Consider the following 60948-nt stretch of genomic DNA (forward strand, 5'->3'; position numbering starts at 1 on the left):
GCTCAGGGCAGTGAGTAGTGGCTCTAGAGGCACTAGCAACCCCTACTATGAACCAGATAATTACACAAATTACAGATATTAATTTTAATAATAATGCAATGTGAAGAGGGATGTGTTCTTTAACTTGAGTTCAAAAATAATATCATCAAAATAATTCCTTCGTCAAGAGTGTGCAGTTACATATCCTCACATCAACAGAGCTGAGGAAGTACATATACACTTTGGTTGTAAGCATCACTTTTCGCTGCTTGTAAAAAAATCTTAAGTTAAAGTTTACAGTTAAGCTTATATATATATTTTATTTTATTTTTTTTCACTAATAGATTGTGTGTGGTCCAGATATACATCCCATTGTGTGTTTGTGTGTGTGTGTGTGTGTGTGTGTGTGTGTGTTTGGTATTTGTAAAATGGATGTTAAATCATTCATTTCAGAGGATGAATCACCTGCAGTCAGAATCATGTTCAGAGTATTCAGACCCAGTAGATGTCACTGTTTCACGGAGTTCATAAAATAATTCCTTGCAGAACCTTTATTATTTATATATATAATATATATTTTTTATATTATTCTATTATTTTAAATTTAATATTTAATGTATGAATGGAAGCTATGTGTTGTTTTGATGTAATGTTGTCAAGAATGTATCTCAGCTACAGAAATTAAAGTAATGATTACCTTAAATTTTGAATAATAAAAAAATATGATGATTTCATTGGACTTGTAAATGACTTCACAGCTAACCGAAATGATGTATAATGTATGTGTCAAAAATGGAAGGATTTACTGCTTTATATATGCTTTTCTTTTAGGAATATATCCAGTCAATATTTTTATGACAATGTGTTCATGAATACAATATAAAAAAATGATTTTATAGTAAGGGAGGAACCCTCTAGCTTTACCCTTATAAATTTCTTGTTTGTCAGGTTTCCTATTGACTCTACTTGTCGCTAGATATTGGCTAGACTGTGGTTACTAGTGGGTTGTTGTGGGGAAGTACATTGGGGTGTAATAGTCAAAGACATCTGATGGTCAGAAGGAGAATTAACGTGAAATACTGCAAAAATCAAACATTAGGAAGAAGACTGATAAGAATAACAAGAAATAAACCCAAAATCGATGGGCACAACTAACCTGATGTTTGCAGAGGTAAAATAAAATAAACCTGGTAACTGAATGAATGCAGCAGACTGAGAATCAGAATGTACTGTCCCAGTATGCCACACATTCAAGGAATAAATATGAATACAAGGAATATGAATGTGTATATGTCCATGACAATAAGATCATTATAACTAGATACAGAGAAAAAAGCAAGAATGAAAACCTATAGACATATACAGATATATACATGTGTGGGTTTCTACACATACATGAATGGATAAAGTCTAATTATATTGTACAGAATATACAAAATAAGTATGTAGAATAAGTATATAAAGAATACAGTATATATAAATTGTTCAACAAAGGTATAATGTTCAATTTTAATTAAATGTTAAATAAAATAAAATAAAAAGCAAAGGTATGAACAGCATCTCAGTGTATGAAATCAGCATGGTGATGTCCATGGGCTCCAGATTACACGTATGATTGCAATAATTGAGCATGTGAAAATGGGGACTGGGTTTAAAAAAAGCACACAGCTGAGGTGCCCTAACCCCCAACTGCTCCTCGGGTCTGGGGGTGGCTGCACAACACTCTGTGTGTGTGTTCTATCTGCCACAGATGGCTTAAATGCATGAACAGTGAAAAATAAATGCATTTTTGCACAGTTGCCGATGCTCATATGTGCATATCAACATACTGTTGTGTGGCGTATACAGGCACAGTTCAATAAGGAGTCTTATAGTCTTAGTGAAAGCAGAGGATTCGATGTACTATTATAACAAGAAACCTACTGAGAGTCCATTATTTTTCTGCAGAAAGTCCTTTCTTCTTGACTCCTACAACAAAGCCTGCCTCCCTGATCAGTTGGTCCAGTTTGTTCAGAGTAGGGCTGGGTGATATAGCCCTAGAATATTATCATGGTGTCATGTAGGGGTTGGGTTGAGGGACAAGGAACAGAGAAGGAGGTAGGAGAATAATTTGATGGTACAGATACAAGATAAGCAAATACCAAAAGTAACTAAACCAATAACTAGTGAAAACAACAGAACTAGAGAGATAAATAAGACAAACAAAACTAGAGGCTGCACAGAGAACACCTGAGCTAAACACAGGCCCAAAAGACAAAACACACTGGACAAGAGGGGCTAAACACAGGACAGGAAGACTTAACAAAGAGCAAGGAGACTTTAACATAGAACAAAATACAACATAGAGAACACCTTGAAACAGAAACATGAAGCACTGACAGCAGAGACAGGAAACACGACATAGACTATAAAAAGACATCACAGACAAGATACACCTGGGAACTAATCAAGACACTGGACAGTAGGAACAGGAAGGAAGAGTAATCACATGACAGGGGAGCATAAACAGGAAACTAAACAGAACACAACAAAGCCAAGCACATTACACATGGTATTTCAGGGTATTTTGACAATAACATTGCAGTTGGTGCCATGACAAAACCCTGAAAAATACTTTTAATTAATTTCAAGAACACACTATTGCAACAAAGTAAAAGGTGGAGGTGGGAGCAAGTTTTTTAAAACAGGAGGCTCGGTGGGTTTGAGAATGTCCGAACATGGCTCCAAACATGGGGATCAGCAGGAATGACCCAGCGCAGAGGAGCGAGTTTGACGTAGTGAAGCAGTTGAGTCCAGATCCGTTTCCTGAACTAAATAAAGTGAGTTTGTCTGACGTGGAAATGACATGAATTTGCGGGGTATATATAGGGCTGAGAGGAGGAGTTTGAGCGTGGTCCTACTCCCAAAATTATGTTATTACATAACTTCAAATAAATTGTATATAAAATAATAATTTTTAATTAATTACTAACTAAAACTTTTTATAGAATATTTCCTCATCATTTTCTGCTCAGAAAATAACAAGACAAATACAAAATAGATGTTCTTAGCCAGTGTAGCCTGTCTGTTGGGTTAGAGGAGCTCAATGGCTTTTAAACTCTTCTCATGGCATTTTTAATTTTCTTTGTCCTCAGCCGTGTGCTTCTATTATTGCCAATATGATATGACACAGCCCTAGTTCAGAGCACCTGTCAATGTTACCATCCCAGCACACAACACCATATAACACTTGCTGGATTAGATTGTTAGAGAGTCCATAGGTTATTTGAGCACATGCAAAAGGACTTTAGTCTCCTCAGAAAATGACAGGTGTCTCTGTCCTTTTTTAACAGCAGAATGAACTGTGGTCTTAGAGCACACCCAGTAACATTAAGTAAAAACCATTTTCACATGTATTCAGTCAATGCTGACTTGTGACAGGGGAAGTTTGAATTTATACCATCATTGTCTTCCTGATGCTGAGATGCACTTGGTTTTCACCAAATGTCAACATATTCTGTCACCAGCTTCCTTTATTCTCCCTGAAATCTGAATTAACACAGATGACATGAGCTAGAGTAGTACCTGAAGTCGGAGGTGTACAGAATGAACAGGAGCAAGTACAATTCTGAATCATAGCACCTCAGCTGAACAAACTGGGATTGACTGGTCATGTAGCTGAAGCTTCTCTCTTAGTGACAGAGGCTGTATGGTGCTGAATGAACTGGAGAAATAAAAAACATCATCCAGTGTGTCCTACCCCTGGTCAGCAGTGACTTAATTTTCAGAAAGGTCGTTTTGGATAAGGGTATAGTAGCAAGCCATGGCTTCTTACTCAAATGTGTCAGTGTGAGTTGAAATGAAGAACCACTGGTATAAAGAAACTACCCAGATCACAGGAATAGATATTTAAATGAAAGGAAGGCAATGCTTTATAATAGCAAATGTTAACAGTTTGGTGACTGCCACTCAATTTGTTTTGTAAATGAACAGAAAAAAACTTGATAAAAACTTAAAGTATTTTCCTTGTATATACAATAATAACTCTTCACATGAAAATAAAAATGGATCAATTGTTTTCATGCCAGTTAAATCAACAATGAACTGGTGCAGCAATCTGTTTTTTTTTTTTGCCTGGGTAAAACTCAGCATGAGTTAGTAAAAATAATATAATATTCAAATGATTTCTAAACAATACAATGTCAAGTTTCTTTTCCTCTGAAAAACTTTTTTCTAAAATTCCTACCTTACTTTAATATGATTATCACTCCCCAGCTCTCTAGCCACAGTATAATTACTCACGCATATTACTGCATAATTAACACGACTGAACAAAACTGTATTGTTAGTTGCTTAGAAACTGCCCATTGTAACTTTTTATGCTAATGTGGACACCTTTATTATTATTATCAAACATGGTACATGTTACGTTTAGGAATTGCCTTGTGACACTTCCTGTTCTACCCAAGACAAGTGGACGGAATATCTGGGAAGAAACGTGTGCCAGTAAACATATCACAATTATTTAAACAGCTGGCATTATTTAATTTCTCTTTTATTCCTCTAAAAATCACTGGTTATTGTTTAGATGATATTGGTATTTTATGTGTGGAGTAAATAGAGTATATTACATAATATTATATATTAAAACATATATTATTTTGGATTTTTCATCTCTGGGTTAGAGTAAAAAGATTTAAAAAGTTTGTACCGTTTCTGATCAGATTGTGTAAATACCACTTTCAGAAAGCAAGAACTTTTCTGAAATTCTCTTGAAATTAAAAAACAAGATTAGGCAAATCCAGCTTCATTGGACATTCAGTGGCTTTATGAAGTTTGTCACACATGTGGAAAGTGGTAATATGAAGGTAGTGTAAAAAATGTTTGTAATGTTTGCTGCCCTGTCTGTAGACTTTTCTGGACATCTCTCTCTGTTAGAGCTATACAGACTCTTCCCTTGTCCAGCTACACCTCGCAGTCATACTGTAGGTATTAGTTTTAGGGGCATGTGAGGGGAATACAGTATGTCACAACACTACATTTACATGCCAATTCCCCCTGAAGATATAAACCCTGTTTCTGGAAATGTTGGGCTGTTGTGTTATGCTTTGTTAATTCTTAAACTTTTTTAAAAAATACAAATGGAAACTCGGTTTCTCAAGGAAAGAGCCATACGTGAAGCTTCTGCAAAAATGCTGCACAATTCTGTGGATCTGAAGCTTGTCACAGATGATTTGAAAGATAGTGGAAATGTGCTGTGGTCAATTGAGTCCAAGGTTTCAGCTTATTTTCAGTTAGAGTTGTATTTTTTCACTATTGTTTCATTATCATCTTCTCATTATATTATTCTTTAATGAATTTAGTTCCTTTCATATTTATGATGTATATGTTGTCTGTTTTACCGCATATTCTCCCAATGTCTGTGTGGGTTTCCTTCCATTGTCCAAAATCACGTTTGTAGGTGGATTGGCTACTCATAAGTGTCCATCGGTGTGAGTGTGTGTCACCCAGCAAAGGACTAGGGCCCCCTCCAGGGTGTGTTCCTACCTTGCACACAGTGACTCACCCTGAACTGGAAAAGTGGTTACAGACAATGAATGAATGAAGAGTACAGTGTATATATATATATATATATTTTTTTTTATATATATATAAAAAAATACAGGGGGAGTGGTTTACTTTCCCCAGACAGTGCCCAGCCCCCTCCATGTTGGAATGACCTGAGTGTCCTGTTAAAAACCTGAAGTTAATCTCACACCTAAAGCATTTCAGAGAGAGAGGAGCTTCAGGGGAAGTTCCAGCTCAACACGGACCTCTGCCTGTGTCTCTCCTCATATAAATTTGTTTAACTGAGGACTATCACAATGGCTTTCATGAAGCAGCTTTTCATCCTTTGCCTGTTAGTGACAGCAGCAGCGGGAGCAGACACCAGTGAGTGATGCATTTCTTACTGTGGTGATCTCCTCGGGGCCAAAGAAGTTTTAATCTATCCATTTCCTATTTACTATCCTGTTGTTCTTAGTTTAGTCTTTTACAATTATTGATATGTACAGTGTCATGAAACATAGTGACATGTAAAATAGTTTTACTGCTTAAAGTGCCTTGGCTTGAATATCAAAGCAGCAAACAGTCGTATGGACTTCAGTTCCAATGTGGTTAGGTGTTGGTACCTCAGAAAACTGCTACATTGTTTTTACTGTTTTGAAGTGATAAACCACAAACCACAAATAGTTTTGTAATGCGTGGAAATGAGATACTAATGCTTGGAAACAAATTAATAAGATTCTAGTTCACACACATTGCTTAGTCGTTTGAGTGGTTTAAGCTATTAAAAAGGGGTTGTCATCAGCAGGGCTTGGATTGACATCAGCAATAGTCAGATTGTAATAGATATTTATACTCTTCTTTGAGCGATGCCATAGAAGAATCGCTTTTGGTGGTTCATCAAGCCATCTTGAGGTTCTTTACAGCAAAAAATGATTCTTTTTTTTGATTCAAAAAGGTGGTTCACAAAAGTGGGTTTTCCTATGTCTTTGTAGAGCCTTTATTTTTAAGAGTGTAGCTAAAAGGGAAATGTGAAGGAAGGATTTAGAATAGCAGGCACGACTAAAGTATATTGTACATACGCTTGTTGATCTGCTACAACGAAAAATATCAGTAAATGTAAAACTATTATGACGCTACAGTAACAAATGCCAAGCTGTTGGGACAGCTGTTGTCTAAATTAAATCACAATGGGAAATAACTTTTATATAAATATTTATATATATTTTTTTTATAAGGATGGCATGGTGACGCAGCAGGTAGTGTCGCAGTCACACAGCTCCAGGGAACTGGAGTTTGGGGGTTCAAGTCCTGCTCTGGGTGACTGTTTGTGAGGAATTTGGTGTGTTCTCCCTGTGTCTGCGTGGGTTTCCTCCAGGCTCTCAGGGTTTCTCCCACGTTTCAAAAACACATGTTGGTAGGTGGATTGGCAACTCAAAAGTGTCCATAGGTGTGAGTGAATGTGTGTGCGTTGCCCTGTGAAAGACTGGCTGGCACCCCCCTCCAGGTTGTGCTACTGCCTTGCGCACAGTGATTCTGGGTGGGCTCCAGTCCCACCGCGACCCTGAACTGGATAAGCATTTACAGACAATGAATGAACAAAAATATTTTTTTTTAAAAAGTTAAATGACTGGAAATACTAGTTCCTAAATAAGTTCAGGGAATCCTGAGTCTTAAACAATTTAAAAATGAAGACAAATTCTGCTGGATTAAACAACCTCATTGACTGATATGATAAAATACAGTTGTAATGAAACTTACATTCCGATGTTGGTATGCATTTCCCACTTCAATATTCAGAGTATTTATCTTATAGCTACACCAGTTCTTAAATCTTATGGATTCCTAACCAAATTCATATGAGTAAACATCCACACATATTGAAAATGGACATTTCCATTAAAACGTGGATACATATTTGGATACTTATTCAGATACACAAATATTTTTTAATTAATAAAAATGTAATAAGAAATAAAAGATTATTTGACTTAATCGTTCAGATCTACCCTAAAAATGTAAGATTGTGCTCATACAGCATCAGTGCTCCTTGGCAAAAACGTATAATAGAAACCTGGATGCCATCCCCAAGGTAAAAAAATATAATAATAAAAAAAATAAATGAATAAATGTTCTGTTTATATTCACTTCAATCTCTCCATTAATATTCCCTATTCGATTACTATTGTTTCTGCCTATTACTGATTTGAAGCAATAGATTTGTGTAAATTACTTCTGTAAAGTACAAGTGATTAACTATATTCATGATTTTGTGAGTTGTGGTGCAAGGTTCTTCAGTGTGCCTGTTTCAGCATTTCTAAATAGTTGAATTTTTAATAAATGTACCTTCATTGTTTAAGGGTGAAAAGTAAAAGAGTTAAAGGTCATTACATCAGAATCAGAACTTGACCTGAACGTAAATTTAAAAAATGATTGAGAAATGAGGTTCAAATCTGAATAAACCTGATGTCAATAGCCAATTCCAGTCCAGTTATGAAAAATATTATATACTTTAAAAAAGTGTTTTTTACTGCACAGTCTAGGTATATCATGCATTAATTGTGACAGCATTTTAATCCTGGTATTAATACATGCCATTCTAGTGAATCATGAATCACTTCTTCTAAGCAATGAACTTTTTTAATGTGCTCTGGGTGTGTGGTTGATATTTTATGACGTTCCAAAGTCCGTCTGCAGTATCAGTCTGACCCTAGTTATTGCTTCTAGTCACATAAGGTATCTGACATGATAAGGACACTTAACAGCATAAAGTGTTGTTTGACCAAAGTATGTAAAATACATCTAACATGCTGCATGAACTGAGAGTATATCTAATGTATTCTTGGCCAGTAAGACCAAAATGGAAATTTTCAACAAGGTATTATTCTCTTTGTTTCCTTCAAGGCACTACAGACACAGGCAACTCCAGCACAGTCACAGCAGACCCCTCCAGCAAAGTCACAGCAGACGACTCCAGCACAGTCACAGCAAACATTAGCACAGTCACAGCAGATCCCTCCAGCACAGTCACAGCAGACTCCTCCAGCACAGTCACAGCAGACAACTCCAGCACAGTCACAGCAGATGCCAGCACAGTCACAGCAGACTCCTCCAGCACAGTCACAGCAGACAACTCCAGCACAGTCACACCAGACACCAGCACAGTCACACCAGACTCCTCCAGCACAGTCACACCAGACTCCTCCAGCACAGTCACACCAGACTCCTCCAGCACAGTCACAGCAGACTCCTCCAGCACAGTCACAGCAGAGTCCTCCAGTACAGTCACACCAGACTCCTCCAGCACAGTCACACCAGACTCCTCCAGCACAGTCACACCAGACTCCTCCAGCACAGTCACACCAGACTCCTCCAGCACAGTCACACCAGACTCCTCCAGCACAGTCACAGCAGACTCCTCCAGCACAGTCACAGCAGAGTCCTCCAGCACAGTCACAGCAGACTCCTCCAGCACAGTCACACCAGACTCCTCCAGCACAGTCACACCAGACTCCTCCAGCACAGTCACACCAGACTCCTCCAGCACAGTCACAGCAGACTCCTCCAGCACAGTCACAGCAGACTCCTCCAGCACAGTCACACCAGACTCCTCCAGCACAGTCACAGCAGACTCCTCCAGCACAGTCACAGCAGACTCCTCCAGCACAGTCACAGCAGGTACCAGCACTAACACATCAGTAACTACAGAAGCTCCACCTACACCTGGTAATGGCTTCAATATTTACTTAAAAATATAACATTGATGTCATCAATTATCTCGAATAAAATTACACTGTTACAGATGCCCTAAGAGCCTAAAAAATGGGCCACAGTGGAAATGCATGTATTAAGATGTTTCTGGTAAAATTCTATGATACTCCTGTGCTTATAAATATTCCATTTATTAGAGAAATATAATATTTATTTTTTCAGAGGCATGTATTAATAGAGATACATGTCTGAAATTAGATGTTTAAGTACTACACTTAAGCCTTAATAATATTTTTCAGGAATAATAAGTCTTCAGAAGCTTTCAGAATATATATTGGTTTGGATTTTGAGGAATGGATTGAAATCTTGCTGATAAAAGACAAGCTCTTGGTACAAAGAATGACTTTGATTTGTTGAATGGAATTGCGTACTCAGAACAACAATATGCTGGCACAGAAAGTTAGTTAGGAGAACAAATTTATGTTCTGTAGAGACATCATTTGTCCAGGGGGCACATGACACTTAATTTGGTCATTTGCCCCTCTTTTCTATTCCTTCTGTTATTTTGCTGAAGACAATTTGTCAACACTGAATTTACAATGACAGGCATTGTATTACAATGCCATTACAAAACAGATACAACATAAATGAGAAATTAGGGAGGGGTTTTCAAACTACAGTATTTCAAACTGAAATGTTTTTTTGTCATTTTTTTGTACTGACATATTTCACAGGTCAATGTGTTTCAAACTCTTGTCCTCAAGACACTGTGTGTGAGGAGCTTATTGACAGCTTTCTGTGTGTGTGTCGGCCAGGACTGTTTTACGACAGCGATAAGAAAACCTGCATCCGTGGTATGTAAGAACTACTTTTATTTGATCATCTCATTAATGGCTATATCTGCTAGACTCAGTCTGCAGGACTGTTTTATTTTTTTAATAGAATGTTCAACCTCACATCAACAAAAGCCATAACAGCTGTGTGTAATATTTTAAATCAGACTCTTCTTTTCTCATTTTCAGTAAAGACTTTCCCCAATGAAATAACATTAAACAAAACCTTTGAGGAGGACATGAAAGACAAGAATTCACAGAATTTCAAAACTACAGCAAATGATATTGTTAAAGCGGTAAGGCCTTTTTAACCTAGTGAAATATTTGAGAATGTTTCAGTCTTTAGTTGTACAGTGACTAATCTATCACACTATCAAAAACAAAACTGATCAGTGAATAACAAATTCTATGATTTCTCCTTGTTCCAAACACAGCTCAATGACATTTTTGCCAACAACCAAGAATACATTGGATCTAGAGTTCTGAGCCTAAGGTGAGTGTTACACTATTTTAAACTTTAAAATTAAAAAAAAGATGAAAAAAATAGAACAATGTATCATTGAAACTAATATTGTGTGTGTGTGTGTGTGTGTGTGTGAGAGAGAGAAAGAGAGAGAGAGAGAGTTACAAGATATACGTGTGTATTTTCATAATGCTTCCACTGGTCCAAACAACTGAGGTTTATCAAGTTTCCTGTGTAATCAGAATCACTTTATAGTTTGGGCATTTTCCCATAAAGGGAGGTGAAACTGGGAGGTGAACTCAGAAGTCTTTGAGGAGGAGTTCAGGGTGGTTTATGAATGCATATGAAGCTGTTGGATAGATGAATATGAGAAAAGGGTGGAGATGGGGTGGAGGTGGGAGCAAGTTCGGCAGATGCGGAAATGACATGAATTTGCAGGCTATATATGTATATACAGGTGCTGGTCATAAAATTAGAACATCATGAAAAAGTTTATTTATTTAAGTAATTTCTTTTAAAAAGTGAAACTTGTATATTATATTCATTCATTACACACAGACTGATATATTTCAAGTGTTTATTTCTTTTAATTTGATGATTAAAACTGACAACTAATGAAAATCCAAAATTCAGTATCTCAAAATATTAGAATATTACTTAAAACCAATACAAATAAAAGGATTTTTAGAAATGCTGGCCAACTGAAAAGTATGTGCATGTACAGCACTCAATATTTAGTTGGGGCTTTTGCCTGAATTACTGCAGCAGTGCGGTGTGGCATGGAGTCCATCAGTCTGTGGCACTGCTCAGGTGTTATGAAACCCAAGTGGCTCTGATAGTGGCCTTCAGCTCCTCTGCATTGTTGGGTCTGGTGTTTTGCATCTTCTTCTTCTTCACAATAACACATACATTTTCTATGGGGTTAAGGTCAGGTGAGTTTGCTGGCCAATTAAGAACAGGGATACCATGGTCCTTATACCACATACTGGTAGCTTTGGCACTGTGTGCAGGGGCCTGTAGGAAAATGAACTCTGCATCTCCATAAAGTTGGTCATCAGCAGGAAGCATGAAGTGCTCTAAAACATCCTGGTAGGTGGTGTTGACCTTGGACTTCAGAAAACAACACCAGCAGATGACATGGCACCCCAAACCATCACTGCCTGTGGAAACTTTACACTGGACCTCAAGCAATGTATTCTGTGCCTCTCCTCTCTTCCCCCAGACTCTGGGACCTTAAGTTCTAAAGGAAATGCAAAATTTACTTTACATCAGAGAATATAACTTTAGACCACTCAGCAGTAGTCCAATCCTTTTTTGTCTTTAGCCCAGGCGAGATGCTTCTGACGCTGTCTCTTGTTCAAGGGTGGCTTGATACAAGGAATGCGACAACTGAAACCCATGTCTTGCATATGTCTGTGCGTGGTGGTTCTTGAAGCACTGACTCCAGCTGCAGTCCAGTCTTTGTGAATCTCCACCACATTTTTGAATGGACATTGTTTCACAATCCTCTCCAGGGTGCGGTTATTGCTATTGCTTGTACACTTTTTTCTACCACATCTTTTCCTTCCCTTCGCCTCTCTATTAATGTGCTTGGACACAGGGATCTGTGAACAGCCAGCCTCTTTAGCAATGACCTTTTGTGTCTTGCCCTGCGTAAGGTGTCAATGGTCATCTTTTGGACAACTGTCAAGTCAGCAGTCTTCCCCATGATTGCGTAGCCTACAGAACTAGATTGAGAGACCATTTAAAGGCCTTTGCAGGAGTTTTCAGTTAATTAACTGATTAGAGTGTGGCACCAGGTGTCTTCAATATTGAACCTTTCACATAATTCTAATTTTCTGAGATACTGAATTCAGGTTTCAATTGGTTGTCTGTTATAATCATCAAATTAAAATAAATAAACACTCGAAATATATCAGTCTGTGTGTAATGAATACGTATAATATACAAGTTTCACTTTTTGAATGAAATTACTGAAATAAATCAACTTTTTCATGATATTCTAATTTTATGACCAGCACCCGTATAGGGCTTAGAGAGGAGTTTGTATGAGTTTTAGGGCTATGGGATTTAAAAAATAATAATAATAAATATGATTCAGAGAATAAAGTTAGAATACTGAGAAAAATCTCAGAATAATTCTGAGAAAAAAAGGTCAGTGCATACAGTTTTAGTTTATTGTTCAAGTCCATGAGCCATAACGCAATGGAGCCTCGTGGTCATGCCGGATTTCCACGCGCTCTGGATCGATGATTTTCATGATCATTAATTATCCTGTGAAACTACATGCCCTGTTATGAATGAACAGGTTCTTGCACCGATTCAGTGTATAAATAGTAATCACAATCAGTCCTGATGTGACAGAGAACTGAGTATTTATTCCTGAAATCTATACCATAGTTTGACTTCAGCAACACACTGCATTCCTCAGTTACACTGTGGTTGTGTCTGGCCCATATGTGCAGCGAATTATTCAGAGATTATTCTCAGAAATATTCCAAGATCATGCTCTGTTTTGTAGGTTTTTAAGAAAAAGTTCATTTAAAGTGTCATTCAGTGCAACTACATAAACGTTTAGATAATACTACACTTGGCTACCTCTGTAAAACTATATCACTCTGGATGATTTCATCTGATAATTGTTAGAAATGAAAATGCAATGAGCAACCTGCTGTAATGCTGTACAATAGAAACTGCAAGGAGAAAGAAAGACTTATTAATTGTTTTACTTGCATTACTCATGTAACTCACCTAAATAAGCCTAAAATGATCCTATAAACATAAAGGAACAGGTCTGGCAGTGTTATAAAATATTATTTTAGGTTTTTGTTTAGGGTTTAATCTATTTGTAGTGTCTTATGTTCTGTGTCTTGTTGAAAGGCATGGATAGTGACATTCCTTTGAGTATCTAGCCCACACTGGTTGGCCATGTCATATGCCTTGTTAAAACAATGAAGTTGTTTTTGTGTTAATGTGCATATTAATTTATTTTTTCCTAAGCTCTGTTCTGTTTTGTCTTTGCACAGTCCTGGCAGTGTGGTCGCAGATGTGGATAGCATCTTCAAGGCTGTGTCAAATATTACAGAGGAGATGGTACAAAATGTGTTAAATGGCAATGCTTATCTCAATGGAAGCAAAGTTATAGGTATGTACACATGTACATAACTGTCCAGCCTGGAAAATGTTTAGGGGAAATGTTGAAAAAAAAAATTCTCAGTGCACTAGAACATTGATTTATGGAAATGGAGTACCAACCAACCCACAAACTGTATAAAAAAATAAATAAAATACATAAATAAAAAACAAGTGAGTTTAAAGTAGGCTGCCTAAAGCCCTATTCAGACAGGATTCGTTTTACAAGGGTGGCTAGCCTAATGTTATTTTACCACAGGATGTCAGTAATGTTTATGGTGAAGTATCACTGGATAATTAATCTTGGTGAAAATAACAGATAGGTGCTGCTACTCGATTCACGCATTTCTGTCACACAGTGTGGATCAGACACAGCAGGGCTACTGGAGTATTTAGACTGTCACTAATGTTCTGAGAACAGCCCTTTCAAACTATCCATCCATCAATGACCTAATCTTCTACTCCTTCAAAATAGATAATAGGTGAGAAGAAAAATTACAGTATTCCTTCACACACAGTTATTATGACTGTTATAAACCATTTAATGGTAGCTTAATGAATAGGATACACATTCATAACACGTATGGAGGCTGCTATTGTACACAACCATACCTACAACTTCCAGAAATATTTCTCCACTGAGTGATCCTTTAGGTAATTTTTTGGATATAAATGTGATGCGTCAGCAGCTGAAAATATCCTCATACTTGAACCATGTATTACATGACTAAATGCTTCCTCCATTTCCTCCTTTCTCAAGAAAACCCATGAGAAACTCCTTTTTTGATATGATGCAATATTCCCTCACATGTCAGTTCAGACTTGATTAATATAACCAGGTGTTATTTTTACGGCTCATTTTACAGTTGGCTAAGTTCTTGGGTAATGGGAGCATGCATGCCGGAAAAATGCCTGAAGTGTTTTTTTTCGGACGGGATTAAAATCACTGAGACACTCTAGAAATTATTAATTTACATCACGTCCACAGGTAAAACGAATCCCATCCGAATAGGGCTTAAGACTGAAAACATGGAATAACATGAGATGTGCTGATTTTGGCGGCACGGTGGCGCAGTGTCGCAGTCACACAGCTCCAGGGGCCTGGAGGTTGTGGGTTCGATTCCTGCTCCGGGTGACTGTCTGTGAGGAGTTGGTGTGTTCTCCCCGTGTCCGCGTGGGTTTCCTCCAGGTGCTCCGGTTTCCTCCCACAGTCCAAAAACACACGTTGCAGGTGGATTGGCGACTCGAAAGTGTCCGTAGGTGCGAGTGTGTGAGTGAATGTGTGTGTGTCTGTGTTGCCCTGTGAAGGACTGGCGTCCCCTCCAGGGTGTATTCCCGCCTTGCACCCGATGAATCCAGGTAGGCTCTGGACCCCCCGCGACCCTGAATTGGATAAGCGGTTACAGATAATGGATGGATGGATGTTCTGATTTTGTGCTGCAGACGCTTTAGAGTTGTCCTGCATCCTCATCTGAGTAGCACCCTTACAGCACTGATCCCACGTTTATGTGAGAGCACAAAACGAGTTTAGACTGAGCAAAACCAACTGGAGTGTGGAGAAATAAGTGTACTGATAAAATATGGCAAAAAGGAGAACAAAGAACAAAGACAAAAACTGAAAAAGGCTGAAAAAATATAGCCTCTGCCGCTCTAGCCTCTCTCCTTAGTGCCTCCTACTGAACTGAACTGGGGCTAATTATCATTTAAAGGAACAGACGCTGAGACCGGTCATTCTGAACAGGGCTTTTTAGACAGGGTGAGAATGAGGCTGTGTTATTTAAACCTTGTAGTATTTTGACTAACTGGAAGTAACTGAAACTTGTACAATTTCTGTAATAATGCTGTTAATATGCCCTGTTGTAAGCTTTACCTCTTTGACCTTCTGCAGTAAAGCCCTTCTGTTCTAGAGGATTCTGTGATATCAGAACCACAAGTTGCACATCTAAAGATGGTTTTTCTGTGTGCATTTGCAATTCTGGACACATTAAGATAAATGCAACAGAACAGTCATGCTATGGTAAGTTTATATCCTCGTCTAAATCTGCTTCAGAGGGCATTTCAGTATGTTATCTGTGAAGTATTTTCTAATACAATGTCATTTATATTAATTTTGCTCTGTAATTTTGCTCTTTTTCTCACTATAGCTTGTCCCAGTGGATACAAAGCAGTGAGTTCAAATGAATGTGGAGAGTGAGTACTTGTCTGTGTAATAGTTTAGTTATTACACCTGCACTGTATACATCAACTTATGGGATTTGTGTGTTTTCAGATGTCCTTTTGGTTATTCTGGTTTCAACTGTGATGAACGTAAGTAACATTCATTTTACTATCTCCTTTAATATTCAAGAGGCAAATCACAATGTCTTACATCTAACCTTAAGAATAATTATATATTTGTTCCCATGCTGTCTTGTACAACACAGTAAGTATGTAATAACCATGGAATATTTAAGGCTTAGTATAACATTATAACTTTAACATTAACCGACATATAATCCGTATTTAATAAAAAAAATCTCTGCATGAACCTTTATCTTCTCTCTTTCCAGCATATCTCTTGGCTGTGGTTATTGTCTCATCTGTTTTGGGAGTGCTGTTATTGGCCGCGCTTGTGACAATTATAGTTCTAAGTCTCAGGTGAGCGTTTCACTATACACAGATACAATGAGGGGAAACAAGTATTCAGATAATGTGATTTAACTCAATGCATGTACAGTATCCTCTTCACATTAATACACTTGTTTTGATATGAACAAAAATGTTATGTATCCTCAATCAAACATAAATGTATATAAAGAAATTATAGGTAATAGAGTGAATATGTTAAAATATTGTTGGAAAAAAAAGTAAAATTCTAGATATTAATACTGTAAAATGAAAATGTTTATGGAGATTACATCTGCTGTTATTACTGGCATGCATGGGGGAGATTTTGAAATTATGGAAAAAGTGTAGGATTTTCCTAAATTTCTCAAATTATTTAGAAATTGGAGAACAAATTGTAACCTTGGGGAAAAATATAGATAGATACTTTATTGATTCCAGAGGGAAATTCAATTAAAGAGAATGTTTCACATGATAGAAATTTTATTAAATATATGGTTGATGTTGGATATAAATCTGATATCTGACTTTTCAGGAGGTGGAAAATGCATCTGTGTATTTAAATGTATGTTAATGCAAAAATATTATATTTCAAGCAGTTTTGACTGAGATAGGTTCTTCCATTCAGTATGAAATCGTCATACAATGCCCCAGGCGGCTTATGTATTAACATTTTGTCTAAAAAATTAGAAAATGACAAACTAATTGATATTGTCTTCTGATTGCAGCAATCTTTTTTATGGATGTTTGGATGTAACTTTTGCTCATATTTTTAAAAGTCATCAAAAGTCATTATACACCATGGAAAACTCACTAGAAGTGTATTAAAAAAAACCAAAATAAATATCTCAATAATTGTTTTCCTTTATCTCTATTTAACAGCATTGCAGAATAAATATAGTACAGAATTTTATACTTTGGTATTTGTGTTCATCTTTCAGAAGTCCATTGAAAAAAAGCACATCTGAAGAAGACATCGTTACATTCAGTGATCTTAAAACTGTAGGCTTTACCAGAATGCCACGGGCCAAACATTCTTCAGGTTGGCAACCAGCCAATCTAGAACCCACAGACAGTGGAAGCAGAAATTCACTGGTGACCAGAGACCAGCCAGAAAATATATCAGTAAGAAAACTGTTTTAGACTGTACATTATCAATTGAGCATTGTTTTGCACTTTTCTGAATTCTTGCCTTAATTTTTTTACAGCTGGGAAAATACTACAATGCCTACAATGATGACACAAGGGGTTATAAGAGCCAGGGCCCCTCTACGAGTGGAAATGGGAATGGGTATGGCAGTGGAACTGGGTATGGGAATGGTAACAAGTACGGATATGAGAATGGGCTTGGAAATGGAAATTGGAAAGGGGAGTATGAGGATGAGGATGGTTATGGAAATGTACATGGGAAAGGGAATGGGTATAGAAATGGGTATGGGTATGGGTATGGGAATGGGGCCAGGGCAGTAAGTAGAGGCCCCAAACACTCAAAGAACCCTTACTATGACCCAGATGATGACACAAATTATTAAATAAACTACATATAAAATTATTGAAATAGCAAAAGGAGGGCCATAATATTATCATATGAATTGATTCTAATTTAGGTACTTTATTCAGTACTGTGCAAAATTTTATACACAAGAGATTATCAGATTTAAAAAGCTATTTATCTGAGCAGTGTGTGTTTATTTGCTAAAAAACAAACAAACAACAAATAAAGTTTTAGAACAAAAACATTAGAATAAAACCCAAATAACATTATTGCAGTGTGATATTCTGTGTGTGAATGTGTTTAACTTTTTCCAAACCTCTCCTCGTGGCAGTCCGTAATATTTGAGGTTATCATCCAATACCTAATTTTGGCGGTTAATAAATAATGATTTTAAATCATGTGTGCTAATGATTTAACAAATTCATGCAATGAAGGAGAATCTGAACAAAGCATTGTTCTTCAAACTCACTCACACCTACTTCTTTATAGAAAAAATATTTCTCATTTGTTTTATATATATATTTTTTGTATTTACTGTGATTTTATATAACTTTATACAAGCACGACGCTCACTGAGAAGGCTTTAGTTTAAATATATATAATTATCTTAGGTGACTAAGACTTCTACACTGTATTTGAAATATATTAATCAATAATACAACACAGACAAACTAAGAAAGCACTTGAGTAAATGAATGTGCAAGTGACTGTTCATCGATTTTGATAAACCTAACACAAATTAAAGGAAAAAAAATAATAATTTGTCAAACATATTAACAGCATCAGTTATGAGCAGAAATAAGTCTTATTTAAGAGTTTCAAATCGTACAGATATCACTGATTCATGACTCATATAATTCAGTCCAAAGATGCAAAATTTATTTGTGCTAGCCATTTTCTATGTTTGCTTTGTATATATAATGTTATGAAGTTGCCTAGGCTGGATCTCGGGTAAAAAAAATTAATGAATATTTCGATTGATGCAGCAATGTCAAAATAAATAAATACATAAATAAATAAATAAAATGTAAAAAATTCTCAGTGTAAATATATTTTGTTAGTTTGTTATTCTACAAAGGACGGCAGCAGGTAGTGTCACAGTCACGCAGCTCCAGGGACCTGGAGGTTGTGGATTCAAGTCCCACTTCGGGTGACTGTCTGTGAGGGGTTTGGTGTGTCATCCCCGTGTCTGTGTGGGTTTCCTCCAGGTGCTCCAGTTTCCACCCACGGTCCAAAAACACACATGGGTAGGTGGATTGGCGACTCAAAATTGTCCTTGTGTGTGTGTGGCCCTGTGAAGGACTGGCACCCCCTCCAGGGTGTGTTCCTGCCTTGTGCCCAGTGATTCCGGGTAGGCTCCGGACCCACCTGACCCTGAATTGGATTAGCGGTTACAGGTAATGAATGTTATTCTACAAATATTTTTTTCATGTGCCATCAAACAGTTCTGCGGTTTAGGACAATAACTACGGTATTGGTACATTATTGGTCAATTAAGGTACAAACAGTGTAAATGTATCATTAAAGTTACAACAGTGGTGTTAAAGACCAGTTGTGTTCCTTAATTGTACATTAGATTCTCCTCTCCTGAAGGAGAGGTGACTATATGTAATCTTTCATTATAAATTATAGATATAAAATTAAAGAATATAATATGTCCTGGAGATAAAATGGGGCAATAAGGTACAATTACTTTCCTTAACTGAAGGTGCAGTATATGTGCCCTTGAGGGTACCACTACAGTGACAGTTGACAGTTTTTCAGTATAAAATTGAACAATACTGTGCTACAGTTTATGCTTCTTTTTTTTTTTTTGTGGGACAGATGTTCATGTCTGAATAAATTATGAATACATAAAAAATTATTTGTGTTTTACCATTTTACCTTTTACCTTTAACCATTCTCCTCACTGTGCATGAGAGATGTCCTCTTCCAGGCAGATTCACTACAACTCTATGGTAGATGTAAGAACTCTAGCTGCAGAGTTTTGGATGTACTGGAGACAGTTAATTAATTTGACAGGAAGGCCATAGAAAAGGGAGATACAGTAATCGATTTGTGAGATAATAAAGGCATTGATCAACATTTTAGAGTCAGTGTCACTGAGCATGTGACGTAATCCTGGAATGTTGCACAAATGGAAAAACGCAGTTTCAGTGACAGAATTGATATGAGACTCAAAGGTGACTGTGGAATCAACAACCTGAACAGGCTTGATAACTGCACCCTCAATGTTAACAGATAAATGAGAAACATGAGAAAGTGGTAATTTGGACCTAACTAGTAAAACTAGTTTTATCAGCATTGAGTCTTAGATAGTTAGTGTGCAGCCAGAGTTTTAAATCAACAATACAGGAACTCACCTCCTGTGCAGAAGCAGTGGGAGAAGCAGTGCTGATATAGCTTTGAATATCTTCAGCATAACAGTGAAAATTAAGAACATGATTATGGATAACTGCCATTTTCCCCCTCAAATATACCATTCCTTCTTAAAATATGCAGAACATCTCAACACAAGCAAATAAGTGAACATCAGTTTCCCAGAATTGTTGACAAATGGAGGGTTACATTTATTTTTTGTCAGAGAAAAACCTGCCTTTTATATGTACAGATAGTGTGCTTCTTCTTGACCAGGGGTGCTCAAATTTTTGTATACTACTGGATTTGTAACAAAGAAATGAAAGCAACTAGGTCACAAGCAATGACATGGCGCTAAGATTAAATATGTAACTGCTGATATTCTAGTTGATACTTCAACTATAATAAACAAGTCAATTATATTCTTATCATTATTTAAAGTTATCTTTGGATGTGTCCTTGCCCTTTTGTCCTGTGCATGTGTCAGGCTATAGACAGATGAGTTCACCACAGTAATAATCCAAACATTGTGGCCTGTATGTGTGTGTGTGCGTGTGTGTGCGTGTGTGTGTGTGTGTGTGTGTGTGTGTGTGTGTGTGTGTGTGATGCCCTGTGATGAACTGACCCACTGGGGCCCTGAACAGGATGGTGTGCTTACAGATGATGAATGAATACCATAGTAAATCTGAAATACTATAATATGCTACAATCTTAAATTTATTTTAAATTATGTTTTAAACATTTCCTTTATTTTGTAAAAAAATTCAAACATCTGTCAATAAAAATAATCTTTTTAAAAGTCTTTCCCAAATATTTGACACCCAGAGTGGGTTTTGAACCCACAAGCCTAGGATCCTGGAGCTGTGAGGCAGATTCACAACCTGCTGCGCCACCATGCCTCCCCCAAAAAATATATATATAATAACAATTAAAAAACATTTCAAATAGGGTTAGCGTTAAACATGAATTTTTATTATAATTCTTTATGTTAAAAATGTGTTTCTCAATAACTTAGTTATGGGGAAAAAAAACAAATAACTAACTAATTTTAATTTAAGGAATAATTATGTGTAGTATATATAATAAACTATTTTACTGTCGTGTTTTGTACATTTGATATGTGAATAAAGGTCTAAGGTCATACAAAGCACCTGTTAACTATACAGCGAAAATATTCTAATTGCTTCATCCCCTGTAATTCAGTAAAATTAATCATCAAATTAGGAAAGACATACTAATTAAGAGGACTTATTACATCCCATACTCTTGAGTATGTGACAGTATTCTGAACCTAATCTCTTATCTTGTAGTTACTCAACACCACACCAAAAAAGTGTATTGATTTTTCCCAATAATATGTAGCTTCAAACATTTGGCTACAGCTTTTTATTTTCAAAATAAGTGTCCATAGGTGTGAGTGTGTGAGTGAATGTTTGAGTGTGTGTCACCCTGTGAAGGACTAGCACCCCCTCTAGGGTGTGTTACTGCCTTGCGCCCAGTGATTCCGGGCAGGCTCTGGACCCACTGTGACCCTGACCTTGATGAGCGGTTAAAGACAATGAATGAATGAATAATATTTTAGGATACTTTAAATGGTCTGAAAGTTATGCTTTCCTTTGAATGTTTATTTTTAAAAAATTATTAAAAATATAATTAATATCGTTGTAGACAAAAAAAATGTTTTGGTTTTTTGTTACTTCAGAATTTTATCATTGCCAACCTTTTTTTTACCTTAATTCTTACAATTACAAATATGAAATTATTAAGTCAGATGAAATTTGAGCTGAAAATGTATTCATTTTTATATTCACAGAATTGCAAAAGCTGCAGTTATATTTCTAGCTTACTTTATCAAGAAAAATGTAATGAGTTATGACACAAAATAAATATATTTTTGTCTTCATAAGTGTTTAGATTGTTCATTTATGCTTTTATAGTCTTTAGTCATGTTCCTGTAAACCAGCTGTAAAAATAGCTTTTATGGTTTAGATTTGATCCTTATGGATAATGTGCCAAGCACATGTTGTCTGTGGGAGGTGAATGGGAACTTCCTGCTGTGACTTGGAAGCATGCATCTCTTCAGTTTTCAGAGCACATCCTGGATGGAGGATACTGCTAATTTTCTATATGAGACAATACTAAGAAATGCTAAAGTGATTTCAAAGTCCACCTGAATTGAAGTTATTATTATTATTATTATTATTATTATTATTATTATTATTATTATTATTACTTATCAGGGGCCTAACCTGAGTTTAATGGAAACAACACTGATCATAAGAGTAAAAAACAATACCTGGGCATGGTGTTTAGCTATTATAATCAGTTATATAATCAGTTCTCAAACATATTAGGCTCACAAATCACCCACGCTGGACCCTGTTAGATGAGGTGGTTCTGATTTGTAGTGAGCTAAAAAAAACTGTCTCCTTGTGGAGCCCAAGTGAGAGATTTCATTGAGAGATTTGTCTGTGAATTACGTTGTCTACAAGGCAATGTAAAGGTACTGACTTTCTACAACCTTCAGGCCTAAACATTGCTTTAATTGCTCTAGGTAGCTGATACGAACAAAAATTCACATGCATGGCTGTATCCAAAGTGTCAGAACAGAACATTGTCCTCCGCTGGCTTTTTCCCATAGTACATCCTGGTGTAATCTCTAATAGGTAAACAAGACACACCCAGCTACAAAAGAAGCTGTATGGCAGAATAAAACAGAGCTTATCAGACCAATCTGTAGTCTTCATGACCCAGTTCTGATGCTCATGTAACTAATATAGACATTTTCTGCAGTGGACCTTAGCACAAGTGGCTGTCTGACTGCTGTGCTTCTGCATGCCTCCGTACTGTTAGACACTTTTCTTTTTTTTCTTTTTTGTTACAAACCACTACATAATCAGAACACCCCACAAGACCTGGCTCGGGTGCTATGATCTAGCCGTGTTGCCATCAATGCCACCCATGTCAAAAGTTGCTTCGGGAACATTTTTTCTCAGAAATTTTATTTCTGAGAAGTTAACTGCTAAGAATTAGTGTGTTGTACCAACGTTGGCCACAAGAGAGCAGGTCAAGTAAACAGACTGCCACTACAGAGACACAAGTAATTTGGCCATCATACAGCTGCCCAGACAGCGAGCATATATCGGTCCACTGGCGTAAAAAGGCTGGGAGACCACTGACTGTAGACCACTGCTGGTCCACCATCGGACCACTCAGATTACTGTCCTGTACAGGTTATAACTAATTTATAATCTTCTCAAACAGATTTGAAATTCACAGAGACTTTTATTCTGGAAAACAAACCAATACAAATATTACCAGCACCTATGAAAGATATAATAAGGAGTATAACCCTGATATAATAATGAGTACACTGAAAATGTTGACACTGCGCTGGATTAAAATGATTGACTAATCTTATTTAGGATAAGAAAAGAACCTAATGAAGGAAAAAATTGTGAATTGGACTGTGAATGAAAAAGTGCTAAAATGTGGCATTTTGTCTAAAATTCTGTTTAAACAGCAGCGGTCCGCCCAGAAAACGCTGTGCAAAACACTAGTGGACCTCCAACTTTGCCCTCAGTGGGCCGACAGTGGTCCGCCCTCTCCTTGCTATCAGGATGAAGAGAGACTAGCCGTTCATTATTATTATTATTTAATTATATTTCTGATAGCCCTGGAGAAAATTACAATAACATTCATCATTATTATATAGAACAGCTGAATAATTTGCCTGACCTCCGGCTGTATGATAGTAACTTACTCTGGTCTCTGAAGTAGCAGTCTATTAAATTGGACTGCTTCCTTGTGTTAAAAGCTGGAACACTGTGCTAATTCTTAGCATTTAGCTGCAAAACAGTTTTTTATTTAACGTTAGTTACACAAAAGGAATTCATTTAATAAATAGTGTTTGCTATGATTTGATGGTAAAATAGACCTATTGATCCTTAAGTTAAAGGTGAAAGTGGTGATAGTTATGGGGTGTTGATCAGTGATAAGTCAGGCTGATATCTTACAGCATGATACAGCTGTTTTGAAGGCTGTCGACTGTTGGAAATGTGAGCTTCACTCACAATATTCCACTGATGCCAAGCTACTGTTGAGAAATGTTCTTAAAATTCTTCAGTTGATTGATCAGTGAAGGTGCATTGAAGCTGTGTGACTGAGGAAACCAAGGTAACCACAATCACTTTTCTGTCTCCCTGGAGCAGTTTCTCATGAGCTTAAGGTCATTCTGCTCAGTGCCAGTTGTCGAATAGTGGGGAGTAAAATCCTTCAGTATTGAGCTGTTGAGAAGTGGAGGTGTATTCTCTGGAGTGGCAGAGCTTTGTCTAATAAATCTGACAGTAGTAGTGTTGTTTGAGATTTAGAATTAATCTAAGATAACTACCAGACCTAAAGACACTAATGTCCTTATAGCTTGATGCCACTAAACATCAAATTAATATCCCAAAATTGTCATGTAACATTTTCTAGGAATAGAGGCTGTTACTGCAGCAAAAACAGACAAAATATATATTGATAACCTTTTACGTTATCCGTTAACATATGTGCATGTAGAGTAGACTAACCACACAAACACACACACCCTTACACACAGGTTGCACTTGCTTGTTCATTAGTAGATGGTAGGTAAATATGGAAAAAAAAAAAAAAAAACAGGAAACTGCCTATTTTTGTTGCAAGGTGTTTCATTTACTGCATTAGAGCTCACACTCACCCCTGAGAAACCCATCATAAATAAACATTTTCCACATCTGCGGGATGAGAGAGAGAGAGAGAGAGAGAGAGAGAGAGAGAGAAGGCCAGAACAACAGTGAGAGAGAAGAAAATAAAATGAACAGGAAGGTCAATACAAAAATGAAAGCACAAGGAGAGGTGGTGGGAGAGAGAAAACAGAATAAACAGCAAGAGAAATGAGAGGAAAATACAAAAAGAAAATCAGCAAGAACACTGTCTGGAAATAAAAGGTACTGTAAAGTTATGTTCATTAAGTGCACAGACAGTGTAAATGTACCCTTAAAAGTACAACAGTGCCCTATAGTTCAACTACACCCTGCACCTCTGAGCTATGGGGGCCATGTGACAGAGCTCTCAGGTGTTCCTTGTTCTCTATATTTAAAAGCTGTGTCTTTGTCTCAGCCTTGTCAGTCTTCGAATGTTTGTAACAGTAGTTATGTCTTTGTACATATCTGCGTTTAGAATATACAGAAAATCACCCTGCAAACAAGCTTAACCAATCAGCTTAAAGGCCATTTATAATATCATCAGTGAGAGCTGGATTTCAGAGATTCCAACATGCAAATATTATGGTAATATATAAAATATTACCATATATATATATAATATAATATATAATATAAAATAAAAAATATATATAAAATTGACATTATTTTAATGTTACCAAAATATCTTAAATGGAGTGTGTAGGTTAAGCATGTTGAGTTTTATTCCTTTTGACAAGGAAAAGCAACAGAAGACAAAAAGATAAACAGAAGACAAGAAGAAGAAAAAATATGTTGAAAAGTGACAGTGCGGATTAACAGTATGTGTAAAACCTAGAACGGACCAGCCCCTCCCTACCTTATGGTAATGGTCAAGAGTTGGACTGCACCTCGAGCCATTCGGGCTTTGAATACAGCTCGACTTGACCTGCTGTCCCTAAAGACACATGGAGGACTAGTGTCAAGACTCTTCTCAGTCCTGGTGCCCAGATGGTAGAACAAACTTCCACTGGCTGTACGAACAGCGGACACTATTAAGGTCTTCAGACGCAGACGGAAGGCCTATCTCTTTGTGACCCACTTAAGTGAGCAGTAATCTGCTCACCGTAACAGACTGTTTTTGCACTTATACTGCATTTTATTCCTTTCTTACCTGATGCTGTGTGTTGCACTTACTACATTTTGTTCTTTCCAGGTATCAGCACTGGCCCTTGCTCTGGCAAGTGTCTGAGCTCAGAGGGAGTTTGGACTCTAACCTATTTGTTCTAGCTAAGAGACACAGTCTGTCTGAACACTTAAGCACTTTTTTAAGTTACTGTGGATAAGAGTGCCTGCTAAATGCTGTAAATGTAAATGTGTAAATTATATAAACGTTTGGGAAATAAGGTTCTTTACATAACCCTAAAAAGCATCATGAATTTAACTCTTCATACTCATTGTTCTCTCTCTCTCTCTCTCTCTCTCTCTCTCTCTCTCTCTCTCATATAAGTGGATGCCTCTCTAGACTGGATTGGACTCTGCTTATAAGTTCTCCAACGCAATGTATGCTGAGAGCTAAATATAGAAGAGCTGTGAAGCTCGAGAATCATTTCAGATCAAGTTTGTGTGTCTCTGTGTGTTATAGCACACTGCAGTATAGTGGCAGATGTGATAGATTGCTAAGACCAGCATATGTGGGTAGTAAACTAAAGGCTGACAGATCCTGTGCACTGCATCAGTGTGTGTGAACTTCTCAGGGGAATTGGGACAACATGAAACCCAGTCCCACCTGAACAATGGAGAGTTAGGTTCCATTTTATTTATTTTATTATTTTTATTTATTCGTTTTTGTCATGGGGTCATATTTTTCAATATGTGTCAGATGTAGCTTTTGTTTAGACTTTAGACACATTTGAGTTTTTACACACTTTTGTCAAACAGAGTCACATGAAAGTCACAGTGTTGCTGAAAACTGTATTTAACACAATGGTCATATTTATCTTCTGTAACATTGTTCATATAACTTTGTATAGGGTCACAGTTGGTCTTAAGTATTAAAAAATATAAATATTGTTGCTTTCAACACAGATAAAAAAATCTGGGATGTGGCGAAAATAGGAGTAAAAATTTATAGCATATAAAACCGTTTTGAAACATCCACCAAAGTTTTAGATTTTGCAAGTAAAAATTACTGTCTGGTTTGTGTCAAACTTTGAGAAATCATTGATAAATAGTGTAAAATAAATATTTCTCAATGCAAGAATGTATGTCGCCATCTACCGTACATTATATTTAAAAAAATGTGAAAATCTAATCTGTGGGATAGGGCATCACTGTTGAATTTGTATGACGTTCAAGCCTTTACATGGCACTTAATGATAAATTGTCGTGCTAATCTAATTAATATTGGCACATGAGTTCTTCAGAAAACTAATGTCATAAAAAAAATGGGATATTTCATCATAATTTGCTAGCTCTCCAGTATGTTTGCATGCTTCAATGTGTTTACAAATTCCAAGAGTCAGAAAATAATTAAACAAAGAGTCTCAATTTCAGACTAGGCTTTTCCTTTCTCTACTCTGAGAAGTGAAAAATTGTCTGGAGGTATTTAGACAAAAGACAGAAATCTCATTTTTGAAAAGCACAAACCAAGATGAGGATATTGCTTTATTCCTTCTCGATTGGTGGGAAATATTGACATATTTTTGCTGTAGATGGGACTGACTATAAATTCTGAAGAACACTAACTGCATGAAAATCAACACAGACTGTAAGATAAAAACTCACAAACAAGTTAAGATGGTCTGTGATAGAGTTTATCAAACATACCATTCTACCTTAAAATATTCTGAGCTTTTGCACATAAACAAATGGCCAAACCGCATTTCCCCACAGTCATAAATGAATGCAGTCTGCAGCTGCATCAGGAAATGCAATCTGAAACACTATTATGCAATGACTGACTCATACAGTATACTCTAGTTCTATAAAGAAACTAGAGTATACTCTACCTACAGTCGACCTAAAGTTGGAAGACAAAGATTTGTTACTCACTCATTTCAGTTCAGTTCAATACAGGTTTGTTCCTCGAAAGTCTGACCGTTGAATACTGAAAACGTGTGACACTGATCTGAGTCTGGCCAATTGCATGTGGGCGCCTGACACTGCTGTCTTACTGAGGCCTCCATATTTTCAGCTTCTATTTTTACTCTTAATACCCACCCTGTCACCAAGAGACAACAGGATTATATAGGGCTTTTATAATAGCTGCAGTGTCTGTTCTAAATAAGGTCTTCTGTAATGAAGATCAATAAAGTGTAATCAGTGCAGGACAAACAGTTAGCTGAGATGTTTTTGCAAGAATGCACAATTACCAGAGAAGGAAGATCAATACAATCAGACAGCTGAACACAAGAGATTGTCTTGGTGTTACTTCTTATGCTAATAGGTATTGATCTTTGATTTTTAAATAGGAAATTTAAACATAAACCAACATATTAAGGCCACTCATTGAGGAAGCGAATAACTATTATTTCAACTATTATTTTACTGGTGCATGTTAATGGAACACTATGTCATATTTTTACATTAATATTCTAGCTTCAATATCATTGCAATGGTTCAATAGCTGTAAGGGACAATATAGCCTGTCAGGGACTACAACTTAGCGCTGCAGAAATTGCACAAAAACACCCCCTTCCCTCTTGATTACAGGACAGTCCTTTAAAGAGAACATATATGAATGTGGGAACCGCAATTCTAACTGGCTTGTTAAGTTTAAAAGCTCTGCCTCTTTTAAGACTGAACAATGTGTTTGAGGAGAAAAACGACTGTTTTTAACTTCTATGTTTTACTCTCTGTCTGAATTACCATCAAAGCTCATTTGTAACTTGAGTTGTTTAGATTTGTAGCACCTTCTGTCTGTGTTTACTTTCATGCTGGTAGCACTCTCCTGAATTTAGAGTAGGTTCCTACCTAAATCATCTAAAATAATAGAAATAGTAGAAATTACTCAACATTACCCAATTATGGAGCAGGAATAAAGCAATATCCACATGGGCAGCTTGAAGCTTTTGGTGACTTTGACAAAGGCAAAGTGGTTTTGGCCTGACAATCTGCCAAATGCATAAATGTAAATGTAAATGTAAATGAAGACTGTGTTTGTTGGTCTGATATATCCATGTTTACATTAGCTCTCATAATCATCTTCAATAGGGACGCTGTGGCTGTTTAGCAGCAAAAGGTTCTGGATCCTCTTTCAGAGGCTGTGCATATGACGTAAGTATGTGAAGAAAGTAAGGACTGTGCATTTGTTGTAAGTATGTATAAAACTCATCAGAGCTCTCAGTTTTTACAATTAATGTACCAGGCTTTGCGGGGATGGTCGCAACATTACACTGATACATTTAATTTTAATATTTTGTCTCTTCCACACTCAGGAATACTACTGCTTTCATTCTCATTCATTCATTGTCTGTAACAGTTTAAGGTTAGAATCACTGGGTGCAAGGTAGGAACACACCCTGGAGGGGGCCCTCAGTCCTTCGCAGGGTGACACACACTCACACATTCACTCACACACTCACACCTATGGACAGTTTTGAGTCACCAATCCACCTATCGATTTTGGTAGGACTGTGGGAGGAAACCGGAGCTCCCGGAGGAAACCCACACGGACACGGGGAGAACACACCAAACTCCTCACAGACAGTCACCCAGAGCGGGACTGGTCCCTGGAGCTGTGTGATTGTGACACTACCTGCTGCGCCACTACTGCTGCTTTCAATTTAAAATAAAATAAAATTATGGCCTGCAGCTTCAAGGAAGCAGCTAGAACTAGTGCATGGATTTGTGAAAGACTTGAAAAAGCTGTGACTTCACCTTTTCTACCAATACTTCTCACTTCAATCTTCTGACCTTTTCAGCATTTATTTTTTCTCAGTGCACTGGATCGTTAAGTTGTGTGAAGTTGTGTGTGTGAGGGTATATTCTTTTGCCTGTGTGGTCCATTTTAGAGCCCAATAAGGACTTCCTATAATGCTTTCCTATCATTTCATTGACGTTTCGCTTCCATAGTCAGAGCAGACGTGTAGATAAATGCCACATCTCTATATTCTGCCCTTGGAAGACTTGTTGATGGAAACCTCAGGGCTGCAGGGCTAAACAAAAGTCCAGAGAACGTGGACAGTCGGTGTGTCCTTCTCTCAGACAAAACATCACACACAGAGACACCCCGCCGGCTCTGTCTAACCAAAACGCCAAACAGCAAGAGTTAGATGCTCTTTTCCTCACGCCCAGACGTCTCACTGAATCAGCCCCCTTTCTGCGCTGGAGCTTAATGAGAGCAGATAGCAGGACAGGACTGAGCAGACATCTGTCTGATCCCTAGCCTGGACATGGGGTTGGAGAGGGAGGGTATTAAAACAGAGATGGGGCAGATTTTGCCCATTTTTCCTAATGCGGTGCAGCTATTGCCAGCTTTAACAGAGAGGAGAAATATTAGATGTGAGGAAGAGGGAAAAAAAACAAATGAGAAAAAAGGAGAGGGTAGGGGCAGATAGATTGATAGGAGGGAGAAATGAGAGAAGTGGAGAGAGACAATGAAGGGAATGAGAAAAGAGAGAGAGATGGACAGATTGAAATAGAGAGAAAAGCTGACAGAATTTAAAAAAAGAGTGGAAGATGGGGGATGGTGATGGAGCGAGAGACTGAAAAAGGGAAGGCTAAAGATTGCTAAGGGAGAGAGGGTGTGATAGAGAGAGAGAGGGAGAGAGGGAGGGGGAAGGGAGTTGCAGGAGCAGGAGAGTAGGCATCCACACACAGGCACACATACCCAGTGAATGAACACCCGTGTGGCAGCCATCACTACATAGGGGGTTTCCATCAGAAGAGGAAACACCCCCCTCTCTCTCTCTGTCTGTCTGTATCTCTCTCTCTCTTACACACACACATGCCGAGGCAGTGAGGCAGTAAAAGGTAAGAGATCTGGGGGCTTTATTTTGCTCTTGTGCGGCTGGGTGTGTAATCCTCTGTGCAGACGGAGTGAGCAGCAGCAGCAGAGAAGGGAGGGAAAGATGGACTGAGTTGGTGAAAAAGAAATGTGAGGCTCCAGCTATGTTGTTCTTTTGTTTCCCTCTATTCTTTTTTTTTTTTTTTTTTTGGTGGTGGGCATGCTGTCTGATGGAAGATGTCTGACACACACACACTCCTCCGCTGGCTGCTGAGGTACAGTACTAAGGCTCAGGGTTCCCATAGCATTCCACCTAAACCTGCTTCACCTGCATTTGGGAGTTGCTTAAAGGAGTACTCCAGGATTTTGACATTAATTTTCATCAATCACATCTGTAGCTTGTGTTGATAAGTGCCTGTGTACTTATAAAAACCAGTAAAGCATTGGCTCAAAACTAACATAACTGATGGCAGTGAAAATCAACTGGCTTAAAGTATAGTCACGTTAGTGTGTGAGATATGTTACTATTTGCTATAGTTTTTTTTGTTTCAAATTATGTGTGAGTTTTCAGTAGAAAAATATTTCAGTGATAGGTTCTGAGTGCTACAGTAGCAAGAGTTTGGGTTGAAAACCAACATATTGTTACTTCAAAGAGGCAGTCAGAGTTAATATATTGATTCATAAAGGAGATCAATGAGTGCTTGCATAATTTCAACAATCACATCTCCCATTTTCATTCTCTGCAGGACTCTGTCAAGCCTTCTGACATCTTGTTTTTTCCATGCATTTGTTTTCCAGCTTGTCATAACACTGTGTGTGGGTGTGGAAGCATATAGGTACATGCATTTGCATGTGTGCAGGACATGTACTGAGACAGGCAGATGTGCATTCTGTTTGGATGCCTGCCTTTGCTGTTTGCTTTGTTTGATTGGTGGATCCATAGGTCTCTGGAGTCTTGGTAATTCCATGTGTACAGTAATCAGATGCAAAGAGATTTAGCTCAGTAACGTTTGTTATCCCCCTGCCATAGTTGTACATTAATATGAAATTGATCAGGCACACAGCTGGAGAAAGACAAATGGAGAAATGAGTGGAGAATACAAACAGAGCTGTTGGTGGAGGGGACAGATGGTGGCTGAGGGATTGCAGGGTGACCTTGTGGTTCGGTAGGACTGAACATTCAACCCCCTAGTCACTCAGAAATATGTCCCCTGACACCTGTGGAGATAGCAAGGACAATGTGAGGTCATCAACTACTGCTGTTATTGTTACTACATTTACTGTGGGTATTACTACTTCCACTAATGCTTTCATTACTACTACTAGTACTACCACTGCTATTACTACCTCTACTACCAATACAACTAATATAATTTAAATTATCATTTCTACTACTGTATTTACTACAACTGTTACTGTTACTAATAGTAAATTATGTATATAACTTATGTATTTACATAGCACTGTTAGACTGTTCTTTAAAGATGACATAAACAGATGTTTATCATTTGTTAGCTCTACAGTCTGTTTCTGTCCTGGAAACTCTCTAATGTGTTTACGAAGTACCAGTGTCAGTAAACAAATTGAGAGATGAGGATATGGTTTAATTATATTATGGTGATAAACCTATATTGGCCATTGTGGTTATTATTGACTTCTTTTACTGTTTCAGATTATTTAGGCAGGAGCCCACTTTAGGTTTGGGAGACTGCTAACTACATGAATGTAAACACTGACCGAAAATGCTACAAAACAAAACAACTCGAGTTACAAATGAGATTCTGTGGTTATTCAAACAGTAAATAAAACTTACAAACAAGTGAAAAATCAGCCAAACTATATGTACAAACAATAGTCGTTTTTCTCCTCAAACATACCATTCCACCTTAAAAGATGCAGGTTCTGAACCGAAACAAACCAGACTGAGTTGCAGGTCCCCACAATTGTAGACATTCAAACAAATAAACAAGAGCCAAAGAGCTTAAAAAAGAACACACTGTAATATTTGTTACTTTAAAATCACTGCTTCAAGCTCATTATGATGCTCCAAAGACCTGCAATGGGTAACCTTTGCGAAAGGAAGGAACCACTTTTGCTTCCCATATGAACCTGTCAATGTTCAGTTAACATAATGTAAACAACTATTTGTTATTTACTGAATGCAGGTATCAATTCATTGTTTAGAGTGAAAAGAACTCCATATAAGTTACAAGTTCCTCCTCCTTTTTCCTAAAATCATACATCCCAGCCAGGAATCATTATTTAGGTGCTTTTATTTTGAAAGGGGCATTCCAGGCATGAAACTTGAATTTCACGTTATTTATAATATTCTTTTTCAGTACTACATCCATCAGGCACGTTTTAACATTTTACATATTTAAAAAAAAGGATCTGTTCATTTTCCAACATGTTTGACTTACTGAAAAAAGTACAAAAGTTTTACAGCATTTCCACTGATGAATTTGACTGTTTTGTAAATATGAACTAATTCAAAATTTGATGCCCGTAATACATTCAAGAATTTGGAACAGGGCAAAATAAGAGTGATGAGTTAATAGAAAATACATTTTAATCAATTTTCAGACACTCCTATATAAGCAGGTGAATATAAAAAGTTATCTAGGCCCAAGCTCATCTCAGATGTTAATAAACACAGAGGAAATATGTGCTGTGGTCAGATGAGACAAAGTATTTTGGGAAGTGCCTAGTTATTTTATAACTAAAGTCCTCATGCTGCACATACTTCTCTGTCTTAGATCCCTCTCTATGCTTTGTGCTTTTGAACCAAAATATGGAGCAAAGGTGCTTCAGGATGTAACCAGTGGAAGGACACTAACATATACATTTAGATGAACTACACTGGTGACATTTGAATTGAGTGACATTGAGTCTGTATGAGCATTTACCTTGTAAAATTCCTCCAGTTGTAATAGCAAAATGACGGAGCACAAAGCTCACAAGTGTCTCTCCACAATGTTTAATCAGATACAGAGAGAGACACATAGAGAGAGAGAGAGAGAGAGAGAGAGAGAGAGAGAGAGAGATGTAGATTTGGTCCAGAATGACAAGCACAAAGTCTGTGCTGCTAATGAAACCCAGTATTTTTAATAAACACACATAGAGAACATTTTCAAACTTCAGGATATTGAGCCTACTTCTTAGCACTATTTTGGTTGCTTTAAATTTTTCATATGCCATGAGACTGCTCTTTGTCTGCATGCAAAGACCTACATTTTTGGATAAAGAGACAGACATATTCCACTTAAAAATCTGCTAAGAATATAGGCTATGAAATGAATTATGTGGATCCAGCAGAATGGTGAGCTTCAGTGAACTGTACTGATTAAATATTTCTACTGATCTGCTGAGCCTACTAATGAATTGTTAACTAGCAAAGAACCAGCTATCATACATGTTAAAAATGTAGCTGTTGTTTTTCAGCTTATTCTAAATGATTAGTCAGTAAATATTAAAGCAATTTGAAAATACAAAGACCAAAATGGCAAAAGAAAGCAAACAAGAGGAAAATGGGCCATAGCAGCTGTAGCTACTATCCTAATAGGCCGGAAATGTTTGCTAGCAATATTCAAGCAACAACAATTTCATGTCAACTAATGTAAGTGTAGAGTTAATAATGTATATTTTTTGGTGGCCAAGTCACAAAATAGACTATTGCCTATATTCATCCATGCACATCATGTTACCAGATTCTTAAGAGCCTTTCATGCTGTGCAAATATATATATCTGCACACTGAAGAGTCCTGTTTCCATTATATTTAGTTTCCTGTGGCAGGGAAAGCCATGTCATTACAGAGTGCTTGATGTTCACCTATAGTCCTGCACCCTTTCCTGGAAACTAGCTTTGCTTTGTCATTGTAGCAGCATGCCTGCCATTTGCCTTAAATCACCAGATGATTGGGCAGGGCATTTGCACTTAAAAAGAAAACACTGGGTCTTCTACAGTTGTTTGAACATCTAAAAAGCCTCTTAAGAAAAGCTGGGCAGAAAAGTAGTGATAATTGATTATTGATGACATGGGAACTTGGGAGACTTCTCTGGGGAGTGCTAATTCCACTGATCATATTTCCCCTGACTTGTCCAGATTTGTGCTGATCATGAGGAAAACACCTATCTAGTTTTTTTCCTGTTATTTGTTCTGCAGTAATTACAGTAGTTAGCACGTTGAGTGAAGATGGTACTACAAAGATTGTTGGGCACATCACTTAATTGCATTGTGAACTACAATGGTCCAATAGAAATGCTCTAATATTATTTTAAAACATTTTCCAAAAAGGTACTCAAACCTTTTTCAAAAACTAATGTAGATGTTTTTTTATTTAATATCTTACTGCTTGATTAATTAAAAGCAGTGTGAGATTTTTTTTACACTGAAAAAAGTTACATATAGCACCATTTAGACTGGAACTATGTTATTTTCACTGATAATTGGTCCAGTACAAAAGCTTTAATGTTTAAAATGTTTGGTTTTTTTTCATTATTATTGATTAATTATTATTTTTGGCCAATTCAAGATTGATACCAACAAGACCAGCTTATAATGGTAAAATATTGCTGCTTTATTTATGTATTTAGCATTTATGCTAGCCTCCACAAATAAATAAATAAGTTGTATGTTTTTTCAGGAAACAATTGATTCTGTGTAATTATAAAAAAAAAATAGAAAAGAAACTGTTAAGACTTATTAAGACTTATAAGACTTATTAAAAAGAAGATCAATAAGTTCATTCATTCATTATCTGTAACTGCTTATCCAGTTCAGGGTCGCAGTTAGTCCAAAGCCTACCTGGAAGGCAGGAATACACCCTGGAGGGGGCGCCAGTCCTTCACGTGGCAACACACACACACTCACACCTACGGACACTTTTGAGTCATCAATTCACCTACCAACGTGTGTTTTTGGACTGTGAGAGGAAAACGGAGCACCCAGAGGAAACCCACACAGACACGGGGACACCAACTCCTCACAGACAGTCACCCGGAGCGGGAATCGAACCCACAACCTCCAGGCCCCTGGAGCTATGTGACTGCGACGCTACCTGCTGCGCCACCATGCCGCCCAGATCAATAAGTTATTATTATAAAAAAACCACGCTACATTTCATTTGTGGTTCCAGCATTCTAATAGACACAGGACACATTTGTCCACTTTGTTTAAAGTCCAATGCTATTCTTTTGGTCAGTCTGAATAAACAATGTGGGTTTTTTAAATTAAAAGCATTTTTGCTATAAAGCTAATTTTGTTTTATTAAATTGTCTCGTACAATGCACATAACTCTTCAATTTCTCACTAGAACCATAAGTTCTGTTGGTTCCCAGTTTGTACATTTCTTGTTTATTGAATGCACAATGAAAAGAAATCAAATGTTTACAATGCTGGTAGAAGCATGTTGCAGACATGGTTTGTTTGTTGCTGGTCTCTAGTAGGACTGTCTGATGAGCTGATACTTTGAGTGACGCTGAAAGAAGAGGGAGTGAAATACCTCCTATCTGTGTTCCTGCCCACCTTGTGCTCTAATGAGAGAAGCCATGCCTGTCCTGTCAGCCAACACAGGTGAGCATATGGTTGGTCTTGATGCAGTCAAGCTGCTTGGATATGGATCTCATAATGGTGTTCATGCTCTAATTCTGAGTGTTGAACATTGTCTATGTTTTTGCGTTGTGTTCAGGCCTACACGAAATGCTAGCCCTGCTAACATCTCAGCTGCACCCTGATGCCAACCACAAAGAGGATCTGGTCTTTCTCCGGGAGGTCTTCAGTGAGAGAAGCCTCAGCTACCTAATGAGAGTGTGTATAGCCTGCATTTCAATTGCTTAAAACAAACATGCTCTCAGACTGCCCTTGGAAGACAACATGCTTCAAGGCACTCTGATAATCCAACAGCTGAATCCTTTTAAATAGAGGGAGAGAATTCACAACACTGTATATGTCAATGCAATATGTCAATGTCCAGAGATTTACTCTGCTTTGGGTCACAGCCCAATGGTCAATTTCTAGCCCCAGGCCTGGTATCAATGGCTTATGTACCGGGGTAATCAGTCATAAACCTGCTGTTTTTGTAAATACCCATACAGTGAAAAGAAGGCAAGAAAAGTTGCATAAAGCAGATTTTTGCATTTACATTGTAATATTTATTAAAAAATGAATGTACATATGTCGTTTATTTAATCAATTATATTATTCAGTGATTATATATACAAAAGGGTATAATTTACTCAAGATCTCCCTGTAAAACATCTCTTTCATTTAAAAAAAAAGAAATGAAAAACAAGAAAGATTGAGAACACCTGGTCTAGACCTTTAAAAGAAGCTATGATATTTGCTGATTTTTTTTTTCCAGATCCATGAGCGCCTGAGGCAGTATGAACATCAGAGCCCAACCCCAGTGCTCCACAGCGCCGCCTGTCTGGCAGAGGATGTAAGTGTGTGTCATGAGACATTCTGAAATGAGCAGTCTGCTAAGAGATAGACCTGTAAGTAGGAGATGTTGGAAATCTGGTTGAAACAGGTGTGTATAAATGTTTCATATTTCAGTGTGATTAGCATAATAAGCACAGGTCTTGGCTGAGGGAAAAGGCTCCATATGGTCTCAAAGTGTTGTGGGTGTGATTGACAGGTGGCTGAGGAGCTGCAGAATGGGCCTCTGGAAGGAGATGAAAAAGAGTTGCTTACACTACTGACTACTCCACATGTGAAGGTATACACAAACACACACACACACACACACACACAAATATGTTGTATGCAAATGTTTGGACACCTCTGTTAAAATGACATATTTTGTTTATTGTCTGAGTGACTTCATCTTCTATAAAGAGCAAGCTTAAATATTACAGTTTTTAGTGCGCAATTTCAATGTGAATTTTACACATAGAAAAAGTGTTTTGGGGCAGCACTGTCGTCTCTCTGTGTGCCCAGTAATTGACCCACTGTGTCAGTGAATAGGATGAAGCATTTTCAGAAAAATGAAAAGGCTTCTTATTCAAAACATAAAAATGTATGCAGTATTAAATTCCTGACTGTGTTAAACTGAGCAATTGAACTCTAATACAAAATGCAGAAGTGTGTCAGCAGTAGAAGATGTATTCTTATATTTTTATTCAGAAATAAATAACAAAACATGAAATTTGACTGGGTTGCACAAACTTCTGCACACTGCTGTAAATTTTGCTCTAATTTGAATTGATTTGCTTGTAATTAATTACACAAGTGGAGCTCTTTTACAAACCCAACACACAGACGTTCCTGCATAATGAAGGTCCTTAAAGGAGTCCTGTAAAATCCCTGCCTTTAAAGGGATTAAAGTGATTAAGTGTAATTAGGTTCAGTTTTATGGAGTGTGGGATAATGGAATGGCATTTAAAGACATATTTATGAGCCCATAATTAGACAGATTTTAAATCTGCTCTAGGCTTCTCACACTTTTATGCTCAGTACTCTCTCTCTCTCTCTCTCTCTCTCTCTCTCTCTCTCTCTCTCTCTCTCTTACACACACATACACACAGTCTTTCTCTTTCCCTCTCTAAATGTTAGTCCTTCTATGTCCCTTACTATCAGTGTTCTTCCTTTCTCTATATCTCTCCTCTTTTTTCTCACACATTTGTTTTTCTCCTCTTCATTTTCACATGCTCTCTTTCTCTTGCATTTACTCTCACATTTAATTTCTCCCTGTCCATATTTTTCTCCCCCTCGTTTTCTCTTTCTGTCTCTTTCACTCTATTCTGTTTTTCCTATTTCAGAATCTTTCTACATTCCATTTATTCTCTCTCTCTCTCTCTCTCTCTCTCTCTCTCCCTCTCTCTATCTCATCCTTTATGACACTCAAGCATAGTGTTGCAAACGGGTGGAAATTTTCCAGTTAATATACCAATAAATTACCTGTAACTTTCCATGGTAACGTTGAATTTTCCATGGAAATTTTGGGAAATTTGGAAATGTATTGGAATTAATAGGAAATATTGGATAACTTAAAATAAACATATCATACACTATCATCAATTTTCCTTTTTTTTGTCAACAGTAGACATGAAGGCATAACAATACAAATCATAACTATGACACATGATGTCATAGTTGATGCATGTGGCATTTTTCTGTTGAATAAAATTACAAAGTGTAAAAACGCTAAAGCTAAAAAAATGTTAACTAAATAATTAACAAGTTATTAATTCTTGGTTACAGGAACTAGTTGAGGCAAAAAAATATAGGTAGCTAGCCTATGCTAGCCTTGGTAAGCTAACCTCTTGCTAGACTACTAGCCTTGGTAAACTAGTCTCTTAAATGAAATTGCTCTTTAAGCTTTTCTGGTAGGTGGATTGGCAACTGAAAAGTTTCCGAATGTGTGAGTGTGTGCCGCCCTGTGAAGGACTGGCGCCCCCTCCAGGGTGTGTTCTTGCCTTGCGCCCAGCGATTCCGGATAGGCTCCGGACCCACCACGACCCTGAATTGAATAAGCGGTTACAGACAAAGAATGAATGAATGAATGAATGAATGAATGATTTACCAGATAACAAGCAACTGTGAGATTACACCTTGTTTTAATAGTTGTTTAAATGTTTCAGTGCTGTTACCATCAATAAAAATATGAACCTCATCAAAACTTAACTGAGTTTGGGTAGTCCTTTGGTTCAAATGTGTGCTTTTAGTAGTGATGAGTGTCAGGTTTCTAGAAATAACCTGGACATATGCTGTACATGTGATGGAGGGATGAACAGTGCAGGGGGTAACTATATGTAAGTTTCTCACCTTTAGCTTAGAATATTCCCATTTTTACCCATTAATTCCCATTAATTTTCATGGTAAATGTCCTAACTTTGAAAATTCCCAGAATTTTGAAACCCTAATCAAGCATGTTGGATATGATACTAAACCTCCATTTTATACTCTTCCATCCTGTGTGTTTATGTTTGTTTGTGTGTGTGTGTGTGTGTGTGTGTGTGTGTGTGTGTGTGTGTGTGTGTGTGTGTGTGCCAGGCTGTGCTAACAGTCCATGACACTGTGGCACAGAAAAATTTTGACCCTGTGTTGCCACCACTGCCTGAGGACCTGGACGATGAGCTGGAGGAGGAGTCAGTCAAGATTGTCCGTTTGGTGAAGAATAAGGAGCCTCTGGTCAGTCTCAGAAAGAGCTTCAGTACCCAACATCCCCCTGACCACACCATTACATTCTATTCAGAGGTCATCCACTAAATATCAGTGATGGACGCTGTAAAGTCTTCATATCCATTAATACACAAAATGACATGCACATGGTAAATCTTCTTTCAATGTGCACAACAATAAAAAAAAATCATCTTGCATCCAACTGCATTACAGACGTATCAGTTTGTAGTTTTGTTATTTGTGTTATGTATTGAAGAGTTCACAGCATGGAAAGCATAACGTCGTTGTCCAATGACAAACATGTATATCCATTTTTATAGATTTTTTTTGTTTGTTTGTTTCTACATTTGAACGTAGCAGCTCTCTGTGAGGAAATTTCATGATGACCAATAGAACTGGTCCAAATTTGTTAGGAATAAGATCTTTTTACATTGACTTCTATTAAAAATTAAGAAAGTTTTTTCCTTCTCCTGTAAAGTTGCTATTTCGAAGAAAACATTTTCTTCATTGAACAGCGATGGTAAATAATTCTTTCTACTTTTTACACAATATGTAAATATTATTTAAAGCTCACTCCTCAGTCCATTAAATGGAAAGCTGGAAATTATTATGGCAAATCCAATACATTTGATATTTAGACATGGATTCCATTTCAAAACTAGGTAAAATAGATGGGGTGTTATAAAAATACATTTCATGTAGCAAAATGTGTAGGGAGGATGGCATGGTGGCACAGCAGGTAGTGTTGCAGTCACACAGCTGCAGGGACCTGGAGGTTGTGGGTTCGAGTCCAGCTCCGGGTGACTGTCTGTGAGGAGTTTGGTGTGTTCTCCCCGTGTCCACGTGGGTTTCCTCCGGGTGCTCCGGTTTCCTCCCACAGTCCAAAAACACACGTTTGTAGGTGGATTGATGACTCAAAAGTATACGTAGGTGCAAATGTTTGCGTGAATGTGACTGTGTGTCTGTGTTGCCCTGTGAATCACTGGCGCCCCCTCCAGGGTGTATTCCCACCTTGCGCCCGATGATTCCAGGTAGGCTCTGGACCCTGAACTGGATAAGCGGTTACAGATAATGAATGATATAAAAAAGTGGTAGGGTAAATGGTGTTAAATTGTTCACATAAATATGAATTTCAGTGTCATATTTTCAGTGTCAGGAATAGAATTCTAAAATACCAATAAAATATATTGGGTCCTGATATATAATCATATCACACATGCCATATAAAAACTCTGAAACTTCCTTTTATTGTTGTTGTTGTTTTACATTATTTGAATATGCCAGCTGCTCTACAGCTTTAAATTATGTGAATATTTAATTAAGAATATACCAATATAAGTGGTCTAAATGTGTAAATACGTAGGGAAGCATTGCTGTATCCTTTTATTCTACTACCGAGCAGCACTCTGAAAGATTAATGTGATGCTATGTGACCTGATTTGAGATTTCGGCATTCAGGGGGCAACTATCCGCAGAGATGAAGTAACCGGGGCAGTGGTGGTTGCTAGAATCATGAGAGGTGGTGCTGCCGACCGCAGTGGTAAGTAATCGCCTCCCTCCTTTAACCCTGAACTATAATCCCTGCTTTTGATTCTTAAGCATTTCTCCCCTTATTTCTTCCCCGCACAAATGCTGTCTGCATAAAACCTGATCTGCCAACACAGTGAGAGAACTGCACTTGATATATTTACTTAAAACAAATATAAACAAATTGTCTTGCAAAAACTGAAACAATTTTATAATATTTATTCAATTATATCAAAATGAGAACAATTCTCGCAACTAACATTTTATAGCCACGTTATATGCTGACCAACTGCAAATGTTTAACATATTATCTGATATATGTTTCAATGCAGCAGATGGAGCTTAGTGACTACAAGATAAATATTGACCAAAGATTATGCCCCTTTCCTGCATTTTCAGATTACATTAATAATATATAAAACTCATCAATGTTATAGGAATTCTGTTCATCATAAGAGGTCACCATGTGCTTATACATGTGTTTTAATTTGAGTGCAGAGGCTTAATAAGAAATCTCATTCTGATTGTGTCTGGTGTTTTCTGGTCCAGATTGCTGATTGCTCTTTAAACATTAAAGGTCAGGTCCAGTCTGGGCTCCAGTGTGTGTATGTGTATGTGTGTGTGTAGTAGGTATGTGTTAAAGTGGCTTGGTCTAACTGAATGTGCCCACAGGACTGGTGCATGTGGGGGACGAGCTGAGGGAAGTCAACGGAAACCTAATCATCCACAAAAGACCTGATGAAATCAGCCAGATATTGGTGACTCTTTTTGCAGTCTGATTCTGTTTTTATTCAGCCCTTGTTCTTGCAGATTTGCTTGCTTTTTTTGCTTAAAGGATCAATTTGGCAAATCAGTCAAACTTATCTATAAAACTATGAGCTTTTTTTCAAAATTTCCATCATAAAGTTCAATCAAAATGAAATTAACATCAAACTGAAAGATTTGCTGGCCATGTTGTTGATTGATATGAGGATAGTGTTGGTTTTTGTTCTGTTCTATATGTAAATCCCATTTCACACAGACAATTTATTGTAACTTCTGTTTTTAAAGCATATTGCTTTTCAATCCTTTAACGTGTTTCTTGATCTAACCGTATATTTTATTTTTATAATCTTATAATATAATGTTTATACTTGCACCAAATTATAGACACAGCTGAATGAAGCAGCAAACACCCTTTGTCATACTCTATATTGGATATTTTTCTTGAAGTAGTTTAATAATCCTTTCCATTGTTTCATTTGACAAATCTCTTGGTGGATTTTTCTTCAATTAGCCAAATCCAACAGCGTCTTAAGACCTCAAAGCACTCCTGCAAACACTCTTGCACTCTTGCATTTTTATGCTTGTGCTGGTATTCATTTTCTAAATGCAAATTACAAGGTTACTGTATTACATGTTTTATTTATGATTTGGGAAAAATAATTATTCATTTATTAGTTTGTAGTATGTTTCACAAAGCAAGTAGTTGTAAGTAAGAAAGCTTGATGAACGTCCTCTAAGTGATTTCATAAATTATTTTAATGTTTTGTGGCCGGGATAGTATTGTGCAAGGAAATGCAGTTTTTTTTTTTTATTATCTGTCTGTCTTCTTTTAGAGGCAAAGGAAAATTAGGTTAAATTTGATTTTTGGTTAAGGTTCTTCAAGATGAAGGAGTTTGATACATGCACTGTTTTATCTGCAGTCTCAATCTCAGGGCTCAATCACTCTTAAGATCATCCCTGCCATCAAGGAGGAGGACCAGTTCAAGGAGAGTACGGTGAATGACATCATTGTTTACAGTCCATTGTTTACATTTTAACATAAAAGTTAAAAATGTCTAAAGGAAAGCTGAAATTGTCACTGGACGCTCAGCAAGTTTGGTTAAGAATTCAGATTGTTGTTGTACTTTTTCCAACTCTGGAAGATGCTGTAAACATAGATGTTTCCTCATATATCAACTGTTTCCTGTGCAAGGTCTATCTAAGGGCCTTGTTTGACTATACTCCATTTGAGGACAAGGCCACACCCTGTCAGGAAGCAGGACTTCCTTTCCAAAAAGGTGACATCCTGCAGGTGGTTAGCCAGGATGACTGCACGTGGTGGCAGGCCAAACGCATTGGGGACACCAACCTGAGGGCCGGCCTCATCCCTTCCAGACAGTTCCAGGAGAGGTATACTCTTTCATACTATGGTAATGACTACCAGTTAGTTACAATATTTAAAATTTATCTTGCTTATATAAAGCATAAGTAAATAATGATATTTATGTTCCAGTATTGGCACAGGGTCTTCTAAAATTTCATAACCATTGAACCCAAAATTTCACCATTAATATCTGATTATTTATTTATTTATTTATTTTTAATAATGGTAGGTACTGAAAAAGTTCAAGATTGCTGTTACAATTATTGTTTTAACATTTGCAGCATGCTTATATGCACTTTTATAGATAAAAGTATGTGAAAAAATCATGACTAATAAATATTCTTTAAGAACTTAAAGCAACAGTAGGTTAAATCAACCTTAAAATTACAGCTTCAAAATCATTGTGATGCTTCACAGACCTGTAGTTGGAGCCTCTGTCGTTAGTACTCTGACCTCAGCACTCCAGAAACTGCACTGTGTAACTTTTGGAGGAGGGTGGGAAACCACGCCCACTCCCTTCCACTTTTCCCTTGATTCCAGTACAGTCAGGTAAAAATAAATAGAACTCTGCAGCTGAAGGGGAGCCCTGGAACAACAAAACAAAAACTTACCTAGTGTTCTTTGCACAATATTGACTAGTACTGTAAAGCTTCTGTTATTTATTAGTTACATTAGCTTTATAGCTCCAGTACAAAATTAAAACAGTACATTCTGGTCGCAAAACATGTCTCAGCTAATAATACATGTGGAGTACAGGGAAAAAATTGTTGGACTAAGTTTTAGAAAGAAAATATTACAAAAAGAAAACAAAACTAACATGCAGCTCTTTTTGTTTTGCGCTTTGTGCAGACGACTGGCCCACAGAATGAAAATGGGCACCTACCAGAGTCCAAAGTCTCCAAGAACACCAGTCTGTAAGTCTTTTTGGTGAAACTACTTGGATGAACTGATAACTTTACTGCCCATTCATGAACCTTTAGTTTAAACAGAGCAGCAATATCTTTTAGTTTCTCTAATCTGACAGCAGTGTGCTCAGGCCAGTCCGACGAACATGGCTTTAGGAATATGGCTGATTTCATGTTGCTGCCAAAATCAGAAGGAAGCCGAAACATTCTCAGATTAATCCCCTTCTGTCCAGCTCCTCCACCATATTCAGCCCTTCCTCTCCCTAGCGTCTGTTATTTGTCCCAGACTAAGCAGTCTATCTTTCTTATGTTTTTACCATTTAAAAAATGGTACACTTACAAAATTAAAGCATATATATATATATATATATATATATATATATATATATAATGAAAAACATGTATCTCCAAATCAGCAAATTTACAAGAGAAGAAAAAACCTTCTTAACTTTCAAGCGTTTCTTTCAGCGTTTCTATTGGTCCATTCATCATATAATGTTCACACAGTGTGAAAAACAGCTGCTGTGTTCAAATGATGTAGTGAATTAAAAAGTGAAAAACTTGGAGATATATGTTTTTAATGGGAGAGCCCACATGCATCTGTAAATCTCATTATGGTTATATTAAATTTACTCCACAGTAGCAGTAATGCTTTTTGTCTTCAGTTGCAAATGTTCAGTTCAGTTGTGCTGTTTGTGTTTTTTCCCCACTCGGCTTGCGGCAGATGATCAAGTTTGTGATAAAGGTACGTGATCAGGGGTAAAAAAAAACCACACTCAGTAGAGATTTATATTTACAGCACAATAAAAAAAAGCCAGTGGTGTTGTCATGTAGTGAGTTACCTTGTGTATTTATGGCTGCAACACAGCAGTCTGTTTTTATCTTTAAACTTTGGCAAATATATATATTTATTTTTCTGTGCTTTTTGCTAGTCTATATTTAAACACCCAAATACTGACAGACTCCTACATTAAATTACATTCTTCTGTGGCCTGCTAGTATCTGAAAGCACATGGTCTTTCAAAGGTTTGGGTCCACAAACTTGACCATTCCATAGCAATAAATAAACACACACACACACACACACACACTACTGATAATGGCCAATTTATACTTCTGCGTTGATGCGTTGACACAGAACCTAACTTCGCTGTGAGCGTTTATACTTCTGCATTGGTGTCTATGTAGCTCTGCAATTACTCCGCCACACCACTAGGGCTGAATCTCAAACACCTTCCGCTATACTATGTAGTAAACAATGTAATGGAATACTAGAATTTATAAATCTCATAAATTTTAAATTGATCTGATAAATTATAGAGTAGATCATTGTAGATCGTCAGGAAAGTAAAAAAAAAAAAAGCTGGCATGTTTTCCCTGTGTTGTTCAGATTCTCGTTGAGCTTTTTTTCCCCCCAGAGACGTCCATATTTTTTCCATTGTATAACATTTTTAATCATCCCTGATGACCACTATGTCTGAGGAAATCTCATGCTATGAATTTGCTGCTGTCTGCAGTCTCTGTATTTGGAGGAGTTCACGTTCCTGTTCTTCTTCAGTTCAACTTAAACAAGGACCATCCGTTTACTGACCAATCACAGTCATTTTGGTCTGAGTTGATGAGACGTGTAGTTACATTCCTGGAGAGATGTGAGTCAGCATACGCTGTAGACTAAGCCAGGCCTTTGAGATAGGACACACATGGATGCCATGGACTTCCCAACTATACTGGGAATCAAACTGATGTCCTGCCAATCCCAAGCCAGTTTATCTTACCATTAGGCCTTACCATGGCTGCGGCCACTTTTCAGTTAAATAGGAAACACGTAGGTTTGTTTTTAATTCTGTTTTCCAAACTATTGTTAAACCTGTCACAGACTGGAATTAGGTTTTAAAAGTATTTTGGGTTAAAGTGCACACTACTTTGCTTAATCTTACTTAGCTGTTTAAACTTTAGTGAATGTGTGTTTATATAACGGCACACTAAAATACAGAATATTTCATTTTAAATTAGATTGGAAAGGTTCATGAAATATAAAAGTTTTTGGTAATGTTGGTAGTTGAACACAAATGTTGGGTAAAAATTGTTCATTACAACATTGACAAATGATGTGAATGCAATAATCTCATTATACTGGCATCAGTCAAAGTGTGGATTAGCAGCAAGTGAAAAGTCAGTTTTTGAAACTGATGTGTTGAAAGCAGGAACAAAAAGTGCAAGCCTTACTATCTGAGTGATTTTGACAAGGGCCCAGTTGTGATGGGTATATGACTGGGTCAGAACAAAATTACATGTCTTGTGAGGTGTTCCCAGTATGCATTTAAGGAAGAATTTATGGTGTTGACTTGACTACCAAATTCCCCCAATCTGAGTCTGAATCAAGCATCTGTGTGATATGCTGCAAATAAATTTATTTCATGGACTGCCCCACCTCACAACTTACAGCCAACGCCTAAGTGCTAGATACCACAGAACGACTTGAACAGAGGTGGAGTGGATGCCTCGACTGGTCGGAGCTGTTCAGGAGGCATGAGAGGGACCTATGGCATGGCCCATATATTTTTATCGGAAACCAACATAAAAAGCTCTGCTTGTGTGTATTAAAACTTTCTGAACAGTTAAGTGTCCCCAAAATGTAGACAGGGGATATTTAGTGGATGTACCCTGCTTTCCCTGAGCTTCTGCCCTCATCTCCTACTGCCTGATCCACTGAAACAGCCATGAAAATGCTTCTGTTCCTTTGTAAACTTTCCACCTCCTCACTGACTTTTCCCCTCTTCATCCTCTCCTCCCACCTTCTCCACATCTCCCTCTCCTTTCCTTATAGAGGATTGTGACTGTGAGGGCAGTAGCAGTGGACAGCACATAGGTGAGGCAAAACACATCTAACAAAAACACATGTTTATGTATAATAAATACACACACCAATCAACCATAGCATTATAACCACCTGCTTGTTTCTACCTGCTCAAATCACATCTGCTCTGTGGTGGTCCTGACCATTGAAGAACAGGGTGAAGAGGGGAACTAAAGTACAGAGCAACAAATGTACTGTAGTCTGTAATTCTAAAACTACAAAGTGCTCCTGTGTGGTCAGTGGAACTCATGTACAGTTAGTGTAGAAACAAGGAGGTGGTCATAATGTTTGATAATGATTGATCAGTGTATATACAGTGGATGTAGCTTTGGCTCTTGCTGATGCTCTGTGGTGTGACCATTCATATCATTCACATAACGGTGGATTTACAAATCAAATCACAGACATAGGGCGGTAACATAGTAATTAGTTAACAGCCATGGGAAAAGTATTCCCAGAGTGTCTGACAAACTATGGACCTTTTTGCAGAGCTTTTCCATTTCTATATGTGAAAACTGAGTGGTGGTTTGATTGGCTGTATATACAAAAGTATGGAGAGAGATTTGCCTCAAAATACTTCACAATTACGTAAATTTTAATCCACAAATTAAACACGTCACAAATATGTTTCACTATTGACAAATGAATGCATCCCAATCCGTGTCTCACGGTCTGCAAATTGTACAAATACCATAAAGTTCATAAATACATGTTTTTGGTTTTCAAAAATATATCATAATTTTATGCGAAAATAAATATATATTTTTAATTTCCATTGCATTTATTTTTCAAAAGCCAAAGTTTCAAAATTAAAAATTATTTGTAAACTGTAGAATTTGCGTTTGTAGATCATGTCACTTGCATGTTTTTCGTGATGTGTATTTGTTCATTTCCTCTCGCGGGTTTTTGGATTTTGAGATTTTCCTTTCGCATTTCACCCGAGCCTCGGAATACAAATGCAACCTGATCCACAAATGGAGCCATGCAGGCTACCGCTAGGTGGCACCTTTGTATCCCCAGTGTTTCAGGACTGGCCTGTTACTCTCAGGGCAACAGCAATACGACCACCTGTAGGCGGGACTATGACTCCATTGGCTGCTAAATGAAAAATGGTAAATGATAGACAGCTAACTCTGGCTGTGGATTGGCTAAATAAAACTGATGTCTGAAATAAATCACCCTTCTTGACAATCCATTCTCAAAATTACGGAACACAACGCGTCTCGTATCAGTCCAATATGTAACACGCTTTTCGTGTCCAAATACGGGATTATTTTAACGTATTTTATTTGATAACCCTAGGCTGCAGCGAAATTAGGAAAGTTCCGATGGACATAAACGTCGTTAAATTTGGGGCACCTTCAAAGTGACCCCCGCTCCTAACTGTCTGTGATATGAAGCTGAATTCAGCGGCTTTTGTTCGATCTTCCACATTAAATGTTTAATTTGGCCCCACACGTCCTAAAACAACAGTGCCACCTAGCGGAGGCTTGTTCGCCTGCTGGCAACATTTGTGGATCAGGCTACATTTGTTTTTAGATCGGTTGAAATGCGAAAGGAAAGTCTCAAAGTCCAAAAACGCGCGAGAGGAAATGAATTTAACAGTATTTCTACAAACTACAGAACGTTAGACAGACATTGGGATGTATTCATTTGTGAACAGTGAAACATATTTGTGACTTGTGTTTAATTTGTGGATTAACATTTAGGCATTTATAAAGTTTTTTGAGATTAACCTCTCTCCATACAAAAGAGTCTCCGATGATATTCTGTTGGGAATCTTAATTTTATGTTTCTTTCAAAATTTAATGACAATGATTTCTGAAAATGGATCTCAAGACATAACAAATGTAATTGGTTACTAGCTAACAGGTGGGGATGAACCTGATTGGTTAATATACATTGGAGAGTGGTTTTCAAATAAAGCTCCACCTAGAACTATGGGGTTTGACTATTCTGTCTGCCAAATATGTTTTAATTAAAATTTGCGTCTGCGTTTTTTTTTTAATTGTAGATTTAATTCTGTTTCATAATTTGTTAAGTGTTGCAAAACTTTCAGTTTGTTGATTTGCTTGAATGGAGAATAATGTTATAACGCTCTACTGCCTCTGAGGCTGAATCTGTGGTATTTTCCTGCATATTTGTGTTGTGACTGCTGTCTCAGAGAAAGCTGCAGATTGTTTAACAGTAATATCCTGCTGCCTCTAAGGCAGATTATAAAGTAGTGCATTTTGCACAATTGATTTATGATTGCTGCCTCTGAAGAAGCTGCAGAATGACATTCAACAATGCTCTGCTTCCTATGAGGCAGCAATCATGTGCTATTCAAATTTGTCTTAGCCTTTGCCTCAGAGGAATCTGCATTACATGTTATACAGCAGTATAACATCCTGTAACTCCATCATGTAACTCCTCAATTCAAGCAAGACACCAACAACAAATAAACAAACAAATGATATTTGCAGCATTTCCAGCAAATTATGAACTGATCTAAGTCTACAGCAACAAAAAAAATATATATTGCACTTGTTGGCTAGTGACCAGTTACCTTATTTCTGCATCAAAGGCAGTGCTGGCTCCAGAACCATTTTGAGTAGTGATTTTGCACACAAGACCCACTTGACTGATTCTACTTTGGGGCAAGAAGAAATTATCCCAAGAGAGGTCTGATTCAAGGAAGCTGATTGGCTAAATATATGTCACAGTTATTGATTGACTGTACTCCTGCATTTACCCCACCCAAAACAGGCACTGTGAAGACATGGCAGTCATGGAAACACAGCCCAGTAGCAACTTAAAGGAAAAAGAAGTTCCTTTTTGTCAGTATACTTTAAATATGGCATATTATATAATACGTAGTTAATGATTTTAAAGAAATGTTTATTTCATATATATATATGGACGCTCAGCGTCCACGCTGTTTAAAGCACTGTGAATCTGCGCGAATGATTGAGAGGAAAGCCGCGTCTTTACCAGTGATAAGAATTCTGAACTGATTCTGAACAAACGTTAATCACGTTGTAGTGCATATTTATTCAATGACATGTACACACGGCAGTATATATTTGATCACTTATTTTTTGACATTTTAGGGGAAGCTGAGCTTCTCTTGCAGTCTTAGAGCAATCGCCACTGATATATATATATATATATATATATAAACTGCAGGGACAGCAGCACCCTAGCACCTGGCCCTGTGATTTCTAAGACAAGTGTGTTTAGAATCGAGGTTTGTTTTTGTCTTTTGTACAGAAAAAAAGGTATTAGCTGTTGTCTATGGTAAGTTTACCATATCATCTGCTTCAGATGCAGCTGATAGAGACTATGTTGAAAAATGCTGAAATATTTTTGAAACATAAAATTTTCTGTCTGGATATATTTTTGCACTGAGGTGTAACTGATGCTACCAGACAGTGACACATCTTCCCAGCTTGGCCTGAAGCTTTTTCAGCGCTCACAACCCTGGCTTGTGACTCCAGTTATTATGGTCCAGTTTGCCTTTTGCTATTGCCTCTCTGCGTCAGTGTATGTGCTGTGTGTGGAGGAGGCTTTCTGTAAATGTGCTGCTTCGCTTTCATGCTTTGGGGAGCTGGCTGCTTTAGCTAAGAGGAGCTTGGCACTTGAACCTGTGACAGAAGCCCCATTTCAATACTTTTTTAAAAGGCCTTGCCAAGTTCAACTCACAACTTAACAAATATGGCCACAGCGAGAAGTGATTGTTTTTGTACCTCATGCTAATATCAGCTTTTTAAATGTTAAATGATGAATTTTAAAGTAATTTACCACAATGGCCTATAAACCGTGTTGGCCACCATTTTCCCCACACTTATATTCCCCTCACTCATCTAACACACTTTGCTTGAGCTTATAAAAGGATGGAATGGCTCTTAAGATTTGAGATTCTTGAGATGCTTTGAGATTCTGCTTCAAAAACAGAAATGTTGTGGCCAAGGGTTGAAACAGTATTGAAATGGGCAGACTCTGGCATGGCTGCTATCTTGCACTGTCTGGCCCAAATGAAACGCCGCCGGATGTGTGAAGGTCTAACACTAGTTGTAGTTTCTCCAAAGTGTAAGGCGGTGGCACCCTCCTGTGGCCAGGCCTTTTCCTGGGAGTTCTATTCAGGTACTACTGCCCATTTCTACACGTGTGCACAGTTTGACCTTTTGAATTCAGAAACCTTAAAAAATGAAAATACACTTATCTTGATGCTGTAAGACAAACAGCCCGCAGACACTAATTATTTTAGTGTAAGGTTCAGAATAGATTGGTGGTACTGATCTTCTCTTTTAATGTCACTTCCCTCTGATTCCCATCTTTCATGTTTGTCTTGTTACTTTTACATTTTTATGTTTCTTTGTAAGTATATCTATTTTTGTAAAGTAACCTAGATGAGTGTCCTTATTCCACTGTGTCATAATGGATTGCAGCTGGTCTCAGGAGAAGCTTCCGTTTGAGCCGCAAGGACCGGCAGAGCTCTCCTGTAGAGTCTCATTCTGTGGAGTCTGGGGAACCTGAGTATCTCACCTATGAGGAAGTGACATTCTATCAGCAGAAGCCTTCAGAGAAACCCAGACTGGTGGTTTTGATCGGTGAGAATCAAGACAGGTCTCATCCTCAGCTGCACTACGAAAATAGCTATAGCTTGTCAAAATATCTTTCACACATTTACATATATCCACCTGCAACAAACTACAAAAAAATTGGGACAGATTGTAAGGCAACAAACACCTGGGGAACAATCAAGACAGACATATGACATGAGCCACAGGAACACAAGGAGACTGATGGCAAGCTCACGTGGTAAGGGAAAACAAAACACAGCAAACACAAATAAAAGAAAGACGGCGAACCAAGGGAACAAAAACATTAGACTAAAAGATGATGCATAACATGACTCAGCAGATGATTTACCACTGTGTTACATCACATTTCATTTATTTACACGGTTCTTGCTTAAAACAAGTCTTCTGATGCTCAACAGTAAGGTTCTCCTCTTTATGACATGCCATATGAAAACAGATCTGGACTGCAGACAGGTTGGACAAACACATGCGTTCTTTGTCTATGAAGCCATGTTGTTGTAGCATGCAGAGAATGAGGCCTGGCATTTTCTTGATGAAATAACCACAGACTTCCCAAGAGAAGGTGTCATTATGACAGCAGTATAGGTCTCTATTAAAAAAACTATTTTGCTTCCACATCAATGAAAACCTCTCACCCATACTGTGGTCACTGATGCACCCCCAGTACAATGAAAGATGTTGAGTTTTGCACCTATTGCTGATAAACGTGTGGATCCCACTCATTATTAGCTCAGTCTTTTTACAATATTATATACCGTACGCGGTGTAATATATGTAAAAAAAAAAAAAGCACATCTTTTTTTTACATGTATTACACCATGTACGGTATATAATACATAATATATAATGTATGTATATGTATATATATAATAATATAATATGTACCGTATATATATATATATATATATATATATATATATATATATATATATACTATAATAATACACATCTTTGCTTATAAAGGGCAAAGAGCCTTTGGAGGAAACCCTCAACTGTAATCAATTCAACTGCTTATTATGGAACATTTCACTCTTACGTTGCTTCTGTCCCAATTTGTTGGAGTGTGTTTCAAATTTTATATTTGTTTATATTTAAAAAATAAAATTCAGTTGTTCAGTGAAAACACAAGCTTGACATATTATTGTAATATAATACTAATATAGTAAATATTTAATTTACAGTCTGTCTTTCTAATTCTGATCTCTCTCTCTCTCTCTCTCTCTCTCTCTCTCTCTCTCTCTCTCTCTCTCTCTCTCACTCTCTCTCTCAGGATGTTTAGGGGCCCGGATCAATGAGCTAAAACAAAAGGTGATTGCTGAGAATCCTCACCGATATGGAGTAGCTGTGCCACGTGAGTTTGTTTTTTAAAACAGCTTTGGACCTTGGCAACAAGCCCTGGACCATCAAAGAGATGGGCAGATGAAAGCTATTCTCTGGGCAGAAGAGCAGAGTCTTATCTATGCTAGTTTAATTCATGAACTGAACAGAAATGTCTTTCATGTGGAATGTAGTGAAAATAGCCAAAGATTATATGTGAGAGTCACTGTTGAAATGTGTTCTGCCAGACACCACACGGCCCAGGAAGAGCCATGAAAAAGAGGGAGTGGAGTATCATTTCATCTCCAAGCAAGCCTTCGATGCAGATGTTCAGAATAACAAGTATGTTCCCCTGAGAATTTACAGGATGTCTTAAAACTTGTATCATAAACCTTACAAAGCACACAATCAGTGAGCAAATGGGTATTAACTGCATCTTTACATTAAGTGTATGGTATAGTTTCCATCTGCTCTATTGTTTCAGGTTTATTGAGTATGGAGAGTATAAGGATAACCAGTATGGGACAAGTCTGGAGTCCATTCGAAGCGTACTGGCCAAAAACAAAACGTGTCTAGTGGATGTGCAACCTGGGGTGAGCATTTTTAATAGTATTTAATATATTTATGCCATAAATTATTTATATATATATTTACACATCAACCAATTATTTATTATATTGAATTATGTTTTATATTTTAAGCATTTATTTAGCATTCTCTGGTTTTCTTTTGAAGTTTTAGTATTTACTATCTGTATTTATTCATTATTACATACTAATAGTTAAAATTACTTAAAATAAACTAAACAATATTTATTAATAATACTTTACATTTAAGTAATTTGAAGTATTAGTATGTATTTTAAAGTTTTTAGTCATAGTATAACATTTTTTATGTAATAATTAATTTTTGATTTTCCATATCAATCTCTGTCCACATAAATATGAACTTCAGGGAAAATAATAAAGAATTTCAGGCATTTATTTAGGCATTTATTCATTCATTTTTCTTACCATTTTTACAAATATATAGAAATCTGCCGGATTTTATGATGCTTTGGCATGAGTTTAGTACGTGTGGCTCTATATCACTGTAAATATTATTTATTGTACCATGATAAAATAAATATATGGACAGTATATATTGTATATATTTATTGCATATGTAATTGTGTTATTTGTACGTGCACCAGGACATTTTTTCATTTCCCCATTCACTTGTATATAACTAAAATGACAATAAACCCTCAACTGACTGGATGTAAGTAAAAATAAAATCAGTATATTTTGTTTTTATCAGGCTCTGAAGATCCTGCGTACAGCAGAGTTTAAGCCCTATGTGATATTTGTGAAACCGTACCTTCCTGAGGGTCACCGCCATTGCAGCATGGCCATGTCTCTAGGAGATGGTGATATCACGGTCAGAGTTCTTGCCTTTAATATACTGTACACCAATACAATGCAGTACCTGTGTTTTATAGCAAATAAGATGTAACAGTAAAATTTTAATATATCAGTCAGTTTATTTTGAAATAAACTGGCCAAATGTTGCTGTCAGAATCCCATTTTTAATATGGCAAATTTACAAGAGAAGAAAAAACCCATTCTGAAATTTAAATTAAGAAAATCTAGACAAAAAATTACTAGTAGTTTTTTGGGGCCAATTTGCCCCTGAATGGCAAATGCGCAAAAATGAAAAACTAGCAAATTTTAAAAATTGGCTGCCACTTTTAAAACAAAGCAATGACATACAAAACCAAACATACAGAGAATTAAAGACCATCATTGCAAATAATAATAATAATAATAATAATAATAATAATAATAATGAGCAAGAACATAAAATCCCAACTTTAAAAAAGAAAAAATCAATGAGGAATAATACTAAATACACATATAAAAACAGACAAAGAATAGAAGAGTGGGAACATAAAAAATGGCCCAAACAAAAAAATAAGCAATTAAAAACATTTTTAACACCATGACTGCCCTCTTGCTGATGAGGTGTTATGTCAGCTGAACATCAAGTAGTTTCCAGATGAAATTCAATACAAACTGCATCCATCACCCATTATTCTTCACTTTTCTGCACTCACCAATCTGAGCGATTGCCCGTTTTACTTTAGAGGCTGCTGTTGTGCACCGTACTTCCCCTTCCAGTCTCAAATAAAACAAGTAATTATTAATTTTCTCTATGGTGGCCTTTTTAAATAATTTGCATGGATCACCTGAAACTGGCCTTCCCTTTCCTTTTAGCCATCTACTCTTAACTGGTTCCTCGAGCACCAAAGGTATCTTTTCTTTAATCATTTTAATCATTTCCATTTTAAATGCTAATGGTGAAATTGTAAAACCTGCCATTATACTATTTTCAGCATCTGCCAGGATGTAAAATACCCCCCTGTATTAAAGCAAAACTAAATATCTTGCAAATAAACTTGAACCAAATTTAATCCCGTCTGGTACCTTAAATAACTCAAAAATAATGTATGCAGCACAGGTCCAACTGCATTATCCAAGTCTAGGAACACCACATGGAAACATATACCCCATTCCTTTGCTGCCTGAGTCTCATGCCAAATTATACTGGTTTGCTGTAAACATCCTTGAAAATCTGAGAACTTTGGAAATTATGTGTAAATTTGTTTAATTGCTTTCAATTATATTAATATATTTTGCCATTCCATACTCATAAAAAAATTACCTGGCCTGTTAAATTTGTCCTCCTCTGTTCCTTTCAAACCAACCACAATAACTTAAAATAAAGAGTAGATTATACTAAATAAACAGCTGCATATTTGCCAGCATTAATGGGTAATAACTACAAAAATATTTTTGTGCCCTGAGTTTACACTATGGTTGGTTGTACTTTCTCTCACTGTGTAAAGGATGAAGACCTGGCAGAGATGCACCACTCAGCTGAACAGATGGAGCAGCAGTATGGTCACCTGGTGGACCGGGTCCTGGTGAAGGAGGACTCTGCCAGCACCAGTGCAGAACTGAGTAACATTTTGGAACGACTGGAAAGGGAGCCACAGTGGGTGCCAGTCAGCTGGGTCTGGCCCTGACTGTTTGGCCATCATTCACCTTCCAACAGTGCATTGTGACTGTCCTTCTAAACTCAAAGTTTACTGCAAGGGTTTTACTCCTGAACAACTAAAGACAAGTGGTAAACACAGGCAAGTTCCATGTTAATGGAGTTTATGAGTTATATAACCAAAAACCAATTTCCAGAAAAGTTGGGACATTGTGAAATATATATAAAAAACAAATAACAATGCAATTATGTGCACATCATTTAAACCTATTATTTATTTGAAAAATGTTGAAAGTTGAATTTTATCATTTTTTGGAAAAACATATACACATTTTGATTTTGATAGAAGCAACATGCTTCACAAAATTGGAACAAGGACATTGGACTGCTACCATTGTGTAATGCTACAAAACTATAATAAAACTATAATAAATAGGTTTATTGACAACAGGTCCCCGACATGGTCTAGTTTTAAAAGAGTCTCAGACGTTAAGGGGAAGGGTTTACCACTCTTTGATAAGACTGCACAGGCAAATACAACAACACTTCAAGAATAATGTTTCTCAACTTAAAATAGTAACTTGGGAATTTTATAATCTACTGTCCATAATATAATTAAAAGAAACAGAGAATCCGGGGAAATGTCTATATGCAAGGAACAAGGCCCTAAAAACAGACACACTTCTATAGAAAGCCTTTATTATTTTACTAAGGCTAGGCCAATCCACATTCTGCATGGATTTAAACCACATTGTTCCTTGGTGAAAGAGTCCAGGTGCTAAATTTGTCCAGACCTGTCACCCACTGAAAACTTGGAAAGGAAAAAATCTATAATGGAGACCCAGGGCTGTTGAGCTGTGGTAATGCTTTAACAAGCAATAATGGGAAACATTTGACTTTCAAAACTATAGCAACTAGTCTCCTCAGTTCCCAAATGCTTACAGACTTTAGTTAAATGTAGAGGTGATGCAACACAGTGGTAAACATGTCACTCCTAACTTTTTTTGAAAAGTGTTTATGCTTGAGTTTTAAAATGTTAAAAAAAAAAAAAAAAAAAATTAACTTTTCAGTAAATTATTAACATTTTCAGCTTCTGTATTTAAATAGTTTGAAACAGTATAGCGGATTTAATTACTTTGGCATCATTTTCAAACTTGTAATATAAAGACTAGCTCTAGTGAATACATCCCAGCAGATAAACACCGAATGGACAAATTTTTGTGGACACATGCTCATTCCACATCTCTGAAATTCAGATATTAACACTGTCCACTTTGCTGCAGTAATTGATTTTAAACCTCCGGGACAATATTACACCAATAAAATATATGTTTTTGAGGATTTTATTGCCTTAGGCATGAGAGCGTTGAGGTATTGATATTAGTGATAGATCACAAACACTAAAATCAGACCCATTGCTTGAGAAAACATGCTTCCACTGCTCCCCGTCACAAAGTTGTGGGTGCTGCATACCCCTCTAGTGAAAACTAAGCACAGGCATGATGGCATTAGACTGTGCATAAGCAAATGGAATTGTCCACAATGGGTGCACCATAAGTTGGATGAATTTACTACTATAAGGGTGTCTCCAAACGTTTGGGCAAATAGTGTACACAATCTTTTGAGAAGTATCATGCTGTTATTTTTGGACACAAACATTTCATAGAAGGGATTTGGTAACATGAACATTTCTGACATTACAGTACAACATGGGTTGTCCAAAAAGCGTCAAAAAATTATGTTTTCCAACTCCAGTCTTGCTGTCCACCTCTGCTGCACAGCTCATGCCACAGTTTCATGTCCTACACCTCAGACATGTTTTTGAAAACAAAATTGGATGTATTCAAGAAGTAGAATCAAGAAATTGTCCACCATGTGGACTGTCAAAAGGTATGATTTCTGTAGAGTATTCCTCACTAGAGTACTATAAAGGGGAGATTTGTTTTACCGACCACGCAAGTATATATGACATTGCTAGCTAATGCAGGCATCTGTTAGATAACATACCTGGAGGTTAGTATACTCCTGCAAGTGTGATGAGCTATCCAGTATCATTACATTAATTGCATTTTGTTATACATGTCTTAGAAGACCCAGTCCTCGCCTTTACCCTCCCAACAAGGAAGCACTGTGTGATTGGGGAAACCTAGCTATCATGTGGGATTTGAAATGACTAAAATTTCAGGGAAAATGAGGGTGACTAAACAACAAAACATTAGACAGGCCCCAGTGGGACGACAGGAGTTGGTAAACATTGCAGTGCAGTCTTTAACAGAATGGGGACACTGACAAATATATCTGGTCTTGTTCTCTCCTGTAAGCTGTGGCTCAGATGAAGTATCAGCAGAGGGGCATTAGACTATTTACAGTCTCCATTAAAATGCACACTGATGCCTTTAGCTGAATTCAAATTATGGATTATCTCGGTTGCTCTGACTTGCATGAATTATCACCTGTATTATGTGCATTCATGGAGACAACATACTTCAGATTGGATCACTGGGATATTTATGTGTTGATAACTGATAGGTATACTGTAGCCACGGTGAATATGTTCTGTCTACTGTGTTTCATCCCAAGCCAGTTTGTTATGAAAGTCTCTTCTCCCATTTTGTACTCTGTCTTTCTGTGGTGGCTGTTTATATTTAGATGAATGTAAATGATGGTGTTAGCATGTCCAGGGTTTATTACTGTATAGATTTTACTGAGCTAGTTTTTATTTAAATCATTTGGTTACTGTTCATTTTTAACCTATAACTCTGTTAGAAATTAAACAATAACTGCTTTTCTAGTGACCCATCTCTCATGAGACTTCAGTATTTAGATTCATCAGGAAAATTATACATCTGAATTTAAGAACAAGGCATGTTCTAAATTTGGGCTCATGTGTAAACTTTAGAATAGGGCTTTATTTTATTTTTTTTTTTATGCACTGCACATTATGTGATTCTAAAATAAGACTTATTATTATGCTCAATTTTTCTGACCAAGTGTGCTAAGGCATAGAATTCTTATTTTTGTATTAGTGTGTAAGAGGCCTGGAAATCCAATAAAGTGTATGAATTTTAGTCAATGCAGTTTCTTCTGACAATTTCAAGGGGCTAGAGGCTGGGTTTGGGTCACAACACACCCTAATATTAATAACTCTGACATATAACACATATAATCAATACAGATCATAAACATGGAGAGTTGCATAAATAACAATAGAATATGTCAAACATTTACTGTAGTGTTCTGTCAAAACAGGATTATATGCTTCCAACAACACTTCATATATTTTCAACCATCAACACAATACCACAAAGAACAAAAACAGCTGGATATAATCTATGACTAAGTATTAAATATATTTTTGGCTTTAACTCCAAAAAATGTTATTCATTCCGTCATTGTAACTGCTTCTAACTGATCAGAGTTGTGGTTGGTCTGGGGCCTATCCAGAATCACGAAGCACAAGGCAGGACACACTCTGGATAGGGAGCCAATCCAGCATAGGGCATCACACATGCACCCATGTATATGTAAATGTTCAAATCTGGAGGTCTGGCTTTTTATAACAACTTCTGCCTGTATTTTAAATGGCTTCTGAGTGTTGATTACATCACTGTGCACTGTTGTACAAGGACATTCTACTGGAATTGTAGCAGTGGCTCAATATTTAAGCAGTTTTTGTTCTGATATTTGAGTACTTCTTCTTGAGCTGTTTTCTGTGAAGGTGCTGTTAACTGTACTGCATTCAACACTCCCCCCCGTTAGTTATACATTTTATTGAACGTGGAGTACTTTTACTATAATATTGCTGCTTTTTTCACTGTGTGAATCACATGTTTAGCTTCAAAGACATTATTTAGTAGGAAAAACGTCACAGGAAGAAAAAATGTGTTACGATTTACAAATTAGTTCATCATTATAATTGTTCATACTCAAGAAATGTTTTAAAATGCCATCTGCACAGTTCTGATGTTCACCACTAGATGGTGGTGTTGGACATGGGGTTGTTTTTGTTTTGTACCTCCGTAAATCTTTAATTTAAACAGGGCTGATGCATGGAATAGTTTACAATACAATTCAAACGTTTAGACACAACTAACAGAACGAGTAATTCTCTGTGATATTTTATCTGTAGTCTTGTAAATAATACAGGCTGGAATTCCCTGCTGGACTAAGCTTGTTTATCTTATTTGGTTACACTTTAGCCGGTCACACAACAGGGTTATATGGGCTGACCTGCGCAGATTGCTAGCATATTAGCTTCCCTTGCTGCTGCCAAGTATCCAAAACTTAGTATAATTTTATTGCTTACAGAACAAAACCTTGTACCTCAATTTGTGATGTTTTTCATTTTGTAATATAACTTGTAAACACCAGCTGCACTTTACACTGTGTGGAAAATTCCATGTCAATAATATAGAAATGGTCCTAAATACACAACCCTTTGCCAGAATAGTTGGGAGGCTGTGCAAAATGTAAATAAATATTGAATTAAACGTTTTGCAAATAATTGAAATCTTTCGTTTCATTGAAAATTTCAAAGACAATATTTTAAATGCTGAAACTGAGAAATATTTTTCCCTATGTTTTTGTATTTGATGCCTGATATACATTCCAAAAAAGTTGGAATGGGCCAACAAAATAGTGGTAAACAGGTCTGTGACATTGGCTTTAAACAGAGCATCTCAGAGAGGCTGACTTGATGGGGAGGGCTTAACCATTCTG

At 37.1% G+C, this 60948-nt stretch overlaps 2 protein-coding genes across 3 annotated transcripts in view; both read left to right on the forward strand.

Moving 5' to 3' along the window:
* The window catches only part of LOC136691369 (mucin-2-like), a 12406-nt gene extending 12324 nt beyond the window's left edge, over nucleotides 1-82 (forward strand). Inside the window, exon 9 of the mRNA XM_066663927.1 lies at nucleotides 1-82. This exon is cut by the window's left edge and continues 185 nt beyond it. Within this exon, the coding sequence (XP_066520024.1) occupies nucleotides 1-82 (82 nt within the window).
* A 30560-nt stretch (nucleotides 83-30642) lies between these two features.
* Nucleotides 30643-60660, forward strand: mpp3b (MAGUK p55 scaffold protein 3b). Of its 2 annotated transcripts, XM_066665477.1 has the most exons (20): nucleotides 30643-30777; nucleotides 36195-36324; nucleotides 36440-36558; nucleotides 37112-37189; nucleotides 37388-37468; nucleotides 39745-39882; nucleotides 41332-41413; nucleotides 42073-42158; nucleotides 43086-43160; nucleotides 43358-43554; nucleotides 44378-44442; nucleotides 45158-45178; nucleotides 47261-47302; nucleotides 51350-51415; nucleotides 51721-51882; nucleotides 53147-53227; nucleotides 53442-53535; nucleotides 53678-53786; nucleotides 54493-54612; nucleotides 56081-60660. In XM_066665477.1, exons 2-20 carry the CDS (start codon nucleotides 36288-36290, stop codon nucleotides 56258-56260), a joined length of 1833 nt encoding a protein of 610 aa, XP_066521574.1. In that variant the 5' UTR covers nucleotides 30643-30777; nucleotides 36195-36287; the 3' UTR covers nucleotides 56261-60660. The 2 variants fall into 2 exon arrangements, with proteins under 2 accessions (XP_066521574.1, XP_066521575.1); XM_066665478.1 differs by lacking the exon at nucleotides 51350-51415.
* The last annotated feature ends 288 nt before the right edge of the window (nucleotides 60661-60948 follow it).

Source organism: Hoplias malabaricus, chromosome 3, assembly GCF_029633855.1.
Source record: "Hoplias malabaricus isolate fHopMal1 chromosome 3, fHopMal1.hap1, whole genome shotgun sequence".
NCBI classification, from domain to species: domain Eukaryota; kingdom Metazoa; phylum Chordata; class Actinopteri; order Characiformes; family Erythrinidae; genus Hoplias; species Hoplias malabaricus.

Coding starts and splice junctions, on each gene's coding strand:
- mpp3b (XM_066665477.1), top strand. CDS start 36,288: ATGAGAGAAGCCATGCCTGTCCTGTCAGCCAACACAG. Junction 43,161..43,357: donor ACCAGTTCAAGGAGAGTACG/GTGAATGACATC, acceptor TTCCTGTGCAAG/GTCTATCTAAGGGCCTTGTT. Junction 51,416..51,720: donor TTCCTGGGAGTTCTATTCAG/GTACTACTGCCC, acceptor AATGGATTGCAG/CTGGTCTCAGGAGAAGCTTC.